Source organism: Humulus lupulus, chromosome X (genome assembly GCF_963169125.1).
Source record: "Humulus lupulus chromosome X, drHumLupu1.1, whole genome shotgun sequence".
In the NCBI taxonomy this organism is placed as follows: Eukaryota; Viridiplantae; Streptophyta; class Magnoliopsida; order Rosales; family Cannabaceae; genus Humulus; species Humulus lupulus.
The window spans coordinates 224,023,105-224,095,193 of NC_084802.1; the positions used below are offsets into that span (position 1 = coordinate 224,023,105).

At 40.2% G+C, this 72,089-nt stretch overlaps 1 protein-coding gene across 4 annotated transcripts; it reads left to right on the forward strand.

The window, feature by feature from the left end:
- The first annotated feature begins 1,344 nt into the window (after positions 1-1,344).
- On the forward strand, positions 1,345-60,128 carry LOC133806205 (kinesin-like protein KIN-6). 4 transcript variants are annotated; one of them, XM_062244330.1, is made up of 23 exons: positions 1,349-2,243; positions 2,343-2,542; positions 2,633-2,759; positions 2,855-2,949; positions 3,346-3,481; positions 3,639-3,704; positions 3,893-3,955; positions 4,173-4,223; positions 4,368-4,450; positions 4,523-4,631; positions 4,840-4,900; positions 4,997-5,142; positions 9,859-10,065; positions 10,197-10,301; positions 10,391-10,498; positions 10,677-10,751; positions 10,836-10,907; positions 10,999-11,119; positions 14,418-14,512; positions 58,236-58,388; positions 59,142-59,266; positions 59,366-59,444; positions 59,663-60,128. In XM_062244330.1, exons 1-23 carry the CDS (start codon positions 1,734-1,736, stop codon positions 59,759-59,761), a joined length of 2,886 nt encoding a protein of 961 aa, XP_062100314.1. In that variant the 5' UTR covers positions 1,349-1,733; the 3' UTR covers positions 59,762-60,128. The 4 variants fall into 4 exon arrangements, 3 of the variants coding, with proteins under 3 accessions (XP_062100316.1, XP_062100314.1, XP_062100315.1); XM_062244331.1 differs by having other exon boundaries at positions 1,354-2,243; positions 11,020-11,119; XM_062244332.1 differs by lacking the exon at positions 9,859-10,065 and having other exon boundaries at positions 1,345-2,243.
- Positions 60,129-72,089: the final 11,961 nt, after the last annotated feature.

The following is a 72,089-nucleotide window of genomic DNA, read 5'->3' on the forward strand; positions in this document are numbered from 1 at the left end:
ATTTTTCTAAATTAATTATATTAAGATTTTTTTTTAAATTAAATAAAGGATCCAATTGCCCACTTTTGGAAAATAACACTAAAATTGGTTTTCTTTAAAATGAGAAAACTTATTTTTTAAAAAAAGTTATCATTTTGATTAGGCTTGTCTTAAAAGAATTTTTTCTAAAAATAATTTATTAATTTAAATAGCTCTTTATTGGTAAAAATAGTATTTTGATATTTTTTTACACACAAAAAAAACATTAAGTAGTGTTATTGGTGTATTTGGTAATTTAACGAATTAAGTAAGCACAACTTTTATTAAAAATAAATTCTCTCCAATAAAAATTTATATAATGGAAGTTGTAACTAGTTTTCTAGAAATAATCATTAAGCGATATTTTTCTAATAAGAGAGTAAAATTGATATTTTTGGTTTTTACAAAACTTGCAAAAACGTTGTAATTAGCGCCCCTGTTACCATTAGCAGTAGGACTTCGCGTACTCATTAATGACTCTGAATACTCAAGACTTTTACCTTGAGGACTAAGATATTTATGGATTGGATTTGAAAGTGGTTTTGGAAACCAATTTTCCCTGACTCTAAGAGAGTGTATTTTTTTAAATGTTAAAATGCATGTTAGAAATATGGTATGACTTAATAGCTAGTTTGAAATATCAGACAATTTGTCACAAAATTAGACAGGTTGTCGAAAAATTATGAATTTCTCCATCACCAAAAATGGCCGAAACCCTATTAAAATTTTCAGATTTTCAAGCTTTAAGCTTCATAAAACTTCAGAAATAAATCTAATTCTTTACTAATACTTTCAATCTACTAAAAAAAAAAGTAACTTTTAATCTACAAAAACAACATCAAATCTTATTTTTAATAGAAACTCATATAAATTAACTTTGTTGGCCAAATTTGTGGAGATGCGTGATAGCGGTTGTGAAGGGCAGTGGTCCCCAGCGACTATCCCAAGTAGTGGTGGTGGCGGCAGGATAGGAGAGGGTGGTTATAGGTGGGTGGGTGAGATGAGTGAGGAAGAAAAAAATAGTTTTAGAGTTTTTTTATTTTAATTTAATATTATATTATTTTAAGGACAAAAATATTAATAACTAAGTTTCATTAATAAAAGATGTAATTTAACTAAAACCTATGTAAAAGAGGTCATAACGCAAAATGCATACAAAAAAAAAAAAAAGTCATTTCCCCAATTTTTCAAAAATTAATAATGGTATACCAAAAAAATAATGAATCAACCATGTAAAACTACTAATCTTCCTACCCGATATTAACTAGCACACTATATTCAGAGAGAATAAGGCATGTATATGTTGCTCATTTGCTTGGACGAAGAGAAAGTGCTATGAAGCCGTGTGTATAGCTTGGATGAATCTGTTGTGATTAGTGGTGGGTGGCATCAATGGTGGCTGGCGGTGCCGGAAGAATGGAGAAGATGATGAGTAAGAGTGAGAGACGGAAAAGTTATGCGCTAGTCTTTTGAGTGGGAGAAGGGGTATAATGGGGACATCATTATAAAACTGGGTATTGAAAAAAAAAATATCACAGCGTGCGTATAAATTAAAAGAGTTATATTAAAATGGGCACTGGGCTAATTTCCTCTTTCCTTTCAAAATTGGGTTTCCGCCAATTTCATTTCCGAACAGAAGCTATTACTTAACTCATTTTAGCACTGGAGAATAGAGGAGAGAGACTGAGAGTGGTCTATTCTGCCATCGTCAAAATATGGAGACGAAGAGTCCTCAAACATGTTTATACTCTGTCACGGTTCGTCGGAACCCACCCCGAAAGGCGAGGCCTACTACTACTGCCACGAAATCTCGCCAAGTTCCACTTCATTCGTCTTCATCCACGGTACCGGATATTCCATCCTTTCCGACCGAAGAAATTTTGTGCATGGAAGTTTCTGAAAACCCTAAACCCAAATTGTTAGATTCAACCTCTGAAAATCTTAAGGTCTTTCTAAGAGTCCGACCCATTTTGCCGTCGACGAGTTTAGACAAAGATCACAATCCCAAGTCGAGAGCTAAAAATGCTTGGCCCCAAAACCCGGCGAAGAAGACCTCCGCCAGAGATGCAACTAAGAACAAGAAGAAGTCTGGCGAAATTTGCGTCAAAGTTAATGATTGCCACTCGGTGACGCTCACGCCACCCTTGAACTTGCAGGGGGCTAAACGGGTGAAGTCGGAAGTTTATGAAGGATTTTCTCACGTCTTTGCTCCTGATTCTTCTCAGGTTGGGTAGCTTGTTTGTTTTTGTAGCGATCGATGGAAGAACTTGTTTGGTGTATATAAATATATTCCTTTATGCAACTTCTCTTGTGACTGCTGATAGGAAGAAGTATATGAGAAGATGGTAAGCTCTTTGGTTGAGGATTTTTTAAAGGGTAAAAGTGGTATGCTTGCAACTCTAGGACCTAGTGGCTCCGGCAAGACTCACACCGTTTTCGGAAGCGTTAGAGATCCTGGAATTCTACCACGCACGCTTCACCAGATATTTAAGCCTCCGGCGGAGACGGCTTCCGAGCTCCGGAGGTAAAAATTTGTTAGAAAACACTGTTAATTAACCAAATTTGCTTTGAGAATAATGTGATTAGAATGGGCTAGCATTTCTTTTCTTAACAGATCATTCAGTATATCCATTTTTGAAATTCAATCCGAACGTAAAGGAGAGAAGTTGTTTGACTTATCGCCTGGTGGAGGTGGAGCTGATTTAACCATGCAAAAATCTGCCATAAAAGGGCTCCAAGAGGTTAATTGGCCAATTTTGATTCGTGTGGAGCTATAATGGTTGTATACAAATACATAACATCATGTATACGTACTTCTTTTTTTTTGGTTGAACAGATAACTGTTACTGATGCAAGACAAGCAGAATCCTTAGTAGCTCATGCAATGCTAAATCGTCTCACTGCTACGACGAATACAAATAGCCAGTCTAGGTGCATTGAAGCCACAATCTAATATTTTTTTTTTCAACTGTTGTAGAGCACATATATGGGAATTCTTTATGTATTTATGCTAGGTCTTTTTACTGTACAATGGAATTAAGATAGCAGTTGAAGCATGACATGACTTTTTCTTTACCAGTTTTCAACTTTTCCATAGTAATGACTTGTTGGCGCGTTTTTAAAGTGGACAAGTTATTCAGATTTTTGCCATTAGAAAACTTCTGTTTAATATTTTGGAGAGAATTTTATAGCTATTATCCTTTTATGTGACCTCAAAACTTAAACTTCCTGTTATTTATGGGCAATTAAGTTAAGGGAATTCTTTTATAAGTTATTTACAGCGTTTCCAGTATTTTATACATTTATTTTCTGTTTTCATTCATTTAGCCGGTCGCAGTGCATTATCAACATCCACAGTGTTGCTAGTGAATTTGAAGGAGAAGATGAGTATCAAACCAATAGTGCTGTTCTAAGTATAGTTGATCTTGCTGGAGCTGAAAGAGAGAAGAAAACTGGCAATCAGGTCCCTTCTTTTTTCAGTTTATGTAATCAAATTTGTTCTCATAAAATGATTATTTTTCTGTTTATATCTTATCTGCAGTTATACTCAATTGATCATATTATTAGATACTATAAGTTGTATATAATTATAAATGCCTTTTCTGTTTGTCATTTTTCAGGGGGCAAGGTTGCTTGAAAGTAACTTCATCAATAATACATCAATGGTTTTTGGCTCATGCCTAAGAGTACGTAGCCTTATCTTGGCTTCTTACATAGCACCTGACACCTGCAATCTTATGATACAGTCGTCTTTCAGGATGTTTACTTTATAAAACTTCCAAGCTTCTTTTACTTTCTTGCACTTTTTGTCTTTCGATTGTGTGTTGGTTGTATTGCTTCATGTAATGGTGCTTATTCTTTCCTTTGTTTTTAGTCTTTGTTGGAGCATCAAAGGAACCCTAAGAGGCCATTGCAGAAGCACTTTCAAAACTCGTTGGTAATGTTTCCTGTTACTATTCACCTTTTGTTTTTATTTTTGTTTTTTTGAGGGGAGGGGGTAGGTTCTAGTTTTATCATTAATAGTATGGGATTCCTTTTTATTCTAAATCATTATTGTTTGTACTTGAATTCTGAGCCATTTGATCTCTTCAACGTTGTTACCAAAATGTGAGCTTGTATCACAATTCTAACACCTTCACCGTATTCCTGGACAGTTGACCAGGTATTTACGAGAATATTTGGAAGGGAAGAAGAGGATGGCATTGGTATGTATTTTTTTTCCCTCTAACTCTGTTTAACTTGGTGATGAACTCTTTGTTTAGTTTGGCTGGTTCACCAATCACAGAAGAGTTCACTTGTTCTTATCTATACTTTCATCAGCTACTATCTTATTCTTAGCTTTATTGTAGATTTTAACAGTCAAGTCCGGGGAAGAAGATTATCTTAATACAACTTACCTGCTAAGGCAAGCTTCTCCTCTAATGAGAATAAGGTGAGGCTCTAACCCTGAATGCTCCCTGAGTTATTTAGTTTGTTTTGGAATTAATGTTAACATTGTGTTTAGGTTTGATAACATTGAAGAACCACCAAATGTTCCCAGTAACAAGAGGCAGTATCAGGCTTTTTCCAGAAATAAGCAGCCAAAGAGAATGAAATTTAGTGATGCTTGTGGGGTACTTTATTCCTCCCTTAAGTGTTAAATTTTGCACACTGCACACATAATTTGACTTTAATTACTCTGTTGAGATTGTACAATATCAAAATACTGAGGATTCTCTTTGCTACATTAAATGTTTATGTTAAACTTTACTTGGCTGCAGGGTTTTAAATTGAATGTAATGTAGGGATTCCTCATTGTCATCTTATTGTTTTTGCTTTTAGAATGAAGAAGGAAAGGCTGATGAAGATGACGCCCACACCAGTGGGAAAGGTTGTGTAAAAGGTTGTTTGAACCTACATGGTTCTGTTTTTCTTATCTTTTCTACATTGTTTAGGTTCTTGTTTAGATTCTTTCAGATCATTTTCCTTTTTATTACAGAGGACACAAAAATCTTCATATCAGAAATTTCTGATTGTACACCTTTAGAGTTGAGCTCTGTTGACTTGGAGAGAAATTGTGAGATTTGGCAAAGTTTTGCTAAAGCTTTTTGGAATACCTTGAAGCAGTATAAAGAAAAGTTAAAGGTAATCAGTTTAGATTGTTTGCTATGTTTAGTTCTGGGGTTATAATTGTAATAAGAGGTGAAGAGAATTGTATTCACTTGTATTTCAATGAGAAATAAACATATATTTATATACAAACTAGGGAAGTTAGTTTAGGAAACCATGAGAGAAAAGGAAACTAATTAGTCCTAATTTATAGCTAATTTACAGTTAATATGAACAACTATTATATATAGCTAACACTCCCCCTCAAGCTGGAGCATATATGTTAATCATGCCCAGCTTGTTACAAAAATAATCAACCCGTACCCCATTTAATGCTTTTGTAAAGATATCCCCTAGTTGTTCGCCTGTCTTCACATATCTTGTGGAGATCAAGCCTTGCTGAATTTTCTTACGAACAAAATGACAATCAATTTCGATGTGCTTAGTCTACTCATGGAACACAGGATTAGATGCAATATGAAGAGCAGCTAGGTTATCACACCATAATTTTGCTGGTACTGAAGTCTTAAGTCCTACTTCAGTCGATAGTTGATAGATTCACATTACCTCACACAGATTGTGCTATAGTCCTATATTCTGATTCTGCGCTTGATCATGGCACAACATTTTGCTTCTTACTCTTCCAAGAGACCAAATTCCCTTCAACAAAAATACAATAACTTGAAGTGGATCTTCTATCCACTTTAGAACCTGCCCAATCTGCATCTGAGAAACACGTAATATGAGTGTGCCCATGATCCGCGTACACGATACCTCGTCCTGGTGCTCCTTTCAAGTAACACAAAATTTGCTCTAACGCTGTCCAATGATGAATTGTTGGAGATGACATGAACTGACTGACACCACTAACTGAGAATGCAATGTCTGGACGAGTTACGGTAAGATAATTCAACTTTCCAAGCAACCTGCGATATCTTTCAGGATCTTCAAATGGTTCCCCATCTTTTGTAAGGTGCACATTAGGACTCATTGGAGTACTACAAGGCTTTGCTTCCAATTTTCCTGTCTCAGTCAACAAATCAACGACATACTTTCTTTGAGATAGAAAAATACCTTGTTTACTCCGAGTTATCTCAACTCCCAAGAAATACTTGAGCTCCCCAAATCCTTCGTGTGAAACTGAGTATGAATGAATGACTTAAGAGATGAGATTCCTCTAGTACCATTTCCAGTAATAACAATATCATCCACATACACAACCAATAAAATGATACCAACAGTTGATCATTTATAAAACACAGAATGATCCGACTTACTTTTCAGCATACCGAATTTCTCAACAGCTTGATTAAATGTACCAAACCAAGCACGAGGACTTTGCTTCAAATCATATAAAGATTTTTGAAGACGACAAACTTCCCCTGAGCAACAAAACTAGAAGGTTGCTCTATATACACCTCCTCCTGAAGATCTCTATGAAGAAAAGCATTCTTGATATCTAGTTGATGTAGAGGTCAATGATGAGTAGCTGCCATTGAAATAAACAATCGAACATATGTCAACTTAGCAACAGGAGAAAAAGTATCACAATTGTCCACTCCATAGGTTTGAGCATAACCCTTAGTAACAAGACGGGCCTTTAATCGAGCAATTGATCCATTTGGATTGATCTTAACATTGAATACCCATTTGCACCCTATGCTTGTTTTCCTGAAGGTAAATCGACCAAGTCCTAAGTACCATTGTCATCTAAAGCATTCATCCCTTCTATCATTGCATTATGCCAACCAGGATGCGATATGGCTTCACAAACAGTATTAGGAATCGAAATAGAATCAAGGGAAGCAATAAGAGAACAAGAAGAAGATGACAAGTGATTATAAGAAACAAAAGAAGATATAGGATAAGTGCACTGACGTTTACCTTTGCGTAGCGCAATAGAAAGATCATTGTATGGGACCGAATCTGATAACGAAGAAGTAGGTGTAGGACATGAAACAGAAGGCAGACGCCTGGTGTACACTTTAATAGGAGGCGGAGGCATGTCAGGAGCTGTGGCTGAGACAAGGTGAGTAATAGGAGACTCATCGTGAGTAGTGTCTGAGATCGGGTTAGAAATAGGAGATTCCTTAGGAAGTGGGTCAGGGGCAGAAGAAGTGATAGAATATACCAACAAATCATCATCATCCTCCCCCTGACAAGTAAGGATAGAGGAAGATGAAAAATATGGTGTGTTTTCCATGAAGATAACATCAATGGAGACAAGATACTTGTTGAGATTTGGACAATAACATCTATACCCTTTCTGAAGACGATAATAGCCAAGGAATACACACTTCAATGACTTAGGATCTAATTTGGTGACATTTGGACGAACATCTCGAGCAAAACAAGTACTACCAAATATCCTAGGATTAACTGGAAATAATGACTTGCTGGGAAAAAGAATTTTATACGAGATCTCAGCATTAAGAACAAAAAATGGCATGTGATTGATAAGAAAACATGCTGTAGAAACAGCATCGGCCCAAAAATATTTAGGAACATGCATTTGAAATAAGAGGGCTCGTGCAGTTTCAAGAAGATGTCTGTTTTTACGTTCTGCTACACCATTTTGGGATGCAGTATCAACGCAAGAGGTTTCATGAAGCATGCCATTAGAGACGATATAAGAATGAAATAAAGCAGATGTATATTCTTTGACATTATCACTTCGCAAAGTACGAATAGAAACATTAAATTGATTCTTAATCTCAGCACAAAATGCACAAAATATAGAAAACAACTCAGAATGATTTTTCATTAAATATAACCAAGTTACACGAGAATAATCATCAACAAAAGTAATAAAATACTTGAATCCAGGTTTAGACAAAATAGGAGAAGGACCCCAAACATCAGAATGAACTAATTCAAAAAGAACACTAGCGCGTTTATTGACTCGTGGACTCGAACTAAGACGATGGCGTTTGGCAAATTGACACGACTCACAATCTAATGAAGACACCTTACTATATTGCGGACAAAGTTTCTTGAGCAAAGGAAGAGACGGATGACCCAATCGACAATGAGCCTCAAAAGCAGAAGTGACACTCGAACAAGCAAAAGAAGTTGGTGGCGGTATGTCAAGAATATAGAGGCATCCAGATTCATGTCCTTTACCAATAATCTTCTTCGTCATAAGATCCTGAAATAAACAATGATCGGGAAAGGAATGAGATGCAACAATTAAGATTACGAGTGAGTTGACTAACAGAGAGCAATTTGAAGGATAAACTAGGTAAATGTAAGATAGATGACAAAGTAAGCAGAGGTGTAGGAGTAATAGTGCCAAATCCACGAACACAAGATGGTGACCCATCAGCTAAGGTATCTGTAGAAGTTGAGGTGTGAGAATGAAAAGTGGAAAAGAGATGGGAATTACCTGACATGTGATTTGTGGCACCAGAATCAATGACCCATTTGGAGGATGAAGAGAGAAGACATGTATTAGATTTACCTGAATCGGCAATAGCAGTGACAGAAAGAGATGACGACTTGAGTGATTCCTGATATCGTGAGAACTTGGCAAATTCATCAGCAGAAATAAGGACGGATTTATCAGTGGCATCAAATAGTATTTGCAACATTAACAGAGTGTTGTTGATTTTTAAACTGTAGCTTTCTACACTCAAACTTAGTGTGACCTGCCTTTTTACAGTAGTTGCAAATAATGCCTCCAGAATCCGGTGTTCGAGTTTCAACTCCTTGTGAACGACCTCCTTTATGCCCAGTTGGAATAGAAGATTTCCTAGGCGCATAATTATTACGACTTACCAAAGCACTATTAAGAGGAACAGAATGAGTAATTTCCGTGCGAAGAATACGACTAAAGACATCTTGTAAAGAGGAAACATCAGAACCAGAAAGAACTTGTGCTTTCGCAGAATCAAATTCAGGTGAGAGCCCTGCCAGAAAGCTCATAATAGCCATCTGCTCTCGCTGGCGTTGTTGAACCTTCACATCAGTGCTAAATGGCAGCAACATATTAAGCTCCTCATACGTCTTCTTAAAAGACATAAAGTAGTTCATTAGGGACTGATCTTGTTTCTCCACACGGTAGAATGCTTTGCACACCTCATACATACGGGAGAGATTGCCTTTTCCAGAATACAAAAATTCCAAATAATCCATTAGTTCTTTAGCAAACTCACAATGATTGATCAAACCAATTACCTTACTATCAATAGAATTCCGGATTTGAAGGAATAAGCAAGCATCCTCCCTGAGCCACGTCTGTCTTGAATCATCTTTTTCTTTAGGAGGATCATCAGTCAAGTAGTCATCTTTGTCAATACTTCGTAGATAAAGTCGAACAGTCTTACACCACTCCAAATAATTCGAACCAATCAGTTTATGGTCCGTGATTTTAGACATCACAGGAATCACATCAGATGAAACCACGGATTTCGTCTCTGATTTATTCTCAGCCATAACTTCTTAAAGAAACACAACCGAAAACACGAAAAACCAATGTAGAATCACAACAAAGATAGACTAAACCCTAATTTGTGTTTATGGACAACCCCAAAAGAAAAAAAAACCCTAATTTTGTAGCAAAATTCGAATTTTATAGACTAATGCTTTGATACCATGTAATAAGAGGTGAAGAGAATTGTATTCCCTTGTATTTCAATGAGAAATAAACATATATTTATATACAAACTAGAGAAGCTATTCTAGGAAACTATGAGAGAATAAGAAACTAATTAGTCCTAATTTATAGCTAATTTACAGTCTTGCCATGACTAGGTGGCAGAAAATGAAATTCATCATCTCACCAAAAACCTTAAGCTTGAAAAGGCAAGATATGTTGCGCTGGAGAAGAAGCTGGGGGATGCAGAGTCATACAGTAACTTTTCCCTCAAGAAGTCTGTGGAAATTGCTTTAGTTGAAACAGAGACTAATTTAAACTACAAAGAGAAGTTAAATAGACCTGATATTTGTGATTTTGACAAGGTTTTACATACTTATCCTTGTTCTGTTTGCTTCTTCGTATGGTTAAGTTCATTCCCATATTTAAATATAATATTTACGCAGCATCTATGATGTTGGAAGGCTAACGTGTCCCCGAATTTATTTATCTTCAGTCAAATGTGGATCTTTGTTATCCCAACCTTCGTCCATCTGAGTGCAATTGCACTCCCAAAACTTATGACTCCACTTCAAGACAGGATCAAGTTACATCCTCTCAGGTAAAGATGTATATTTAACTACTTTTACCGTTTCTCTTAATTCCCTATTAGCTAAATCTTTGTGGTTATTTTTTTCATTGTGTGTGCAGACAAATATAGCATATGATTCTCTTGACTTCAGGGTATCTTCGTCCAGTAGAAGTTCTGACAAGTTTGATTCTAATACTGATCAGGATCAGAGTTTTTCCCAGTTACAGGTATGTAGTCTATGTTTTCTTTTGCTTGTCCTTTTTTTTCTGAAAAAAAAAAAAAATTTTAAGTCTTATTTTTCTCCCATCCCAAATGAAGTATTTTTAAATCCATATTTCCTTGTGGATTAAATTGTTTTGCTTGTCTTGTAATTTTCAAGATTTGAATCCATTATTTTATGTCTAGGTGAAAGAAGAAGATTATCCTTCACAATTGACAGGGTTGGAATGTGTTGACAATGAGCAAATTTTTGGCACTCCTGTAAGGCAGATTCACCTTACACTTTTGTAATTCGTTTGAAGTAGTTTTGCTTGATATCCTGAAAAACCTTTTTCTCATTTTTAGGTGAGAGATTTGGTCGTTGGTATGGTTGATGATTCATCCTCTAGTGTTGAAATCTCACAGCAGAACTATCAGGTTTGACTTTTGTGATAGGACTACGGGATTTATTATGGCATTGCATATTGATACTATTTGACGTTTTCATATTTCTTGATATTTGACATAGCTACTGGACAATTTATATCAGATAAATCCAGTTGCTTCCGATAGTGAACATAATGCTGAACATTTACATGAGTCTAAGTGCCTGGGGACGGATGATGCTTGTACTAATGCATTTGTGACAGGTTTGAATTGAATAATTCTCATTTTATTTTATTTTGTTTTGTTTTGTGAGTGATTCTAGTTATACAAGTTGGCTGCTACTGCTTCTCTATTTTCTCTTGATCAATGGCATGCCATCAGGTGCCTAGATGTTTATTATTCATTTTGGTTGGAATTATTTAGTGAATCAAATTTATATATTGAATGGCCTATCATCATGCTCACATTGGCATTTAGAGAATTTCTGGCTCATAAAATGGTCTGTAATTTTAGTTTTTCTTCTTAAAACATGGTTTCGTGTACTCTATCTATTTTGCTCTCTTTAACGTTTTATTTATTATTATATTATATGGGATGGGTTCAATGAAACATTGTTTTTTACACTAAATTTAGACCCTTAGATCAAACCAAATCCAAGGGCTAAGATTACAACACAAGTTAGAAGGAAAAAACAAAACTTAAAAAATTCATTGCCTCTCCCTACCATCAGGCTTCCTATAGCTGGCTGTTCATCAACTCTCATCTTCCTTCCCACTGCTGTCCATCGCCGTCTAACACTGTCGTCGTCAGTCATTGTGCTGCCGGCTTCTATCACAAACAGGAGTTACCTCTTCTCACATTATCCCCATCTCTAAATTACCTTCTTCCAATTCCATCACTTTTTTCAATCCATGGTTTCTCCTCTCATTTTTGGCTTTGGTGAAGTTATCCTCAACCACATTCTGTACTAACAAAATCTATTCAGAACTTTTGCCAACCTTATCATTTATAGACCTTAAATGAGAAACTTCACTACTATTTCCTTTTAAAAAAGATTCGAATGCATAGCTTTTGTGTATGAATGAGTCTCAATGACATTCCACTTTGCGACATGTTTAAAACTAGGCCAACTCAAGTGTATCAAATCACATTTTGCTACCATAATATATATAATTTTGATTAACAATCCAAGTGATAGGTTTATGCAAGAGGTCAAATAGAGAAATAAGTATGCGACTCACACAGTGGCGGCAAATGGTGATGGACTGCGGTCAGGGAAAATAGGAGTAGTTGATCACTGTTGATGAATGGCTGGTTGTAGGAAGAGCAGTGGAAGAGAGAGTCAATAAATTTATAGGTTTTGTTTTTTTTCCTTCTAACTTATGTTTAATCCTAGTCCTTGGTTTTGGTTTGATCTAAGGGTCTAAATTTAGTGTAAAAAACAATGTCTATTGAACACATTCCATATCATATGTATTATTGTAAGGGAAATTTCAGTTTGTATGCTTGATAAATACTATAATTTTTAAAAAATGTTAGGCATATTAAAGATTTCAAAATAATGCTACTTTTTAGCACTTTACCCAAAATACCCTTACCATTTTCTCACTTTTCACATTTCATTTCTCTCTTCTCTCTTCTCTCTTCTCTCATCCCTCTCTCTTTCTCTTATTTCACTCTCACCTCAAAACACCACCAACACCACCACCATACTAAATATTGTATTTCGAACGGATCTGAGCATGATTTTTGAGTTTTTTTTTTCAGATCTAAAACTCCGAAATCTGCAGAAAATTGACCTTGCTCGATGGTGGTTCGATGGTGCTCGATGTTAGCTCGATGAGACCTTCAAAATCATGATTTTTCATGAAAAAATGACTTTGCTCGATGGTAGCTCGATAGTGGCTTGATGGTGCTCGATGTAATTCTTGCAAGAGACATAATTTTTCACTCGGGTGTCCGTTTGGGGTGATATTTTTTTTTGATTTTGGGTATTTTTTCAAGATCTACACGTTTGACATATTCATATGCACATTTGTGAAGTGTAACACTTGTAAAAAATACAAAAGTGCAAACATACCTTATGTTTAAGACATCATTTGGTATATTTTTAAGTTTTAAACTTCCCAAATGTGCATATGAGTATGTTAAACGTGTAGATTTTGAAAAAATATTCAAAATAAAAAAAATCACCCAAACAGATACCCAAGTGAAAAATTATGTCTCTTGCAAGAATCACATTGAGCACCATCGAGCATCATCGAGCCATAATTGAATCACCATCGAACAAAGTCGTTTTTTCATGATCAATCTCGATTTTGAAGGCCCCATCGAGCTGGCATTGAGCACTATCGAGCAACCATTCGCTCTTCAAGATTGAGATTTTCATGAAAAAAACGACTTTGCTCGATAGTGGTTTGATAATAGCTCGATGGTGCTCGATGTGATTCTTGCAAGAGACATAATTTTTCACTCGAGTGTCCGTTTGGGGTGATTTTTTCTTAATTTTGAGTATTTTTTAAAGATCTACATGTTGGACATGCTCATATGCACATTTGTAAAGTTTAAAACTTTAAAATATACCAAAAGATATCTTAAACATGAGGTATGTTTGCACTTTTGTATTTTTTACAAGTGTTACACTTCACAAATGTGTATATGAACATGTCAAACGTGTAGATTTTGAAAAAATACCCAAAATAAAAAAAAAATCACCCCAAACGGACACCAGAGTGAAAAATTATGTCTTTTGCAAGAATCAAATCGAGCCACTATCGAGCTACCATTGAGCAAAGTCATTTTTTCATGAAAAATTATGATTTTGAAGGTCCCATCGAGCACCATCGAGCAATGTCGATTTTTTGCAGATTTTAGAGTTTTAGATCTGAAAAAAATCATAAAAAGAACTCAAAAATCATGCCCAAATCTGTTCGAAATACAATATTTAGTGTGGTGGATGCATTGGTGGTGTTGTGAGGTGAGAGAGAGAGAGAGAGAAAGGAAAGAGGGAAGAAAGAAAAGAGAAATGAGAAGTTAAAAGTGAGAAGGAAATAGTAAGGACATTTTGGGTAAAGTGCCAAAAAGTAGTATTATTTTGAAATCTTTAATATGCTTAGCATTTTTTTTTAATTATAAACTTTATCAAGCATGCAAATTGAAATTTTCCTATTGTAATTGTTCAATTTTATTGCATTTCTAGATTTTTATGGATTTTTTTTTTTATATTTTTAGACAAATATTTATAATATTTTTTAATTTTCTTGAAATTTCCATCGATATCGAAAATATCTATTTTCATAAAATTATAGTGTCGATATTTCCATCGACACTGATATTTTCTTTCTTGGTTCTGGTATATAGTTGGTTCTTGATTTTGGAAGGCATTCATTTATTGCTCATGATTTTTTCGACATGCCCTGATTTGTTTTTTTTTTACCATTTGATGAGCACATAGTTTTGTTGTTGTCACTTTTTTATGGACTTGATACCAATTTTCCAACATGAATTTTCAGATACATGTCCTGTATCTTAGGATTTTTGATTTAACCTTTTGGAATTCAGATCTTACAGTAAACTCTTCACAGTCACCTGTCATGCATAGAGAGGGCAACTGTTCATCAGTGGAGTTGGACCACTTGGTTAATGAGGAAGAACAGGTTAGAATATGATGGAGTTTCTTTTGGTTTCAATTTCATACTGCTCAAGTTTTCTACTAAAGTTTCTTAATTAGATGCTATTTTGCAAACGAATGAACCTATGAATTGGTTTTGAATAGCAAGATTGTTAAATTTTGAATAGCGTTTATGATGATATGTGATGGAGACTTTTTATGTTTACTTATTTATGATTTGGTTTCTGATAGGATCTCCCTACCAAACCAATTAGAACAGAAACAATAGAGCATGAAATGAATAGAAACTCAACTCAATTGTATTAGAAAATAGTCAGGATTTCGAGAGTTTGACTCTCTACCAAACGAGTACAATTCACTCAAATTCTCCCCACTTTACACAATTCCCTTCTCTTAGTATTTATTCTACTCTCTCTAGCACACTAAGTGCATACTACACCTTACACAAACATGAACCTATGAATTGGTTTTGAATAACAAGATTGTTAAATTTTGAATAGCGTTTATGATGATATGTGATGGAGACTTTTTATGTTTATTTATTTATGATCTGGTTTTTGATAGGATCTCTGCCAAACAATTAGAACAGAAACAATAGAGCATGAAATGAATAGAAACAATAGAGCATCAATTAGAATATAAACACTACGTGCATACTACACCTTACACAACCCCCCCAACCCACCCTAAAGCCGGCAAGTTAGTCCACTGAATTAGTGCCTGTGGTTGAATCTTGTGTGTTCCATGGCAAACATCCAACACTCTCTCAGGTTCAAGAGACTACTCCATTTCGGCTGTCAAATCCGGGGGCAAGTCAGAAGCTTGTTGATGAGGTCCCAAAGCAACTCGTAGTAAGGAGACATGAAAAACAGGATGTATAGCTGTGTCTGGAGGCATTTGCAGACGATAGGCCACGGTACCCACACGAGCCACCACTAGAAAAGGACCGAAGAATTGAGGTGCAAACTTCTCATTCTTGGGTTTAGCCAACGATTTCTGCTGATACGGATGAAGTTTCACATACACCAAATCTCCTACTACAAAGTGTACATCTCTTCTCTTCCGATTGGCCTGGGATTTCATCTTATGTTGGGCTCGTTTTAGATTCATTTTCAGTAGCTCCGACACATCATCACGAGCTCTTAGTTGCTGCTCAACTGCTGAAACGATAGTGGTGTTGTGATCAAGGCGAACTAATGGTGGGGGGTCACGATGGTACATGACCCTAAAGGGAGTCATTCCCGTAGAGGTGTGGTACGAAGTATTGTACCAAAACTCATTCCAAGGTAACCAATGTGCCCATTGTTTGGGCTTAGAACTCACAAAGCATCGAAGGTAAGTTTCTAGGCAGCGATTAACCACCTCGGTTTGTCCATCTGTCTGTGGATGATACATGGTGCTGTGCTTCAAAACAGTTCCTTGTAGATGAAAAATCTCCTTCCAAAACAAGTTGAGAAAAGTCTTGTCACGCTTGGACACTATGAAACGAGGAATGCCATGAAGTTTGACGATCTCTCGAACAAACACCGTAGCCACTGTCATAGTTGAGAATGGATGCCTCTGAGGAATGAAATGTCCTTACTTACTCAGACGATCTACCACCACAAAGATTGAGTCAAATCCATTGGAAAGAGGCAGCCCTTCGATGAAGTCTAAAATTTGTAAGAGAAAATTTGTTTATCTTATTTTTGTATGTATAATCGGTAAAACACAAGCCTATTTATAATGTGTACACTCCTAATCCTCTTAATTACAGAATAAACAACAAATCACAAAGATAGCTACAAATCATCTAAATAAGGAAGCTACTAATTTACAGCTATAACCAAATCGTGATTTGATTTTCACTTATTTGTCAACACCCCCCTCAAGCTGGACTGCAAATATTGACGAGTCCAAGCTTGTTTACTATAAAATCAAACACTTGTTCGGATAACCCCATGAGGATATCGGCCAACTGTTGATCCGTCTGTACATATTGATGCTGATAATTCCTCCATCAATCTTTTCTTTAATAAAGTGATGGTCTACTTCAACGTGTTTAGTTCTGTCATTATGTATAGGGTTATGTGTAATACTGATGGTAGACTGATTATCACAGTAGAGCTGAATGGGAGCTTCATATTCAATATTCAATTCCCCTAATAGGCGTTTGATCCATATTGCTTCGCACACTCCATGGGCCATGGATCTATACTTGACTTCTGTGCTATTTCTTACAACAACTGTTTGTTTTTTACTTCGCCATGTCGCTACATTTCCCCATACAATTGTGCAATACCCAGATGTTGACTTTCTATCATCAACTGACCCAGCTCAATTTGCATTTGTGAATATTTCAACATTCCTCTCAATTGTCTTTTTGAATAAAAGACCTTTTCTTGGTGTCTGTTTGAGATACCTAAGAATTCTGTATGCTGCATTGAGATGTCCTTGACATGGATCATGCATATATTGACTGACCAGACTTACTGCGAAGGCAATATCAGGTCTGGAATGTGAGAGGTAGATAAGCTTTCCTACTAGTTGTTGGTACCTTCCTTTGTCAACTAAACTTCCTTCAAACATTTTTCTCATCTCCGAGCTCGATTGGAGTTTTGCTGGGTTTACTGCCAAGCATTCCTGTTTCATTTAAGAGATCCAGAGGGTATTGTCTTTGAGATACAAAAATCCCTCTTTTACTCCTAGCAAATTCCATTCTTAGAAAATACTTGAGTGCTCCCAGATCCTTGACTTCGAACTCTGTTGCCAACATTTCTTTGATCAGAATCATCTCTTTAGTATGGTTGCCAGTGACGATGATATCATCAGCATACACAATCAGTATTGACATTTTTTCTTTTTCTGAGTGTTTGATGAAGAGGGTATGGTCTGTTTGGCCTTGCATATATCCTAGTCCCTTAACTACTTTTAGGAACCGATTGAACCATGCTCGAAGGGATTTGTTTTAGACCGTAGAGAGATTTGTTTATCTTGCAAACTCTGGTTGTATTAGGAGATTCTTCAAAACTCGAGGTTGACTCGTGTACACTTCTTCTTTTAGTTCTCCATTCAAGAATGCATTTTTTACATAAGTTGATGCAACTCTCAATCCAGGTTGACAGCTAGCGAGAGCAATACTCTGATAGTATTGAGTTTGGCAACTGGGGCGAAGGTTTCAGTGTAGTCAATTCCATAGGTTTGAGTAAAACCTTTGGCAACTAACCGTGCTTTGTACTTTTCAATAGATCCATTTGCATTGTATTTGACTGTGAATACCCATTTGCACCTTTTTACTTTCTTGTCAGGTGGTAACTCCACTAATCTCCAAGTTCTATTCTACTCAAGTGCTTTTATCTCTTCAAGAATTGCTGTCTTCCATTGAGGAGTACCAAGTGCTTCATTGATATTCCTGGGAATCACAACATCTGACAGACTAGAGGTAAAATCTCTAAATGGAGATGATAATTTGGCATAAGAGATAAGTTTTGAAATAGGATGTTGGGTACAAGATCAAGTTCCTTTCCTTAATGCAATAGGAATATCTAGATTTGACTAAGTGTTTGAGGAAAGTTTACTTGGAACATGAGGGAAGTGGTTTTATCACCGGATCGGGCTCTTGACTATGATAAGGATTTGTTACTTGTTTACTTCTTTCTCTTTTGGTATACACCCGTATTTCTTTCTGTATGTTTTGATCTTGAGGAGCAGGAGAAGGTGGATGATTTTGAGAAGCAAGAAAAGATGGATGATCTTGAAAATTCTCCTTATTAAACTCCCACCTCGCTTCAAAGGGAGCACATCCATCACGTGCAAGAAGCTCAGTGGTCGTGGGGTTTAGAATATCCCTTAGACACTTCAGAGGGAGCACATCCATGGTGTTTGGAAAGCGGAAGAAAAATTACCAGAATGTGCACTAGACTTGGGTTTCATGGAGGATTGACTGAGGAGTGTGTATAAATGTTTGAGTTGTTCCAGATTGAATGAAGGGGCAGTAGGACCACCCAGATTGGTACCACTCGCAGTCTGAGTCTGATAGGCTTTTCTGTCATTCGGGAGTCAATTCTCAACTCATTTATCTGCTTTTTGAGCCACGTTCCTTCTCATATACCTAAGGCGAAAGCACGATATTCTGACTCTGCATTACTCCTTGAGACCACATAATGCTTTTTGCTGCGCCAAGTGACTAAATTACCTCATGCATAGGTGCAATAACCGCTGGTTGATCGTCTATCGGTCAGCTCTCCAGTCCAACTAGAATTTGTGTAGACTTCTAACTCTCGATTGTTGTGTTTTCTGAAGTGTTAACTGAGAAATGGTGTCATTTTCAAATATCGTAGAATACGACGAATTGCTTCCAAGTGCTCCTCGAAAGGATTGTGCATATGTTGGCTTACTATGCTGACAGAGAAAGCGATATTAGGTCTAGTTTGAGAGAGATAGATTAGTTTCCCCACTAATCTTTGATAACTCCCCCTCTCTTCTGGAGTTGAATCCTCACTTCGAATTGCTTTCAAGTTTGGATCCATTGGAGTTCCAACAGGCTTACTCCCAATTATTCTAGTTTCTTTTAAAAGGTCTAGAATATACTTTCGTTGAGATATAACAATTCCATATTTGGATCGGGCTACTTCCATTCCAAAAAAGTATTTGAGGGGTCCTAAATCTTTGATTTCAAACTCCGAGGCAAGAAGTCTTTTGAGATATGAAATTTCGCATGAATCGTCTCCAGTTAGGATTATGTCATCCACATAGACAATGAGAATTGCCAGCTTCCCTGTTGAAGAGAACTTAACAAACACGGTATGATCAGCCTGGCTTTGAGTATATCCATGTTTAATAACTAACTTTGCAAATCTATCAAACCATGCCCGAGGTGACTGTTTCAAGCCATAAAGTGATTTGAGAAGTTTGCACACTACTCGATCACTGGAGTATTTTTTCATCCCTGGTGGAATTTCCATATAGACTTCTTCTTCAAGTTCCTTATTCAAGAAGGCATTTTTACATCCAACTAATACGAGGGCCAATCACAATTTACAGCAAGTAAAAGGCCAACTATCTAATAAAGGTCGTGGTTAAGTTAACTCAGCATCCAAACAAATTAGTGCTGCAATCTCCCTTGATTTTTTTGCATGCTCAAGGAACATGGTTGAATAGCATACACAGTAACTAGAGAAAGATGGATTCCCATGGCCCCTATGGTCATGGGAGAGATAGTAAGAACATTCCCCATAATCCCACTGGTTTTGGGAAGAAAAAGCTCATTTTTCCCACTGGAATTTGACGATAAAACGTTACTGTAATTGACAACTCAAGTAACGGTCTCAAACGTTATTGGGGTTTCAATACAAAACATAAGGTTTTCATGGGGTCTCTGACCTTTGATGGAGGGGATGTTCGGCTGTGTGAAAAAACGAGGGTGTCAGGTTACGAGATTAGGCTGACTCTAGAAGGCGCAAGATGGTTGATTGATAAAGATAAGGAGCTTGTCGTCCTTGAAGGACGATAAAAGGAAAGGCTTTAAGAGATCATTTTGAAACAATGTTCAGTCTGTGATTATTGAATGTTATAGGAATATCAGAGGAGTTTTCCTCAAAGTTTCAACGCTAAAGAATAACACTGTAAGATGTGTTATAATACTTGATGAGGGATGGGAATCTTGTTGGATGGAGTTGAACTTTTGCCTAGACGGGGTTGTTGGAAAACAGGCCAGGAGTTCGCAGAAGAGAGGTTATCTGGATAACAGGGTCTCTAAAAAGTCTTGGGCTGATGTGGTATCTGGAAAGGGAGGGGGTGAGGGCAACGACAGTAACAGGATTCATACAAGTAGAGGGTTTTCGTGTAAGAAGGGTCATGCTGTGATGTTGTTTCAAAGCGCTAGTCAGCCCTCTTGGATGCGTATCTTGGGAGGTTTACAGAGGGATTTAGGATTAAATGTCAATTTGTCTCAAATGTCCGATGATAGAGGTATACTCTGGTGTCCCAGTGAAGCATTACAACAGGACCTTATTTCTAGAAGGGAGATCATTTTTTTAGGTGATGCAAAATTGTCTGTAGCCCCTTGGAGTTGGAGGAAACAGGAGGAAGCAAGAAAAGTAAGTTGTCATCACAGTTGGATTGGGGTTGATGGTATCCCATTGAACATCTGGAACTTCCATGTATTTAAGGTTATAGGCTCTTTTTGTGGAGGTTTGCTGGCTGTGGATAGAAGGACGTCAGAGATGAAGGATGTATCTTGTGCTCGGCTGAGACTGGTAGGAGATTCTCAAGGTTTCATTCCTGCTAATATTAATCTGCCCTATGATGGAAGTTTTATGTCCCTAAGATTATTCAAGTTAGGAGATCTTAATAATCAGATAACTAGTGGTGGAGGCTATAGAAGTTTGTGAGAGAAATTTTATTTTTTATTTTCTGTATATTCATCAGTAAATTACAGCCCTATTTATAGAGATTATACACCTAATCTCCTTAATTACAGAATAAACTACATATCACACAGATAATTACAAATCTTCTAAATAAGGAAACTATAAATTTACGGCTATAATCAAATCACAGGATTTGATTTTCTCTAATCTGTCAACACTCCCCCTTAAGTTGGATTGTAAATATTGATGAGTCCAAGCTTGTTTACTAGAAAATCAAATACTCGTTCGGATAACCCTTTTGTGAGAATATCAGCCTACTGTTGATTTGATGTTGATAGTTCCTCCATTAATCTTCTCTTTAATAAAGTGTCGGTACACTTCAACATGTTTAGTTCTGTCATGATGTATAGGGTTATGGGCAATACTGATGGTAGACTGATTATCACAGTAGAGCTGAATGGGGGTTCATATTCAATCTTCAATTCCCCTAATAGGCGTTTAATCTATATTGCTTTGCACACTCCATGGGCCATGGCTCTATACTCGGCTTCTGCACTACTTCTTGCAACCACTGTTTGTTTTTTACTCCGCCATGTCACCACATTTCCCCATATAAGTGCAATACCCAGATGTAGATTTTTTATCATCAACTGACCCAACCCAATCTGCATCTGTGATACTTCGACCTTCCTCTCAGTTGTCTTTTTGAAGAAAAGACCTTTCCTTGGTGTTTGCTTTAAATACCTCTGAATTCTATATACTGCATTGAGATGTTCTTGACATGGATCATGCGTATGTTGACTGACCAAACTTGTTGCAAAAGTAATATCAGGTCTGGTATGTGAGAGATAGATAAGCTTCCCGACTAGATGTTGGTACCTTCCTTTGTCAACTGAACTTCCTTCAAACATTTTTCTCGTCTCTGAGCTTAATTGGAGTTTTGCTGGGTTTACTGCCAAGCATTCCTGTTTCATTTAGGAGATCAAGAGTGTATTTTCTTTGAGAAACTGAAATTCCTCTTTTGCTCTTGGCAAATTCCATTCCTAGAAAATACTTGAGTGCGCCAAGATTCTTGACGTCAAATTCTTTTGCCAACATTTCTTCGATCGAAAACATTTCTTCAGTGTGGTTTTCAATGGCAATGATATCATCAACATACACAATTAGTAGTGATATTTTTCCAATTTCCAAGTGTTAGATGAAGAGGGTATGATTTGTTTGACCTTGCATGTATTCGAGTCCCTTGACTGCTTTCAGGAACCGATTGAACCATGCTCGAGGAGATTGTTTTAGACCAAAGAGAGATTTGTTTAGCTTGCATACTTTCGTTGTATTGGGAGATTCTTCAAAACTCGGGAGCTGACTCATGTATACTTCTTCTTCCAATTCTCCATTTAAGAAGACATTTTTTACATAAAGTTGCTGTAACTCCCAATCCAAGTTGACTGCCAGCGAGAGCAATACTTTGATAGTATTGAGTGTGGCAACTGGGGCGAAGGTTTCAGTGTAGTCAATTCCATAGGTTTGAGCAAAACCTTTGGCAACTAATCGTGCTTTGTACCTCTCAATAGATCCATTTGCATTGTATTTGACCGTGAATACCCATTTGCACCCTATTACTTTCTTGTCTGGTGGTAACTCCACCAGTCTCCAAGTTCCATTCAGCTCAAGGGCTTTTATTTCTTCGAGAACTGCTGTCTTCCATTGAGGAGTACCAAGTGCTTCATTAATATTCCTGGGAATCACAACATTTGACAAGACTAGAGATAAAAGCTCTAAATGGAGATGATAATTTTGCATAAGAGATGAATTTTGAAATAGGGTGTTGGGTACAAGATCGAGTTCCTTTCCTTAATGCAATAGGAATATCTAGATCTAACTGAGTGTTGGGGGGAAGTTTGCCTGGATCATCTGAGGGAAGTGGTTTTATCACCGGTCGAATTCTTGATTGTGATATGGATTTGTTACTTGTTTATTTCTTTCTCTTCTAGTATACACCCATATTTCTTTGTTTATGTGAGAAGCAGGAGGAGATGGATGATCTTGAGAAGCAGAAGAAGATGGGTGATCTTGAGGAGTATTTGACTTTGAAGGGAATGAAGTATCTAGGGGTATTTGTAAACCCCACGACCACTGAGCTTCTTGCTCTTGAGATTGGTGGTATAATTTGTGTTTATGAGTGTTTTGGTGGATATGTTGTCGAAGCTTTCACATCAACAATTAGGTGCATATAGTGTGTTATCATCTCTTTGATCATTCAATAACAATTCTCAGATATCCGTAGTATTGTAGAGATGAGAGTGCACCATAACTCTATTGGTTATGGGAAGAAAAATGTCATTTTCCCCACTGGATCTGGACAAAAAATAGGATCGGAGGCACCTAGGTCGTTTTCTAGTCCTAGGTATTGGAGTTTTAGGATGGCTCATAAGGTTTTCATGTTGACCCTATCCAGGGATGGTGGATCAATTTGGATTTGTGAGAGGACTAGATTTACAGGTTATGAGATTTCTTTATCGCTAGACACAGCCATTTGGCTCTTAGAAGAGGTGGAATGGATGATTGGTGCTAAGGAATATCTTAGGGCAGATCGGAGGACATTTAGGAACAACTCCATGAGATTGTTGTTGGAATGCTTTCAGAATGTTAGAGGAGTCTTCTTGAAATTATTTGATCTTAAACATAGTGCTATTGAGTCAATCATAGTTCCTGAGGAGGGGTTTGCCAAGGGCTGGAAAGATTTAGCGGCTTGCTTGAATAATTTGGTTAGGAGAAAAGGTACTAATCCTCATATGGCAACTAGTCGGAAGGTGGACAGATCGACTTCTTGGCCTTCCATAGTTAAGAGGAATTTACAATCTGGTTCCTTAATGGAGGAGTCGATTTTAGGAGGGAAGGTAGTGGATGCTAAAGGTGCGAAGACGTCATTAGGGGAGACGGAAGTGGAGGAGAAGGGGAGAAACCAGTCATGGGGGGCGATTTGCTATTCTCTTGTTCAGAGAGGATTGTCGACTCCCGTGGTCTGTGGTTCAAATTGGAGTACAACAATGGTGGGGGAAAAATCTGAGCTCTTCCAGTTTTTCAGAAGACAGAGTTGTCATTTGGCACGCTAATGAGAGGGAGAAAGAGTCTCTGGTCTCTTTTGGTATGGTATTCATTCTGGCAATCACTCCAGTAACATTCATCATATGGAGTTGGAGGAATCAAACGCTGGATAGGAAACTCATGCAGAAATGAATGGATAGGTGTTGAAGGAATTCCGTTGAGCATTTGGAATGTTCATGTGTTTAAGGTGATAGGTTCCATCTGTGGAGGCTTATTAGAAATTGATAAAAACACTTTACAGGGGAAGAATTTGAATTGTGCTCAACTGAGAGTTGTTGGGGATACTTCTGGGTTCATTCCCAAGAGAAAAAATCTTCCGTATGAGGGTGATACATTAACTTTGTGTCTGTCTAGGTATCAGGAGAGTGATGGGAAGGAGGCCAAAAGTTTAAGGAAAGTCTGGATGAGGAAATCGTCGAGGAAGAAGACGATTGGGGTTGAAGATACGGCTGGCATCCGATCGGCGGGGGAAGGGGCGTCTGGGGGTGAAAGAATAGGGGCCTGAAAGGTTTGCAAGGAGTTGTTGGGTCGTGGCACGGCAGTCGTCGGTGACAAGCTGGAGAACCATTATGGGCATTTATCTGCTCCTGTTTTTTCGAAAGTCAATCAGAATTCAATGGCGATTGATTCCCGAAATTCTTGTCTACCTTTAAAGAGAATTTATAATAGAATGCTGGCAGATCTCTTGGTCAAAGAAAGTCGAATGGCTTCTACGTGTTCTGGCTATAAAAATGAGGATAGTTTTTTTTCTTCCATGTGTTATGGGAAAGGAAAAAGTTGTTTGTCAAACACGTGCAAGGTTGGGATAGTTAAGGTCTCCTTCTTCGTTAATTGGTTGGGCTGGGCTTTTATTTTGGAGAGTGGGCATTGCTCATTAAAAGTGGATGTTAGCTCTACTAGGACTCTTCAATCCAAGATGGGAAACTAAGGCTTTGGGCCAACGTGCTTTGGGTTGGCCCAGTTCAGGATTGGGAACCACTCAGGGGTCAGACCAAAGCCACGTGATAGTTTTTTAAAAGGAGATATCAAATTTTGGGATGATCCGATTCTGCAAACTCCTCTTAGAAAGCACGACGTTTTGGTTGAACATATAGAGGAGGATGAATTGAAGTTAAAAGCAGAGAAGTCTACGTGGAAAGTGTATTCTCGAAAGCCTACTCATAATTGTGCAGTAAACAACTTTCTGGTAGAAGAACAGGGAGAGGGGGCAATTTTCAATGATATTGCTCTGGAAGAGGATGAGTTTATTTTTCTAGTGCTTGATGAGCTTGATTTGGGTAGCTCGGAAGAGGAAGTTGAGGATGTTGATTTTGAAGGTGAGAAGAGGGAGGAGGATAGTATGGATCGGGGGAGTAGTCTGTGGAATGAAGAAACTATGGTCGGAGACCAACAATTTTGTGATTTGAAAAAGGGTGAAGGCGAGAGATAGTGTTTGGACCTGGCCAAGTCTTTCATTGTCAAGGAAGGGGTTCCTAAGCAAGGGGAGCGAGGGGATTATAGTAGTGTTATGAGTTTGGAAGAGGTTTATTTGAATGAGTCTTCCCGACTTCTTAAGGTCATGGATTCATTAGGTATATCGGTATATCCAAATGATTTGAAGTAGGAGAAAGGAGATTTCTTTAGTTTATCTTAGAAAAGGCATCGTGAATTACGGAAATTGAGCTTCAATGTTAATTATGAGAAGAGAAAGAAGAGAGGTGCGGGATGCCGTAGTGATTTATGAAGATTCTGTCTTGGAACGTGAAGGGGTGCAGCAACAAAGAAAAACAGAGGGCGATTAAAGAAACTATTTGCAAAGTTAGTCCAGATGTTATCGTTCTTGAAGAAGTAAAAAAGGAAACAATAGATAGAAGATTTGTGGGAAGTATTTGGCAATCTAGGTTCAGAGCATGGGTTTATCAGCAAGCTTCTGGTTGATCGGGAGTGACTTTAGTGGCTTGGGAAGGCTTCGGGTCCCGATGGATTCTCTTTGGCTTTCTATCAGGATAACTGGGATACGGTTAAGAGTGATCTCCAAGAAGTGTTCGATGGTTTCTTTAAGGATGGGGTTATTCATCGGAGGACCAATGAAACATACATTTGCCTAATTCCGAAGAAGTTGGATAGTTGTCGGGTGCGAGACTTCAGGCCAATTAGTTTGGTCACTAGTCTCTACAAGATTATTTCAAAGGTGTTGGCTGATCGCCTAAGAGGAGTTCTCTCTGATACAATAGCTGAGACTCAAGGAGCTTTTGTAGAGGGCAGGCAGATCTTGGATACAGTGTTGGTGGCTAATGAGGCAGTGGAGGAGTATCGGAGTAAAGGCAAGAAGGGTTGGGTTTTCAAAATTGATTTTGCTAAGGCTTATGATTGTGTCGACTGGGATTTCCTGGGATTCGTTCTGGATAAAAAAGGTTTTGGTGTAGTTTGGAGAAAGTGGATTCTGGGGTGTTTGTCTACTACTTCTTTCTCCGTGTTTTTAAATGGGAGACCGAGGGGGAAATTTAAAGGTTCTAGAGGTCTTCGCCAAGGTGATTCCCTCTCACCTTTCTTGTTTACCTTGGTGGTTGATGTTTTGGGCAGGATGGTGGATAAGGCCAAGAGCGTCTCGGCCTTGCGAGGTTTCAAAGTAGGGAAAGATTTGGTGGAAGTCAGCCATCTTCAGTTCGTAGACGATACAATTTTTTTTGTGGACGATAACAATTCCTTGTCAGCTCTGTTGGATATTCTGAAAGTTTTTAGCGTAGTTTCTGGACTCTCTATTAACCTGCAGAAGTGCCAGTTATTAGGGATTAACTTGGAGGAGGAGATAGTGAAGCTTCATGCTAGGGAGATTGGGTGTGAGGTGGGTCAGTGGCCTATGAAGTATTTGGGTCTACCTTTGGGGGATTCACCCCGTAATAAAGGTTTTTGGGAGCCCGTGGTTTCAAGTTGTGCTAAGAGGTTGGATAGGTGGAAGTGTGCTTTCCTTTCTAGGGGAGGCAGATTGACACTTATCCAATCGGTTCTTTCTTCTATCCCTGTGTATTATTTGTCGCTCTTTCGTAGTCCTAAGGGGGTCGTGGATGTGTTGGAAAAGCTGATGCGGGACTTTCTTTGGGAAGGGGCCGATCATTCTAAGTCGGATCATCTGGTCTCGTGGAAAGAAGTTTGCAAATCTCGGGATCACGGGGGCCTTGGGATTGGCAATTTAGATGTAAGAAATAAGGCTTTTCTCATGAAGTGGCTGTGGCGCTTTCCGATGGAAAAGAACACCTTGTGGCATAGAGTGGTGCTGAGTAGGTATGGGGGGGATGGAGGTTTTTGGGACACTGGTAGAGGGAGGAGGTTGTCTGTTCGTGGCCCGTGGAAAGATATTTCCTCCCTTTATGAGGAATATCTTCAGTTTGTTAGTTTCAGGGTGGGGAAGGGGGATCGAATTCGCTTTTGGGAAGATATTTGGATTAACGGTGTTTCTTTAAAGAATCAATTCCCAGATCTATTTTTGATTTCGATGGCCAGCAATTGTTTGATTAGGGACATGGTGGTTTTAGGAGGGGTTTCGGGCCTCCAAATTCAGGGTTGGGATTTGCGTTTTAGAAGGAATCTGTTCGATAGGGAGGTCACCAGTCTCTCTCAGTTATTACTTTTGTTAGAAAGGGTGGCTTTACCAGTAGTTTTAGAAGATCGGAGGGCGTGGATACTCGATGGTAATGAAGTATTCTCTTGCAAATCGGCCTTTTGGAGGTTAAGCTATGCTCAGTTGGGTTCTGTTCGGGAGTGGGGAAAGTCTTTGTGGAAAAGTGTCTCTCCCTCGAGAGTTAAAAGTGTTTGGTTGGCTGGTTTTGAACGATAAACTTAATGTCAATTTGCAAAGAAGAAGACTCTACCATTGTTTGTCCCCTGCTTGGTGCGTTTTTTGTAAGCAGGCAGGGGAGTCCACTAGCCATTTATTCTTGGAGTGTCATTTCTCAAGAGAAGTGTGGGGAAAAGTCTTAGCTGAGTTTGGTATTCTTTGGTGTATGCCCTCTAACTGTTCTCAATTGTTTCTCACTAAGTTAGGGGGCGGCAAGCGAGTTTCATGTCTCTGGCAAACTACCGTGTTGGCAACTTTTTGGGCCTTATGGCTTGAGAGAAATAACAGACTATTCGAAGATATTTCTAATTCTGTAGAGACTATTTGGGATAAGATAAAATTTTGGGTGGCTACTTGGGTGTATAGAAACAAATTTTTTGAGGGGTTCCCTTTTTTGACCTTATTAGAGATTGGGGCAACTTCAGGATTTAATTTCTGCTGGTGGGGTTAGCTGTGGTTTTTTTTGGCTGTTTTGTTGTTTTATTTGTAACCACGGTTTTCCTCCGCCATAAGTGAGGGTTTTCATCTATTTGAGTTGAGGTCAGTCTTTTGCCCTCTGTTTCTTTTTCAAAAAAAGTTATTGATTCTTTAGTGGGAGACTTTTCTGTTTCTGTTTGTATTGAGGCCGAGGGGAAGGATCCTTGGTGGTTTTCTGGTGTGTATGGGCTTGTGGTGTATGGAAAAAGAGAGTTTTTGGGATGAGATAGCAGGTTTAAGTGTTATTTGTAGCGATAAATGGTGTGTGGGGGGCGATTTTAATGTGGTAAGAAAAGTTGATGAGAAAATGAATAGTGGGTCTAATACCAAGAGTATGAAGATGTTTGATGCACTGATTAGAGAGTTAAAATTAATTGACCCAAAATTTCAGAATGGTCGGTTCACGTGGTCGAATTATAGACAAAAGCCTATTTGTTGTAGACTAGATGGGTTCCTGATACTCCGGCATGGTCAGGTTTTTATAATTTTGTTCATCAGGAAGTGTTGGTTCGTGTGGTGTCAGATCATAGCCCGGTTGTGTTGGACTCTAGTCCTCCTTCTTGGGGGCCAAGTCCGTTCAGATTTGATAATTCTTGGCTGGAGCATAAAGATTTTTCTAGCCTCTTCCAGAAGTGGTGGGTTTCGGCCAAGGGAAAGGGGAAAGGGTGGCCAGGGTATCGGTTTATGAGTAAATTAGCATGGGTCAGAGATAAAATTAAGGAGTGGAGTCAGGAAGTCTTTGGATCAAGAACTACGCTAAAACAATTGCTGGAAAGGAGACTGCTTGCCTTGGACAGAATAGAGGAGGAGGGGGGGTATGGAATGAGCATTTTCTAAAAGAAAGATCCAAGGTAAAGGAAGAATGGCAGCAGATTGTTTTTGAAGAAGAGAGAAGTGTCTGACTTAAATTAAAATGTCAATGGGCTAAGGAAGGGGACGCTAATTCTAAGCTTTTTCATAGTATCCTTAGTGCTCGGGAAGCTAAAAACTTCATTTCAAGATTTGAACAAGATGATGGAACTGTTCTGGTTAATGACCTTGATATTGGAAAGGCCATTGTGGGTTTTTATTCTTCTCTGTACACATCTGTCTATAGGGAGTGGATTGGGGTGGATGGAATCTTTTGGGTACCTATTCCGTCTGTTTTGGCTTCCTTAATTGAGCGGCCTTTCTCTCTGAGGAAGAGGTAAGACAAGTAGTGTTTGATTGTGATGGGTCCAAGGCACCGGGGCTAGATGGTTTTTCAATGGCAGTTTATCAGGGCAATTGGGACAGTGTGAAAAGCGATCTGATGACAGTCTTCCAAAGGTTTTTTAAGGATGGAGTTATTCGTGGGAGGGCCAATGAAACCTATATGCCTTATTCCTAAGAAAATCAACAGCTGTCGTGTGAGGGATTATAGGCCTATTAGTCTTGTCACTAATTTGTATAAAATTATATCAAAAGTGTTGGCTTACAGAATTCGAGGTGTTTTGTCTGATACAGTAGCAGAAACTCACGGAGCTTTTGTGGAGGGTAGGCAAATTTTGGACACAGTTTTGGTTTCAAATGAGGTGGTGGAGGAATATAGGAGTAAGAGTAGAAGGGATTGGGTATTCAAAATTGACTTTAAAAAAGCTTATGATTGTGTGGATTGGGGATTCTAGGATTTTGTTTTGCATAAAAAGGGATTTGGAGAGGTTTGGAGGCCGTGGATGCAAGGATGCATGTCTTCGATGCCTTTCTCTGTGTTTTTAAATGGGCATCCTAGGGGAAAATTTAAGGGCTTGAGGGGTGTCCGTCAAGGGGATTCCTTGTCCCTTTCCTTGTTTACTTTGGTGGTGGATTTGTTGGGCAGAATGGTTGATAAGGCCAAAAGTAGTTCGATTTTTAGAGGTTTTACAGTGGGCAGGGACAAAGTGGACGTCAGCCATCTTCAAATTGCAGATGATACGATCTTTTTTGTTAACGATGAGGAGTTCCTGGGTGTGGTCCTTGATATCCTGAAGGTCTTCAGTGTTGTTTCTGGGCTCTCGATTAATTTGCAGAATTGTTAATTGTTGGGAATTAACATGTTTGAGGAGTTGGTGGAGCTTCGTGCTAGTGAGGTAGGCTGTGAAGTGAGCTAGTGGCCAATTCAGTATTTGGGTCTCCCTTTGGGAGCTTCCCCTCATTCCAAAGTGTTTTGGGAGCCTGTGGTTTCGAAGTGCGCTAAACGTTTGGATGGTTGGAAGAGTGCTATTTTGTCACGAGGTAGTAGATTGACTCTTATTTAGTCAGTTCTGTCTTCTATCCTGGTGTATTACCTGCCTCTTTTCCGGATCCCTAAGAATGTGGCAGGGCTTATTGAGAAGTTGATGCGAGATTTTCTGTGGGAGGGTGCAGACCGGTCGGGGGAGGATCACTTGGTCTCTTGGCAAGAAGTTTGTAAATCGCGTAGCCATGGTGGTTTGGGTTTTGGGAATCTTGAGAAGAGAAACAAGGCTTTTCTTATGAAATGGTTATGGCGGTTTCCTTTAGAAGATAAATCTTTATGGCATAGGGTGGTGAAGAGTAGGTATAGGTAGAGGGTGGTCACTGGGACACGGGTGGAGGGGGAAGAATGTCAGTTCGTGGTCCTTGGAGAGATATTTCAGTTTTGTATGAGGAATATCGAAGGTTGGTCTGTTTCAAGGTGGACAGAGGGGATAGAATTCGTTTTTGGGAGAATGTTTGGATAGGTTACGTCTCCTTGAAGTCTCAATTCCCTGAGTTAGTTTTGGTATCCATGGCCAAGAATTGAGTGATTAAAGACCTAGCAGTCTTGGAAGGTGAAGGGAGTTTGGGGGGCCTAGGATGGAATTTGCAGTTCAGGAGGAATTTGTTTGATAGGGAGATGTCTAGTTTCGCTCATTTGTTGCACCTACTTCAGGTTGTGGTTTTCTCGTCAATTCTGAAGGACAGGAGGCATTGGCTTCCAGACAATAGCGGAGTGTTCACTTGTCAGTCTGCCTTTTATAGGTTGAACTATGCTCATTTAGTCCATGAGTTGGATTGGGCTAAGAATTTATGGAAGAGTGTCGTTCCCTACAAAGTAAAATTGTTTGGTTGGTTGTTATTCTTGGATAAGCTGGATGTCCACGTTAACTTGCAAAGGCGTAGACCTTTTCACTATCTGTCGCCAAATTGGTGTGTTTGTTGTAAGAATGAGGGGGAGTCTGTTGGCCATTTGATTCTGGAGTGTTTGTTCACTAGGGAGGCGTGGTTTAAAGTGCTGGACGAGTTTGGGGTCTCTTGGTGTATACCTTCCTCTTGTTCTCAATTATTCCTATGCCATTTAGAGGGGGGTCAGAGGGTGGCTTGCTTGTGGTAGAGTACTGTGTTGGCGACTTTTTGAGCAATTTGGATGGAGAGAAATAGTAGGATTTTTGAAGACGTTTCTTGCACAGTGGAGTCTCTGGGATAAGATCAAGTTCTGGGTGGCCATGTGGGTGTTTAGATCAAAAGGCTTTGAGGGAGTTTCTTTCTTGGATCTTTGTAGGGAGTGGAGAAGTTTGTGGCTGTAATAGTTTTTGGAGAGAGTTGATGAGAGTTTTCTTAAGCCTGGTTGGTTTAATTTTTATTTGTTTTTTTGTAACCACGGTTTTATGGTAGAATGCACCAACACCAAGGTTAGTATAACAGAGATATAGAAGCAGAATTGGTGAGTTTTTGTATTGAATAGCTAGGAATTTGAGAGCCTAGATCTCTCCCACAAAGGGTTACACCCTACCAAATTCTACACACTCGCTTACTGACTCACTCTCCTTACTTATAATGTTCCATATAATGGTACCGTGTACCCTCTCACACACTAGAGTCACTCTCACAACAAATTCTAACCAACTACAGATTATTCCCTACTACTTCCCTACTGTTACCTCCCCTGCCCCTGCGTGTGTACACATGTCAGTGGTGGCTTATCAATACCGCCCGCTCGAAGTCTCACCTTGTCCTCAAGCTGAAAGTGAGGAAACTGCTCATGAATGACCTGAAAATCCTCCCATGTCGCCTCAAACTCAGTCAGGTTAGCCCACTTAATTAATGCATGTGGGGTTGCCTTCTGTGTGCTTGGCCGAACCTCCAACACCTCTTCGGGCTCCAATGCCCATTCCAACTCTGCGGTTAAGCCTGGGGGAAGCTTCGTAGCTTGCTGATTTGGTCCAAGGGCCGCCTTGAGCATTGACACATGAAAAACTGGGTGGATAGACGCATCTGGGGGAAGCTGAAGCCGATATGCTGCCATTCCTACTCTGGCTGTGATGGGAAAAGGACCAAAAAAATGAGGGGCCAACTTCTCATTAGGGCGTTTGGCCACTGTTCGCTGTCTATAAGGGCATAGTTTGAGATACACGAGTTCCCCTACCTTAAATTGAACATCCCTTTTTTTTTTTCTGCTTGAGCTTTCATTTTTTGTTGAGCACGCTGAAGATTCTGTTTCAACAGCCCAAGTATGTCATCTCTAGACTGTAGAGTTTGTTCTACCGCAGACACTCGAGTGCTAGCTGGTTCAAAACGAATAAGGAGAGGAGGATCTCGACCATACAAGGCCTTAAAAGGTGTCATCCCAGCTGCTGAATGGAAAGCCGTATTATACCAGTATTTCGCCCATGGCAACCACTTCGACCATTGATTTGGTTTGGAGCTCACAAAACAACGAAGATATGTTTCCAAGCATCGATTTACCACCTGGGTTTGACCATCGGTTTGTGGATGGTAGGCCGTGCTTTGCTTCAACATTGTCCTCTGCAAACGAAAAAGTTCCTTCCAAAAGAGGCTGAGAAATTTTTTGTCTCTGTTAGACACAATAGATCGAGGAACCCCATGAAGCTTGACAATCTCTCTAACGAAAACCGTGGCTACGGTGGTGGTTGTGAAAGGGTGCCGATGGGGAACAAAGTGCCCATATTTGCTCAAACGATCTACCACCACTAATATGGAGTCAAATCCATTCGAAATGGGTAATCCCTCAATGAAATCTAGTGATATATCTTCCCAAATGGTCTGGAATAGGCAGTGGCTGAAGCAATCCTGCGGGTGACTGAGCGACATACTTGTTTTGTTGACATACTCCACATTCAGCCACAAATTTCTGAACATCTTTGCGCATTCCCGCCCAATACAAGTTTGCTGCCATTCGCTGGAATGTCTTAAAATCTTCGGAATGTCCCCCCATATTGCCACTGTGATACTCTTGCAATGGCAGGTATAAATGGTGATGTAGACGGTAAAACCAAACGCCCTTGAAACTTCAAACATCCTTTAACCAGCGAGTGTCCCCCACAATCATTTCCCTTTTTCAACTCCTCAATCACCTTAGATAAGATTGAGTCCGAAGCTATGTGTGCCTTTAAATCTGGTATAGACAAAACAATAGGGATGGAGATGGCAGCTAAAGAAACCTCACTGTGTATCCTTGATAATGCATCCGCAACTTTATTCTCTAACCCGGGTCGATATTGAATCTCAAAGTTGTAGCCCAACAATTTTGTTAGCCATTTTTGATGCTCCCAGCAGGTATTTCAGGCTTCGTTGATCGGCCCGCACCATAAACTTTCATCCCAACAAGTATGGACGTTGTTTTTGAACTGCCAAAACAATTGCCATCAACTCTCGCTCATACACTGACTTGGTGCGTGCTCGGGAAGACAATACTTGGCTGTAAAAAGCAATAGGACGCTGGTTTTGCATCAACACAACACCGAGGCCCCACCCCGAGGCATCTGCTTCCACAATAAAGGGAGCTGCAAAATCAAGAAGTGCTAAAATCGGGACTGAACACATGGCTTCTTTGAGCTGTATAAACGCCTCTTGTGCTGCGGGGTTCCCTCCAAAAGCATCTTTTTTCAGCTGGTTTGTGAGTGGTCTTGCCATTTGCCCATAGCCTTGCACAAATTTTCTATAATAGCCCGTGAGGCCTAAGAACCCCCTCATCTCCTTCAAAGACTTCGGAATGGGCCACGATGCCATAGCTTCAATTTTTTTTGGGTTCGCTGCAACCCCTGTGGCTGAAATGATGTGCCCAAGATACTCCACACTAGATTGGGCAAATAGACATTTCTTTTTATTTGCATACAAACATTGCTGCCTTAAACGTTCCAACACCAATTCTAGGTGATATACATGTTCTTCCAAAGATGCGCTATACACAAGTATGTCATCAAAGAATACCAAGACAAACTTGCGTAAGAACTCCCGAAACACCTCGTTCATTAACCCTTGGAAAGTGGCTGGCGCATTAGTGAGACCAAACGGCATTACTAGAAACTCGTAGTGCCCTCCATGTGTGCGGAAGGCTCTGATACCACTTTGGTAGAATTCACCTGCACCAAGGTTAGTATAGCAGAGATATAGAAGCAGAATTGATGAGTTTCTGTGTTGAATAGCTAGGAATTCGAGAGCCTAGATCTCACCCACAAAGGGTTACACCCTACCAAATTCTACATGCTCACTTACTCACTCCTTACTTATAATGTTCCATATAATGGTCATAACAAATTTTAACCAACTACAAATTATTCCCTGCTGCTTCCCTACTGTTACCTCCCCTGCCCCTGCGTGCGTACACATATGTCAGTGGTGGCTTATCATTTTCTTCCGCCATAAGTGAGGGTTCTCAATGTTATTGAGAGGAGGTCATTCTATGATCTATGTCTCTTTTTCAAAAAAAGTAGAGGAATTTAAAAAAAAAGTGACATCCCTTGAGGTGTAGGATTTCTTAGTGAGAGGACAGTAACAACGGTAGCCCTTCTGTGCAGGGGAATATCCTAGAAAAACTTATTTTACGGCACGAGGATCTAGTTTACTCCGATGTTGGGAGTTGACGTGGACAAAGGCAATGAAACCAAAAACCTTGACTGGAAGGGTATTGGTGGAAGTGTGAGGGTAGAGAGACCAAAAAATGGAGTATGGCGTTTTGAACTGAAGGGGCCTACTAGGAAGGCGATTAATGAGATAAGTGGTAGTAAGGACAGCGTCGCCCCAAAGATATTGTGGAACATGCATATTGAACATAATGGCATGCGCCACTTCTAAGAGATGGCGATTCTTTCTTTCGGCCACGCCATTCTGTTGTGGAGTATTTACACACGAACTTTGATGAACAATCCCATTCTGTAGAAGATAGGGACCAAGGGTGGAATTAATATATTCAGTACCATTATCGGTACGAAGCATCCGGATAGACGTTTGGTATTGTGTTTGGATCATTTTGTGGAAATTTTGGAAGACTTGGCAGGTTTCAGATTTGTGCCTAAGTAGATAAACCCAAGTAATTCATGTATGATCATCAATGAATGTGATAGACCAACGCTTACCAGAGGAGGTAGTGACCTTTGACGGACCCCACAAGTCACTGTGAACTAGAGAAAAGGGGCTGGAAGGTGTATATAGTTTGGGAGGAAACAAAACACGAGTATGTTTAGCAATTTGGCAAATATCACATTGAAAATCAGCAACCTTTTTATTGATAAACAAGGAAGGGAACAAGTGTTTTAAATATAAAAAACTTGGATGTCCAAGTTGACAATGCCATAACATAATTGTTCAAGAATTTGAATCAAAAACAGAATTATACATAGAACTTGAAGTCAAACAATGTAAAGGAGGCTGCTTTTTAGGCGGATGTTGAAAGAAATAAAATCCGTCACGAATCCTAGCACTGCCAATCATCCTCCCCGATGATAGATCATGAAATTGACAAGAATTGGAGACAAATTTAGCAAGACAATGATTATCGGATGTCAATTTTTGAACAGAGATTAAATTGCATTTTAATGAAGGAACGCGAAGAACTGATTGAAGAAGTAAAGCAGAAGACAATTTTATGGTGCCAATTTCGACAATAGGTGAGTGAGTTCCATATTCAATCTTAACACTAGGAGTAGAGCAGGGAAAGTAGGGATCAAGCAAATGAGATAAACTTGTCATGTGACCAGTTGCGTCAGAATTGATGATCCATGGTATTTGGAAAGTAGAAGAAAAATTACGAGAATGTGCAACATATGCACTATGAGATTCAGGACCAGACTTGGGTTTCATGGAGGATTGACTAAAGAGCGTGTATAAATGTTCGAGTTGTTCATGACTGAACGAAGGGGTAGTAGGAGTGCTTGGATTGGTACCACCCGTAGTCTGAGTTTGATAGGCTTTTTTGTCATTCTGGCGACGAGGAGTCCAGTTTGGTGGTTTTCCATAAATTTCCCAACATGTGGAGTGAGTGTGGCCATGACGTTGATAGTGATCACACCAAGGTCGCTCCCCCTTACGATTAGGTCGAGGATCAGGATTGGATCTGCCAAATGTTGGTGGGCCAGATTTTGAGACAAGGGCAGAGCTTTCAACGGAGGGCAATTATGGAGTAGTGAGCATGACGCGACAACGCGCTTCTTCACATTTGACTTCAGAGAAAGCTTCGTCAGTGTCAGGTAATGCAGAACGACTGACCAAACGACCTCGAACTTTATCAAGATTATTGTTCAACCCAGTAAGAAAGTCAAAGACCTGCTCCTTTTCTAATTGTTGGTGCTGTAGTGTGGTGTAGGTAGCACATAAAGGAGTGGTATCCAGATACAAGTCGAGTTTCTGCCATAGGTCTTGTAAGTCTGAGAAATATTGGGTTACAGTGTGAGTACCTTGCTTGATATTTTTGAGTTTGGTGCGAATCTAAAAAATCTGAGAGACATTCCCAAGATCAGAATACATCTTTTTTGCAGTATCCTAGACTTCCATAGCAGTCTTAAAAAATAAATACATGCGACTAATGTTTGGATCCATTGAATTAATAAGCCATGCAAGGACAATGGAATTCTCAGCCTGCCATACGTTGTAAGTGGAGTCAGTCAGAGGAGGTGGATGCAGGGGTGTCTCACTTCTGTTTCGAATTCTGTGCTGGCGCACATAACCCCAATAGGTGTGATGCTGGGCCTCCATATGATGCATCATACTAAACATGCTCTGTTGAGTGGCATAAAGCTCAACGATAGTGGGGTTCAGAGGCACAGTAGAGTCATGGTCAGACGATGGTAGTGGGGCAGAGGTCGAGGCCTGCTCTCTCTGAATGGAAATAACTTTGGTAACCTTCCGAATTGTATGGGCATCAATGTAATCGGGAGAGTGACGCCGTTCATCATCCGGAGCTAGGGGCACACCCGCGTTGCGGCACAAGGCAGTGATCAATGTGGGAAAAAATAATGGTGCCTTGTTCTTGATAACACCCAAGGTGACGATCTCTTCTGAAATGAGCTCCCTCACATTAATTGATAGGCCTGTCAAAATGCTGAAAAGTAAGACGACACGATCTTTGCTAACTGAGGTGTCATGATTGGTGGGCAACATGTTGGTTTTGATAAAATGATTCTATACATGAGCAGGAGTCGTTAAGGATGTGCGGGGAATAGTATGAGCTCCAAATTTCGGCGAAACATTCCATTGTGTGCCTGCCAAAGTAACTTTTATCAACATATTGGCAAGTTCCTCATCACTTTGGTTAGGGGCAACGTCTCCATACTCGGCCGCATCGATATAGGCAACCCAAAAACAACATTGATGTCTTGAGGTGCATAACTAACTTGCTTGCCCCAGACCGTGACTTGTCTCAATTTCTGTGACACAAAGTTAGCATAGAATTCTTTTATCCAAGGAACGATAGCCTCGCGAGGTGCTGTACAAAAATTAAGCCACCTTCGATTGTTAATCACAGTGGTCACATAATCCGGATTTCCAACAGTGGGGAATGCTCTCTCAAACCAAATATCATGCCCGACAAGTTTTTTGAATTTTTCGGCAGCCCTTGGGGATATTAACTTTTCAACATTAGGTTGTTCATTTGCCACTGAATTTTTCTTTCTATTTGTTACTTGCTTGCTTCTAGGCATAATGCTCAATAACAAAAATTCCAACAGCCATAGTGAATTGTAATGCCCAAAGTGAGGAAACGAGTAATATGGTACCTTGGAGGAGCAGGATATCCTTTTGAATGCACTTTGTTGTTGCAAAAATTTCTTGAGACCCCAATGAAGAACAATCCAAGGAGCTACCAAATCTTGATTGTGAATAGACAAGTGAGAGCCAAGATGGAGTGAGTTGGAATGGGTCTCGGGTGTTGAGTGGAACGGGTTGGAGTTGGGAGGGAGGTGGTGAGATCGGGTGGTTGTGATGGTAAGATGGGTGTGTGGGTTCATGGGGATGTAGTCGGAGCTGGGTGTCGGGTTAGGGGGGGGTTAGGTGGGGATGTGGGCTTGTGGGTCGGGATGGTGGATGGAGTAGTTGGGTTAGTCGGTAAAGAGGACTAGGCTGTGGGGTCGCGGCTATGGGAGGCGGCTGGGAGGTGGGTCGGGTGGAGGTGGACGAGTCGTGGGTCGGGGGCGGCTGTAGGTGGGTCGGAGCTATGGGTTTGGGAATCAGGGCTGTGGGTCGTGGGAGGCGGAGATGGCTGGGAGGTGGAGTCGGGTGGGGTTCGTGGTGACAAGTCGGGGCTGTGGGTGCGTGGGTCGGGGGCGGCTGGAGGTGGGTCGCGGCTGGTTCGGGTGGGTGAGGTTCGTGGGTTTGGGAGGCAGAGATGTGGGTCGTGGGTTGGGGAAGCGGCTGGGAGGTGAGATGGTGGGCGGCTGGGTGATTACAAAGAGAAAGAGGGAGGGGAAGATGTGAAATTATGGTTCAAAAAATAGACTAGGTTTTGGGCATGAGATTTTCGCCCAAGTTTTACTTTTCTTGTGTTTTAGCAACTTTGTTGTGACATCATAGAAGTTTCCTGCAGCAACAGCAAGTCAGAGAGCAAGCCCAAATCTGATGTTGTAACATCATAGAACTTTGCTGCAGCAAACCCAAGTTAGAGAGCTAGCCTGAAATTGATGTTGTAACATCATAGAACTTTGTTGCAACAACAGCAAGTCAGAGAGCAAGTCCAAAATTGATGTTGTAACATCATAGAACTTTGCTGCAGCAAACTCAAGTCAGAGAGCAAGCCCAAATTTGATGTTGTAACATCATAGAACTTTGCTGCAGCAACATTAAGTCAGAGAGCAAGCCCAAAATTGATGTTGTAACATCATAGAACTTTGCAACCCCTTTTTGATTCCATTTTTCCTGCAACCATAAACACATTTAACCATCAAAAGTCAAAGTCTCAAAGAAATGTATTATATACATATATATATTTTTACATAATATACATTTATATAAAGCTTGGGTTGCTCTACAATTAAATCTCCAAGTTCCACAGCAATCCAAGTTTTTACATGTTCTTCAAGGATCCTCCAAAGAGATTGAGCACTTGTTTCGCTCAACCTTACCTCTCCAATAATGCTTGATCCTTTGGCCATTAACCTTGAATTCCTTTGCGGAGCCCTCTTCGCGCAATTCCACCGCTCCTTAAGGATATACCTTAACCACGAAGAATGGGCCCGACCATCTTGACTTGAGCTTGCCTGGGCATAGTTTCAAACGCGAGTTAAAGAGCAAAACTCGCTGGCCTTCTTCAAGCACCCTTGGCTGAATATGCTTGTCGTGCCACCTTTTTGTTTTCTCCTTGTAAAGTTTGGCATTTTCATAAGAGAATAAATGCATCTCTTCTAATTTATTTAACTGCAACACTCTCTTTTTTCCTGCAAGTTGCAAATCCATGTTGAGTGTTTGAATAGCCCAATAAGCACGGTGCTCAAGTTCCACCGGCAAGTGACATGCTTTTCGAAACACTAGGCAATAAGGAGACTTCCCTAATGGAGTTTTAAATGTCATTCGATAGGCCCATACAGCTTCAATCCAACCTCTTAGACCAATCCTTGCGATTTGGATTCACCATCTTTTCAAGCACACCCTTTATTTTTCTATTAGACAATTCCGCTTGGCCATTGGTTTGAGGATGGTATGCCGTAGCCACTTTATGTTTCACACTATACTTAGCCAATAAACTAGCCAACACTTTGTTCACTAAATGGGTTCCCTCATCACTTATGATAGCCCTTGGAGTGCCAAATCTAGTGAAAATATGCTTGTGTAAGAACCTCATGACCACCTTGGAATCATTAGTCGGATAGGCAGCGGCTTCAACCCACTTAGAGACATAATCAACAGCCACCAAACATCAAACAATTCAACTTCTAGTATATTAGTTAGAGACATTTCATGTCTTCTTGAGATGCTTCCAACCCTTTGGCAACGATCACAACTAGTGGCATAAGCATGAGGATCCTTAAATAGAGAAGGCTAAAAGAAACCGGATTGTAAAACTTTGCCAGCGGTACGTGCTCCCCCAAAATGGCCACCACACGGCGATGAATGACAATGAAACAGAATACCCTCTACCTCATGTCTAGCAACACATCTTCTAATGATCTGATTTGCACATTGCTTAAACAGAAAGAGCTCCTCCCAAAAATATGACTTCACATCATGTAAGAATTTCTTCCTTTGTTGGCTAGTCATCTCTGGTGGCATCAACCCACAAGCCAAATAATTAGCAAAATCAGCAAACCAAGGAAGCTCATGAGAATGGTTGACCTCAAACACTTGTTCATCGAGGAATGTTTATTTGATGGGGACGAGAGCTGGAATCTTCTTCACGCTCCATTCTTGATAAATGGTCAGTCACTTGATTTTCTACCCCTTTTCTATCTTGAATCTCAACATCAAACTCTTGAAGCAAAAGCACCCACCTAATCAATCTTGGCTTTGCATCCTTCTTGGCAATCAAATACTTTATGGTTGAGTGATCGGTGTAGACAATCACTTTAGTTCTCACAAGATAGGAGTGAAACTTGTCAAAAGCAAAGACAATGGCTAGTAGCTCCTTCTCAGTTACAGTGTAATTCAATTGAGCTCCTGTCAAAGTGCGACTGGCATAATAAATAGAGTGAAACACCTTGTTCCTTCGCTGCCCCATCACAGCCCCAACGGCATAATCGCTAGCATCACACATTAATTCAAAGGGCAAACTCCAATCCGGTGCAATAATGATAGGGGCTGAAATTAATCTCTCTTTCAACTCTTGAAAAGCTTTCAAACCTGCTCCATCAAAATGGAAATGTGTATCCTTCTCTAAAAGATTGCAAAGTTTGGAACTCTTAGAGAAGTTTTTGACGAACCTTCTATAGAAACTGGCATGCCCAAGAAAGCTCCTAATGTTCTTCACTGAATTACGAGGTAGTAGCTTCTCAATAACTTCAATTTTTGCCTTATCAACTTCAATCCCTTGCTTGGATACCTTATGCCCCAAAACAATACCTTCCTTATCCATAAAATGACATTTTTCTCAGTTAAGGACTAGGTTTGTCTCTTCACATCTCTTCAACACCTTAGACAAGTTATTTAGACAATCATCATAAGAATCCCCAAAAACTGAAAAATCATCCATGAACTCCTCTAGAAACTGCTCAACCATATCAGTAAAGATAGCCATCATACATCGCTGAAACGTAGCAGGAGCATTGCACAAACCGAAGGGCATTCTTCTAAATGCAAAGGTACCATAGGGGCAAGTGAATGTAGTCTTGTGCTGATCTTCTGGGGCTACTGCTATCTGATTGTAGCCAGAGTACCCATCAACGAAGCAATATTACTCTCTCCCAGCAAGTCTGACTAGGCATCTGATCAATGAAAGGAAGAGAGAAATGATCCTTCCTAGTGGCTTTGTTTAGCTTCCTATAGTCCATGCAAATCCTCCATCCAGTCTTCATTCTTCACCACTGTGATCCCATGCTTCTTAGGTACACACTGTATAGGACTCACCCATGAACTGTCAGAGATAGGATAAATAATGCCAGCATCCAACCACTTGATGATTTCTTTCTTCACTACTTCCTTCATGATAGGATTTAGTCTTCTTTGCCCCTCAATAGAGCATTTTTCACTGTCTTCAAGTAAGATCTTATGCATACACAAAGAATGACTAATACCTCGAATATCTGCAATAGTCCACCCAATGGTCTTTTTGAACACTATCAACACCTCGAGCAACTTTTCTTCTTGATCATGATTCAACACCGCTGAAATAATGACGGGTAAAGTGGATGATGGACCCAAGTAGGCATATCATAAATGTGATGGCAAGACTTTCAACTCCAACTCAGGTGGCTCTTCAATGGATGGTTTAGGAGCTTTGAACTCCCTAGACGACAACTCCAATGAATCAAATCAGCCTCTTGTTCTTGACCCTTGAGAATTAGCCTCCAACCAAGCTAAGTACTCCTCCTCATCTTCATCATTGTGTGAATCAAACAACAATAACCTCTCTAATGGATCATCAACGTTACTAGTCTCAAACTCTCTTGATGCCAAAGAATCTACCCTTGAAACCACTGAGCATTCCTCAACCTCATCAGGAAATCTCATAGCCTTAAAAACATTAAAAGTCACATTTTCATCTTGGACTCTCATAGTCAGCTCTCCTTTCTGCACATCTATTAAAGTTCTTCCTGTCGCAAGAAATGGCCCCCCAAGATAATGGGCACCTCTCTATCAATGTCCCAGCAGCCTCCCGTCTCACTCCAGCCCTAGAAAATACCCTTGTCCCTATCACCACCCACAAACTCAATGGCCATAATTATCTTCAATCGTCTCAATCAATGATGTTCATCAGTGGGCGAAGCAAGGATGAATACCTCACTAGTACTGCTACAAAACCGGTGCTGAATACAAGTTTGGAGGGCAGAAAATAACCTAGTCATGTCTTGGTTGATTAGTTCCATGACAACCGAAATAGGAGAAAATTTCTTGTTGTACACCACTGCCAAAGAAATTTGGGAGGCAGTGCGTGAAACTTTTTCAAGTAGTGACAACACGGCTGAACTCTTCTATGTGGAGAGTACTCTCCAAGACCTTCATCAAGGTGAGAATTTTGTGACGGCTATTTTACCCCTCTTATTCGCTATTGGCAGTAGTTGGACCTATTTGAGGCGCACATTTGGAAGTGTCCTGAAGATCGTACATACTTCAAAAAGATTGTGGAGACTAAGCGAGTCTTTAAGTTCTTGATGGGACTCGACAAATTTCTTGATGAAGTAAGAGGAAGAATTCTTGGAACGAAGCCGCTGCCAAGTCTACGTGAAACCTTCTCCGAAGTTCGTAGGGAAGAAAGCCGCAAACGTGTCATGTTGGGGCAGTCCAATTCTGTGGTTCCAGAAACTCCAGCACTTGCAGCAGTCCAAAACACTCAGCATGACTCCAGTGCCCTTGCTGCCCGTAACTCTCGTCATGACAATGACAATCGAACAAGGAAGGGACGTCCTTGGTGCAATCGTTGTCGAAAACCTGGGCATCTCAAAGAAATTTGCTGGCAGCTACATGGGAAGCTGCCTAATTGGAAACCTAATTACAATCGCAAAGCAAAAGGGAATGCAGCCTTCAGCGATGCATCACAGTCCGACAACTCTATTCCTTTCTCAAAGGAACTAGAGGTTCTCCAACAACTTATACAGGGGCGAATATCAACACCACACAAGGAGGCAGCGGGAACAATATCTGTAGTACTTCAGCACTTCGTGCCACAACATCGCCGCACTCGTCCTAGATCGTAGACTCGGGTGCATTCGATCACATGACAGGTGACCGATCACTTGTTTCAACTTACTCAGCATGTATTAGCCCTCAAACTGTACGTATAGTCAATGGTACTCGCACCAAAGTGGTTGGAACAGGAACCATCCACCTCTCAGATACTCTCATTCTCAAAACTGTGTTGTTTGTGCCGGATCTTGACTGCAATCTTATCTCCGTTAGCAAGCTAAATCATGATTTTAACTGTGAAACTAAATTTCTTGCTGATTCTTGTGTTTTTCAAGACTTGAGCACGAGGAAGATGATTGGCAGTGCTGATTTCTGTGCGGGCCTCTACGTTCTTGATAGCATCATGTCCTCGAACAAAGCTGTCGGTTTTCTTAGTCTTAAATCTAGCAGTCATTCCAATAAAGAAAGTGAAATCATGATGTGGCACTTTCGTCTAGGTCATCCCAATTTTATGTACTTAAAACATTTGTTTCCTTCTTTATTTATCAATAAAAATCTGCATTTTTTTCATTGTGAAGTCTGTCAATTGGCAAAACATATTCGAAACACTTATTCACCTCAGCAATATCAACCTAGTCATCTCATTACTCTTATTCATGGTGATATTTGGGGGCCATTTCGTATCCCTAGTTTAACTGGTGCTCGATGGTTTCTATTGCTGGTTGATGATCACACTAGATTAAGTTGGACATTCCTAATGAAAGAAAAATCTGAAACCAAACACATATTTCAAAACTTTCATGTCATGGTCCAAACCCAATATAAGGCCACCATCCAAATCCTAAAAACAAACAGTGCCACAGATTTCTTCAATTCAAGTCTTGGATCATACCTCAAATCCCATGGTATTTTCCAACAAAGTTCATGCGTCGATACGCCTCAACAAAATGGTGTCGCTGAACACAAAAATCGTCATATTCTTGAGGTGGCTCGATCCCTGCTTTTCCAAGCTAGTGCACCTAAAAATTTCTGGGGTGAAGCAATCCTTACTGCAACTTATTTGATAAACCGTCTACCTTCTTGGGTTCTCAAGTTCTGCTCACCTTTGCAGGTATTACAAAGTTTGTTTCCTACCTCGCGACTTGTGTCGAATATCCCGATTAAACTTGTGAGATTTTGAATATTTTTCTATGTCTTATTATCTCAAAGAGAGGGAATATATATACAACCTAGAATTTGACCTGATAAATACAAATAGCTAATTCTAGAAAGTACACCATTAAAATCTCCTAATTTTAGAAAGAATAAATATACAAAATATTTGGTATTAATACCAAATTGATTCCTATATACAGCTGTGGTCAACTTCCTAATTACTGAAATAAATCCACACTCCCCCTTAAGCTGGGTTGTGTATATCAAACATCCTAAGCTTGCAAATTAACTCTTCAAAACTGGTTCTTGGGAGAGCTTTAGTGAGGATGTCGGCTGTTTGAAATCTTGATGGAGTATAAATAGCTTGAACAATGGCATTCTTAATCTTCTCAGTGATGAAGTGTCTATCTATCTCAATATGTTTAGTCCTGTCATGATGAACATGATTTTTTGCAATGCTGATGGCAGCTTGATTGTCACAAAACATTTGGATAGACTCTTCTGTAAATACTCCCAGTTCACCAAGTAACTTTTTCAGCCAAATTCCCTCACAAATGCCGAGAGCTAGAGCTCTAAACTCGGCTTCAGCTGAGGTTCTGGAAACAACTATCTGTTTCTTACTTCTCCATGTTACTAGATTACCCCAAACATAAGAATGGTAACCTGAAGTACTCCTTCTGTCTGTTATATCTCCTGCCCAGTCTGCATCAGTGTACACTCTGATTTCCTTATTTTCATTCTTCCTGAATAGCAGACCTTTTCCTGGAGTCATCTTGAGGTATCTTAGGATTCTTGTAACCGCTTCCATGTGTTCCTCTGTTGGATTATTCATGTATTGACTTACCACACTAACAGGAAAACCAATGTCAGGTCTAGTGTGAGATAAATAAATAAGGCGTCCAGCTAGCCTTTGATATCTCCCCCTGCCCACAGGGGTCTGATCTGTCCCCGAGCCAATTTTCTTGTTCGAATCCATTGGAGTTGAGGCTGGTTTACACCCAAGCATTCCTGTTTCTTTGAGTAAGTCTAGAACATACTTACGTCGAGAAACAAGCCATGTCTTGATCGTGCAGTTTCCATGCCAAGAAAATATCTGAGATACCCTAGATCTTTAATCTCAAATTCCTTTGATAAGAAACTTTTCAACCTTACTAGTTCCTCCTTGTAATCGCCTGTTAATATTATATCATCAACATAAATATTTTCTTAGTGAATTAGGATAGCTATCCTTTCATCTGAGTCGAGTTTGACTAACAATGTGTGATCTGCCTGACATTGAGTATAGCCATTCTGAATGATTGACTTAGTGAATTTTCCAAACCATGCTCGCGGAGATTGCTTAAGGCCATATAGAGATTTTTTGAGTCTAAATACTTTATCCTGGATGGATGAATTCTCAAAACCAGGTGGAATATCCATATAGACTTCTTCAAGATCTCCATTCAAGAAAGCATTCTTAACATCTAGTTGGTGCAGTGGCCCCTGGTTTGCAGCAAGAGAGAGAAGAACACGAATGGTGTTGAGTTTAGCAACGGGTTTAATGGTCTCTTGATAATCTATCCCATAAGACTGAGTGAAACCCTTGGCAACCAAGCGAGCTTTAAACCTCTCAATGCTACCATCTGCTTTATGCTTAATAGTGAATACCCACTTGCATCCCACGGGTCTCTTCCCAGTTGGCAATTTTGTGATTTCCCAAGTACCATTCTTCACCAGGGCGTTGATCTCATCTTGTACAACCTTTTTCCAACTAGGATCAATCAGCGCCTCTTGAATTGTATGGGGAATCTGTACACTGTCAAGAGTAGAAACAAATGCCTGATAGGATGGAGATAAGATTTTGTAGGACACAAAGTTGCCAATAGGGTGTTGAGTACAAGCTCGAACACCTTTTCTTAAAGCAATAGGCAGATCATCATTTATATGAATAATATTATCATGACTAGGATTAATCAAACCTGAATGTATTTCTGGAGGATGTGGATCCAGTTCCGATTCATGGTGGCACTCAAGATGTGTTAGATCTTTTAATTCTTTGTCAGAATTTTTCCTTCTTTGGTAGACACGAATCTCTTTAGGTTCTTGTTGTTGAGGCTCAATAGTCATAAGTGGATCTTGATTTTCTATGACTTGGGAAGAACTAGATGGACCTTGATTTTCCATGACTGAAGAAGTCGAAGAAGTGTCCTTGACTGTATTGGAAAATTGATTGAGAGGTGGAGTATGAGTATGAGTACCTAGAATAATGTCAGTATGGGTACCTGGAATAGTCTCCCAAAGATGAGATTCATTTACATTCTCCCCCTGAATCTCAGATTTGTCGAAGCTTCTGAAGGGCCTCAAGTTGAGCTTTAGTGAATGGAGCTGACTCAGTTGCCTCACTTTTTCCTTAAGCTGTGAAACAAGTAATGGCAGCAACATTCCCCCTAGTCTCACGATCACCCCAAGACTTTGGCTTCCAATTTGGAGGCTTTCCATGGATTTTCCAGCACGTTTCTTTGTAGTGTCCAGGTTTTCGGCAGTGATCACACCAGGGGCGCCCCTTAGTTTGACGAGTATCAGGGGTAGCTTCATGGAACTGTCTTCCGGCAGCAAGGGCAGATGATTCTTGATCTGAAAAAGAATTTTGAGAACCCATCATAACCTTTTTCCTACTTTCTTCAAGATGGACTTCAGAAAATGCTTCTTTGACCTTAGGAAGTGGCTTGGTGCTCATGATTCGACTCCACACTGTGTCAAGATTTTTGTTAAGGCCATGAAGAAATTTGAAAGTTCTCTCTCTCTATAATAGTACGATATAGAGTAGTGTCGTCACTGCATTTCCAAGCATATTCTTCAAATAAATCTTGCTGCTACCAATACCGTGTGAGAGTGTTGAAGTATTGCATGATCGAGGTATCATCTTGGCGGAGATCGAACAAGGCAGCTTCGATTGCAAAAAGTTCTGAGGTATTTTCAGAACTTGAATAAGAATCTTTGACAGCATTCCATAATTCCTTTGCTGTGGCATATAAGAGAAATTTTTCTCCTATGTCATTGTTCATAGAACTGATCAGCCATGATTTAATCATGTGATTATCAGATTTCTGATAGGCCACCAATAACTTTTGTTTATGCTAGGAAACATGGGAACAAAGCTGGGATGAGGGGCAGCGAATAGTTAGTTATATGAGGGAAATTATGGTGAGGGGAATTATGGTGAGGGGAGGTGTAGGATTCCAAGCTGGGAACTAGAATATAAGGAGAGAACATGACGTGTATAAGGTGTGGATTGTGTAACCAGAAACTTGGGAGAGGCTAGGCTCTCGAATTCCTAGTGTCCTATTGAGACTTAATGCAATTTCATTACATTTCGACCATTCTGTGCAATTCTGCTGTATTCTGGGTTGTTTCTTTTTGCTGGAATGGTTTGATTGCAGGAATTATCCACCAATAGTGGTATCAGAGCACTACGATCCGTATGGCACCAAAGAAGGATTTGCAATTGGAATCGATAGAAGGGAAGATGGAGGAGATTCAGTCGGAGGTTTACCGAGAATTACAGGAAGCCAGATCTGAGTTTCAGCAATTTCCTAAAGAACTTGATCTGCTGAAACAAGAGATGCAGAGGTTGCCAGTAATGGAGAAGAAGATGGATTATCTTGTCACTCATCTAGCGACTTTATTGCGAACCCAGGGGCAACATACGCCAGCTGCAGCAACGGGGAGTACCAACCAACACGTTCAGCGGAGTTTGGAGGAAAGCCCAGCTGAACAAATTCCTCCAGTTTCGGCGGCCAGGAGTATTCCGCCGGCCACGGGATCGGCGCCACCGCCACCTTCGATGCAGCGGGTATCTTCGTTTGGGGAAATCAACACAGGCCATGATTTTCGGCCGGTGAGGATGGAGCTGCCCCTATTTTTGGGAGAGCAACCCGATGGATGGATATCTAGAGTGGAACGCTATTTTTTGTTGATGAGGATGACTGAGCAGCTTCAGTTAGAATCGGCTATTGTGGCTCTGGAGGGGGATGCTTTGACATGGTTCCAGTGGGAACATCATCGCCGATCGATTACATCTTGGGCATCATTGAAGAGGTTGATATTACAGCGGTTTCGGGAATCTCCAGTTGGCTCCATATCTGAAGAATTGCTATCCATTAACCAGACCACTACAGTGAAGGAGTATCGGGTCAGGTGGGAAATGCTTGCCGCTCGGGTCCCCGACGTCCCGGAACATATTTTGGAAGGAAGCTTCATGCGTGGCCTCAAGGATGAGATCAAGGCTGCTCTTCACGTCCTTCAGCCTATTGGGTTAGCCCACATCATGGACACCGCCCAGAGAGTAGAAGAAGGGCAGCAACTCTTTTATTCAGGCCCATTTTTTCGGCCCAGTTCACAGAAGACTGCTCATGGACAGTCAGCCCAGATTCGAAATGCCCCTGTTCTTTCACGCACCCAGCAAACCACGTTTACAGCTCCCTTGCCCACGACTTCGCATCCTCAGCCGCGCGCAGCTTCTCCGGCGTACGGCGCCGGTCAGCAGAGCAAAACTCCGGCGTTTCGCCGCCTCACAGAAGTAGAATATCAGGAGAAACGGGCCCGAGGCATCTGTTTTAGGTGACAATTTTTTTTTCAGAGGGCATGAATGTGATCAGCGGGCATTGCAAGTGTTGCTATTATCAGATGAGGAAGATGTTCCACTTACAGAGGAGTCCCCTCCACCCTCGCCGAAGTCGGAAGAAACGGTGGTCACTGAGGAAACCTTAGCTACCTTATCACTTAATTCACTGGTAGGTATATCATCGGCGCACACAATGAAGTTGGCGGGGCATATAGGGCAGCGGCCAGTTACGGTTCTCATCGACAGTGGGGCAACCCACAATTTCATCTCCATGGATGTTGTTTCAGCAGCGGGCCTTCCTATTACAGCCACCACTTGTTATGGAGTATTGTTGGGCACGGGTGGAAAAGTAAGAACGGAGGGTATATGTGCGCAAGTGGAGTTGGATCTAGGGGCGTTGCGGGTAATCACAGATTTTCTGCCACTCGAGTTAGGGGGAGCTGATGTGATATTGGGTATTAAGTGGTTGGAGACGTTGGGCAACATGCAAGTTAATTGGAGAACCATGATTATGAAGTTTGAAATGGCGGGAACGTGGATAACTTTGCAAGGTGATTCAAGCCTATGTAAGTCACCGATTTCGTTGAAGGCGATGATACTTTCAGTTGAAAAAGAAGCACAAGGATTTTGGGTCCATTTTGGGGCGTTATCTAAGGAAGAGGACGTGAATAATGGTATTCAACCCGCCCAAATTACCGCTGTTTTACAGCGTTTTGCCGCTGTCTTTGGGTCACCACAGGGGCTGCCTCCAAGCCGAGGAAGGGAACATGCCATAGTACTTAAAGCGGGAACGGAGCCGGTGTCGGTGAGGCCATATCGGTACGCTCAAGCCCAAAAGGATGAGATAGAAAGGTTGGTTATGGAGATGTTACAAGCAGGGATTATTAGGCCAAGTACTAGCCCTTTTTCGAGCCCGGTTCTTCTAGTTAAAAAGAAGGATGGTAGCTGGAGGTTTTGCGTTGATTATCGGGCTTTGAATAGAGAAACGGTGGCGGATAAGTTCCCAATACCCGTCATTGATGAGTTGTTGGATGAACTCCATGGAGCACAAGTGTTTTCGAAGTTAGATTTGAAGTCGGGATACCATCAAATCCGGGTGGCAGCAAGGGATATCGAGAAAACGGCCTTTCGTACACATGAGGGACATTACGAATTTCTTGTCATGCTGTTTGGGTTGACAAACGCTCCAGCCACCTTCCATGCGTTGATGCATCAGGTTTTTCGTGACTTTTTACGCAAGTTTGTGCTGGTTTTTTTTGACGATATTTTGGTTTACAGCTCTTCCATGGAGGACCATGCTCACCACCTTTCTTTAGTTTTGGAGAGACTGCAGCAACATACACTTTATGCCAACCAAAAGAAGTGTTTATTTGCTCAAAAACAGGTGGAATATTTGGGTCATGTAATTTCAGGAAACGGCGTGGCAGCGGACCCAAATAAGTTGGCAGCTATGGAGGATTGGCCCATTCCAAAAAATATTAGGGAGCTGCGGGGATTCTTGGGTTTAACAGGTTATTATCGGAAGTTTGTGCAAGGTTATAGACGGATAGCAAAGCCATTGACGGACCAGCTGAAAAAAGACGCTTTTGGGTGGACAATAGAGGCACAAGAGGCGTTTTCCCAGCTGAAGAAAGCCATGTGTTCGACCCCGGTTTTGGCGCTGCCAAATTTTTCTGCACCATTTGTGGTGGAAGCCGATGCTTCGGGTAGTGGATTGGGGGCGGTATTGATGCAAAATGGGAGGCCAATCGCTTTTTACAGCCATGTATTATCCGCTAGGGACCGTCTTAAATCAGTCTATGAGAGGGAGTTGATGGCTATCGTGTTGGCTATACTTAAATGGCGTCCTTATTTACTTGGGAGGAGGTTTGTGGTGCGAACGGATCAAAAGAGTTTGAAGTTTCTGTTAGAGCAGCGGCTTGTGGCTTTGGAGCACCAAAAATGGCTCACCAAGCTCCTTGGGTATGATTTTGAGATCCAATACTGTCCGGGTTTGGAAAACAAGGCGGCGGATGCCTTATCTAGATTACAAGGGGACGTTACTCTTGCTGCCATCTCAGTCCCACATCTTATTTCCATACCGGATTTACAAGCACACGTGGCCACAGATCCTTTTTTAGCTAAGGTGATTGAGGAGCTGTCAATGGGCAAGTCGTGTGGTGGGTTTTCATGGGTACAAGGTTGTCTCAAGTTTAGGAGCAGGTTGGTCTTACCATCTTCGTCCCCTTTTATTCCACTGTTATTAAATGAGTATCATGGCAGCAAGATAGGTGGGCATTCGGGGGTCTTTAAAACATTCCAAAGGTTGGCGGCGGATCTATATTGGAAGGGAATGAGAAAGGATGTGCAGAAATACGTATTGGAGTGTGCGGTATGCCAACAAAACAAATATTTAGCTCAATCGCCAGTGGGTTTATTGCAACCATTACCCATTCCGGAACAAGTTTGGGAGGACATTTCAATGAATTTCATAGAGGGGTTGCCATTGTCGAATGGGTTTGACTCTATTCTTGTGGTGGTGGATAGGTTGAGCAAGTATGGTCATTTTATTCACTTGAGACACCCATATTCAGCAGCATCGGTGGCGGCTGTTTTTGTCAAGGAAGTGATCAAACTTCATGGGATCACAAGATCCATTGTGTCGGATAGAGATAAAATTTTCCTCAGCTTGTTTTGGAAAGAGTTGTTTCGGCTCCAAGGGACTGCATTGAAGCAAAGTACAGCTTATCATCCACAATCCGATGGGCAAACGGAGGTGGTTAACCGCTGTGTAGAGACGTACCTTCGTTGTTTTGTAAGCTCCAAACCCAACCAGTGGGCAAAATGGCTGCCATGGGCTGAATTCTGGTACAATACTTCCTATCATACAGCCGCTGGAATGACTCCTTTTCGGGTCTTGTATCACAGGGATCCTCCTCCTTTAATTAGATTTGAGCATGGCAGCACTAGAGTACCAGCAGTGGAACAAAATTTAATGGAACGGGATGATATTTTGGAGCCGTTAAAACTGAATTTACAACGTGCCCAGCAGAAAATGAAGGCCCAAGCGGATAAAAAGAGGAGGGATGTCACTTTTGAAGTTGGGGACATGGTGTATGTGAAGCTAAGACCGTATAGACAACGTTCGGTGGCTAAACGGTTGAATGAGAAACTTTCTCCCAGGTATTTTGGTCCGTTTGCAATCATGGCACGAATTGGAGCTGCTGCCTATCGTTTAAAATTGCCCCAAGATGCCGCAATACACCCAGTTTTTCACGTTTCAGTACTTAGGAGGGCATTGGGACCCAATCAGCAGGCTAGCTCAATTCCTCCTGGATTAACGGCTGATTTGGAGTGGCTGCTGGAGCCGGAGGAGCTCTTGGAGGTTCGGCCACACACATACGGAGTCCCCGCAAGCGCTCATCAAGTGGAGTAATTTGCCAGATTTTGAAGCCACTTGGGAAGATTTTTCGGTGATTCAAGACCAGTTTCCTCACTTTCACCTTGAGGACAAGGTGAAACTTCTAGCGGGGGGTATTGATAGGCCACCAATAACTTTTGTTTATGCTAGGAAACATGGGAACAAAGCTGGGATGAGGGGCAGCGAATAGTTAGTTATATGAGGGAAATTATGGTGAGGGGAGGTGTAGGATTCCAAGCTGGGAACTAGAATATAAGGAGAGAACATGACGTGTATAAGGTGTGGATTGTGTAACCAGAAACTTGGGAGAGGCTAGGCTCTCGAATTCCTAGTGTCCTATTGAGACTTAATGCAATTTCATTACATTTCGACCATTCTGTGCAATTCTGCTGTATTCTGGGTTGTTTCTTTTTGCTGGAATTGTTTGATTGCAGGAATTATCTACCAATTTCCAAGCTTTGAATGTAGGATCATCTTGTTTAGGAGCAGAGATTTCACCCGTGAGATACTCCTCCTTGCCTTTTCCACCAATATACATCACCACAGATTGGGACCATTGAAGATAATTGTGCCCATTAAATTTGTGACTGGTAACCAGGGAGATAGCTTCATTGCCGTGAAAGGGAGTTGGAGTAGAGAGGGGCTGATATGGTGAGGAGGTCTTGGAGGTTACCTTTGAGATGGAGTTGTCTTTTTCGGCAGCCATGGTAGTCAGAAAAGAAGGATAGAGGTGGACACATGGAGAAGAGGAGAAAATTTTTTTTTGGACAGCTAGGCAGCGGAACCTTGCTCTGATACCATGTGAGATTTTGAATATTTTTCTGTGTCTTATTATCTCAAAGAGAGGGAATATATATACAACCTAGAATCTGACCTAATAAATACAAAAAACTAATTCTAGAAAGTACACCATTAAAATCCCCTAATTTTAGAAAGAATAAATATACAAAATATTTGGTATTAATACCAAATTGATTCCTATATACAGCTGTGGTCAACTTCCAAATTACTGAAATAAATCCACAAAACTCTTTGGTTGTACTGCTTTTGTCCATGTTCATTCTTAAAACTGGGGAAAGTTCGATGCTCGTGCTCTTAAGTGCATCTTCCTTGGATATTCAGCCAACCAAAAAGGGTATAAGTGTTACTCTCCCGTCAATCACAAGTTTTACAATACTATGAATGTCACATTCTTCGAAAATATTCCGTACTACAATCCTGCAATTCAGGGGGAGAATAGTACTAATGAATTGCAACATTGGGAGTGGGCATCACTTCTTGAGTCAAACCCATCAGTTCCTCGAAATTCGTCTAATTCATCTTCTTTGATGTTTCCCAATACATCGATTCCTTATGTGCATCCACCTTCATCCAAGCAAGATCAGTCCTCTCCCATTATCTATCCAAAGCATCTGCTCCTTCCTGATGATGCTATCAAAGTCTACAGAAGAAGGAATAATCTTGAACTTGTACCAACTCAGCACTGTCAAGAGGCCTCCCCTAGCCAAGCCGAGCCTGAGAGACAACAAGAAACAGTAGAATCTAGTCCGCAGCTCGACCCTACATTGAATCAGCCTATTGCACTCAGAAAAGGTGTTAGATCATGCGCTCAACATCCTCTATGCAACTACATCTCATACTCAAATCTGTCAACTAAGTTCTAAGCATTTGTGACTTCCTTGGACAAAATAAGGATTCCTAATTCTGTGTATGAAGCCTTAGAGGTCTCTGAATGGAAGAAGGCAATTCTAGAAGAATACACTGCACTGAGAAGAATGACACATGGGTATTATCTGAGCTGCCACCTGGAAAAAGAACAGTGGGCTGTAAGTGGATATTCTTGGTAAAGCAGAAGACAGATGGAAGTGTAGACAAGTACAAAGCTCGTTTAGTGGCTAAAGGATACACTCAATCATATGGGATTGATTATCAGGAGACTTTTGCCCCTGTAGCGAAACTCAATACGGTTCGTGTTTTGTTGTCCATTGCTGCTAACTTGAATTGGCCACTATTTCAACTAGACAACAAGAATGCCTTTCTGAACGGGGACTTGATTGAAGAAGTCTATATGGATATACCAGCTGGATTTGAGACTAAGGATATACAAGAGAAGGTTTGCAAGCTAAGGAAAGCTTTATATGGACTTAAACAGTCCCCTAGAGCCTGGTTCGATCGATTCACCAAGGTCCTTACGCAGGATGGATATTCTCAAACACAAGCAGACCACACCCTATTTGTAAAACACTTTACTGATGGAAGAATCACAGTTTTAATTGTATATGTTGATGATATTGTTCTCACAGGGAATCAAGAAGGAGAAGTTGGAAGGCTCAAGTCTCTCTTGTCAAAAGAGTTTGAGATCAAAGACTTGGGGCACTTGAAGTATTTTTTGGAGATGGAGGTGGCACGGAGCAATAAAGGGATTTCAGTTTCTCAACGCAAGTATGTTCTAGCTCTCTTGCAAGAAACAGGCATGAGCGGGTGCAAGCCAGTTGAGACTCCTATGGACCCTAATACCAAGCTGATGCCTCGAACTGATGAGTTGGCGGCTGATAAAGGGCAATACCAATGCTTGGTAGGTAAACTAATATATCTGACTCACACCCGTCCAGATATAAGCTTTGCAGTTAGTATGGTGAGTCAATTCCTGGGAAATCCCTTTGTTGATCACCTGAAGGCAGTGAATCGTATCCTGATGTATCCAAAGAAGGATCCTGGGAAGGGCTTATGTTTAGAAAGACAATAAATCGAGCACTGGAAGTCTACACGGATGCTGATTGGGCAGGCTCTCCAAGTGACCTAAGATCCACATCCGGATACTGCTCATTTGTTTGGGGAAATTTAGTAACCTGGTGTAGCAAAAAGTAAACAGTGGTTGCCCGGAGTAGTGTAGAAGCAGAGTTTCGAGCATTAGCTTTGGGTATCTGTGAAGGAATTTGGCTAAGAAGGTTACTAAATGAACTTAAGATTGGAGTTGCTGATTCTATCAAGATTTTATGTGACAACCAATCAGCAATCACTATTGCCAAGAATCCAGTTCATCACGATCGAACTAAGCACGTGGAGATTGATAGGCACTTTGTCAGTGAGAAAATTGAAAACAAGTCTGTCACTCTCAGCTACGTTCCTTCAAGGCAACAAGTAGCAGATATCCTAACCAAGGCTCTGTTCAGACCTAACCTAACTAAGCTAAGCTCAGCTCTTTGCTTAAAAAACATATATCGCCTAGCTTGAGGGGGAGTGTAGAAAAACAACCTAGGCTGAGCTGTAGGCATAACTATAACCCTAATTTCTAGGGAACTGATTTCCTAATTTCTCCTAGTTTTACTTTGTGGATATAGCTGAATATTTGTATTAATAGCATAATATTTGTATTCATTAGGAGAGATTTTCTAGGTTCTTATTCTTGGAAAACTCTGAACAGTAGTGTATATATATGTGTATCAACACATAAGAAAATATATAGAAGCTTTTCTTTTCAATTCTCATAAAACTTCATTAAACGGCAAACATGTGGTGGTTTCGTTGTCTTGGTCGAACTTGCAAGAGATGGTGTTGGTGATATGGACGAAACGATCGGTGTGGAGATGTACGACTTCGCAGGGAAGGGGCTATATGTGGGCCTGGGCAGTGAAATGGGGCTAGGTTTTGGGTGGTTGACCCGTTGGGTCGGGTTTAAATTGAGCAGCAGTTGGCCCTCTTTAATTTGCTGGGCTGTTTCCATTATTTGGGCTAGGCCCACAAGCTGGAGAATGTGTAAAGCCCTTTTGATCTCCTCCTTGAGACCTTTGACGAAACCCCCTTCCAGAATGTGCTCGAGCACGTTGGGTACTCGTGAGGCTAGTGATTCCCATGGACCCTATATTAGGAGAGATTCATTAGGAGAGATTTTCTAGGTTCTTATTCTTGAAAAAATCTGAACAGTAGTGTATATATATGTGTGTCAACACATAAGAAAATATATAGAAGCTTTTCTTTTCAATTCTCAGAAAACTTCATTAAACGGCAAACATGTGGTTTCGTTGTCTTGGTCGAACTTGCAAGAGATGGTGTTGGTGATATGGACGAAGCGATCGGTGTGGAGATGTACGACTTCGCAGGGAAGGAGCTATATGTGGGCCTGGGCAGTGAAATGGGGCTAGGTTTTGGGTGGTTGACCCGTTGGGTCGGGTTTAAATTGAGCAGCTGTTGGCCCTCTTTAATTTGCTGGGCTGTTTCCATTATTTGGGCTAGGCCCACAAGCTGGAGAATGTGTAAAGCCCTTTTGATCTCCTCCTTGAGACCTTTGACGAAACCCCCTTCCAGAATGTGCTCGAGCATGTCGGGTACTCGTGAGGCCAGTGATTCCCATGGACCCTATATTCTTTGGCTATCGACTCCTGAAGAATGGACAAGAGCTCCTCCGAAAGCGACCCCACTGGAATTGCTCGGAACCAGAGTAAATTCTTCAAAGTAGCCCAAGATGTAATCGGACGATGCTGGTTCTCCCATTGAAACCAAGTGAGCACATCACCCTCCAATCCAATAATCGCTGCCTCCGACATGTGTGCCTCAGTCAAATGATTGGGGAGGAAATAGCGTTCGACACGAAAATCCCAGCCATCAGGATTATCCCCAGAAAACAATGGTAGTTCCATTCTAGGCGGTTGGTAATCTCATCCAAACGGTGGCCACAGATCAGAATTGGCCTTTGTTGGATCCGAATCAGGTCTATTATCGACCAAAAACGAGGTCTGAACTGCAAAAGCAGCTTCGTCAACCGCTCGCCGTTGGCGGTCATCACTCGCAACTGTCGCCGCCAGACCCCCGATGCTTGTAGCATCTGCACAATGAATTCCATCTGCTTCTCGATTGCTGGAAAACGCTGAACATCTGACTTAAGTGAATCCAATTTCTGCTGGAGTTCAGATCGGACAACTGAAATCTCCCTTAGACAGTTAGATTTCAACAACTCCACCCTTTCGTCTCATTCACCCATAGGTTCTTTCCCCAATGCTGATCTGTCCTTAGACTCTTTTCTTGTGTACACGTAGGTGAGTGGAGGCCTATCAGTTTCTTCATTCACGCTTGTTATACATAAGTTGACTAGCTCTATGGGGTGTGCCCTTGAGTTTATGTTCAAACATTTGATTTTTTGGTGTCTCACCTTAGTTCATGCATCGGTAATCATAGTAGTTACAACATAATTTTAATCTTCTGAGCTAACTTGAGACAGATTGGCAGCTTTTAAAGTTGAAATGAAGCAATAATAACTACATATATGGAGTGTATATTTATATGTGCAATGGACATTGAGAAATTTACTGTCAACTACTTTTAAGTGCAAAATTGATAATAGATTATTCTATGGACTTTTATTTAAGTATATAACAAGTGATCCTTCCAATGTTTTTACTACATTTCCAGGGACTATCTATTCTTCCAGAAACGGAGGATATTATCTCTACTGAAGGTTATACTGCTGTTGATTCTCTGGTCAGTGAATCCAATGTCGTTTCTACTGATGACTATACTACTGTTGATGCTCTGGTCAGTAAATGGAGTTTTGAGAAACCAGAGGTACATACATTGTTATTGCATTTCATCTTTCGGATTTGTTGCTTCTGTTCATGTAAATTGCAGTTGCAATGTTAATGTAATTAGAATTAACCTTAATGCATCATCTGGATACATGTTCTTTCTTCTTTGTTTGATCAAGAAGGTTGTAGTTTTGGATAATTGTGGTCTGCCTTCATCGTGGAGTATGCCTTCATCGTGTTCTTAATTGTTTTTAAGTCAGTTAGAGGGAGGAAAAAGAAAGGCCCGTATATGGAAAAATACTGTGTTGGGCACTTTTTGTGCAATTTGGTTGGAGAGAAATAGTAGGATTTTTGAAGAGTCTTCCTGTTCTGTGGACTCTTTGTGGGATAAAATTAGGTTCTGGGTTGCAACGTGGGTGTATAGATCGAAAGGTTTTGAGGAAGTTTATTTTTTGGATTTATGTAGGGAGTGGGTGTTTTTGTGACAGTAAATTAATTCTGTTTTTACCACGGTATTCTTCCGACACAAGTGAGGGTTCTTAATGTTATTGAGTAGAGGTCTCCTTTAACCTCTGTCTCTTTTTTAAAAAAAATAATAATTGTGGTCTGTGGTTTTTCTAAAACATTGTTGTTTTTATAATATACTGACGTTCTCAATTGTACTGCCAACTTTTACGCATATTGTCGTTTTCAAATATACTTTCGTCTCTTTCTTTAAATGTAGTTTTAATCGACGTATAGATTTAATTTAATTGTATATTTTACTAGTCTGTCAATTTCTTGTCCTTTCCAGGAATTACTAGGTCCATCGACATCATTGAAAGAAGACTTAGCAATTACTAAAGACTGCAAAGTTGTTAATGTGCCCAATAATGAACGAAGCGTTGATACTTCCTCCAAACCAGGAAAACCAAGAAGGTCAGTGGGCTGGCATTACTTGTTGCCATTAATGAAGTAGTTTCTTCAAGATTGAGCTTTGTCAAATTTAATCCTGTATAACATTATTGTGATCATCAGGAGACTTTTGCCTGCCTCATCTGTACTACTAAAAGATTTTAGTACTCTGGACATTGAGGATAAAAGCGAGAAAAGAAAGGTAAATTTTGTTGCTTTTTTCCTCTTAAGAAATCAACTTTAATTTTGGGGGTGTTAAAGTAGAATAAAAGCCTCGCTCAAATTAGTTCCCATAATCTGCAAATGAAAAAAAAAAAAACAAAAAATCAACCTAGCGACTTCACGCATGTTTAAAATATAGATTTTCTTGAATTTTTCTCTCATTGTTATTCCTGAATTCCTTCCAACTATAATCTGCAGGAAAATAAGGGGGCAAAGAAATTTCATACGGAAGAGAGAAATAGAACTCAAGGGAGCATTTCTCTCCTGCGGTTGCTGAACAACAATATTGGTGGTTAGCATCGCCCAGGCTTGGTTCCGTACAGGTTTAGGCTTTTCTTTTTTTGTTTGTTTTCTATCAGCTTTTGCCACTAATACGGTAGTGCAGGCATCTGAATCTGAAACGGCATGCTGATTATTGTCGTTGGCAAGTGGACCTGTCCTGTCCGCCCCGTTGAGATTGGGTGGGTCATCATTTGTAACTATTTTTGCCTGTTTTCTACTCTTGGCTGCGTATTTTCTCGTCAGTTAACTAGTATGATGCTACTTGAAACATCATTGATAAATATTAGAGGAAAGCCAATTTGTGGAAGAAAATCCATTTTGTAAAAAGGTGAATTTTTTATTATGAGAACAAATTAGGGAAAAAAAAACGAGTAATTTTATCTTTTGTCGTCTTTTTACTACTTGCAAAATGGTGAATTTTAGTATTGCAACAAATTAGGGAGTTTTTTTTTTTTTACTAATTATACCAAAAAGAAAATAAATGAAATTCTCTACTTCGATTGTATTATTATTTTCTATCCCTACCATTTTCTTTTCATCTCTTCGATATTCAATTGGGAAGTTCGCCGTGTCGTTCACTCGGTTTGATTGATTCGTGTTTCGCCTCAAGTATAAATTTATAGGGTAATTCTATGGTGCATTCCTCAAAAGGTATGCACCGGTGCATACATTTTGAAACTTTTTGTGTTTCTCGGCTCGTGAACAGTTTTTGGCGCGATTTTTTTTTATGACTGTGTTTATTGTAGTTATTTAGAGCATCCTGCAAATTTTTAGAAAATTCCGAATAATTTACAGTGTCGAAAACTAGATTCAAACAGACTATTTTCTAATCACGCATGTAACTTGTTTGAACTTAGATTTTGGCATTGTAAATTATTTGGAATTTCCTGGAAATTTGCAGAATGCTTTAAATAACTACAATAAATACTGTCATAAAAAAAACCGCGCTGAAAAATATTCACGAGCCGAGAGACACAAAAAGTTACAAAAGGTATGAACCACTGCATACATTTTTAGGTATGCACCATAGCAATACCTAAATTTATTGGGAATATACTCATTTGATAGCTTATGTTTTTGCAAAGTATCATTTTGGTACTCTTTGTTTTCAATAATGCTCATATGGTACCCTGTATTTTAAAATCGTACATATTTGGTACCCTAAACTCAGATTTGATAGATAAAATTTTGTTAATATGATTAAACTGTCATTAGTTATATGTAATTAAATTTAAATTTGTAACTTACATAATTGACAGCAGTTTGATTAAATTGATAAAATTTTATCTATCAAATCTGAGTTTAGGGTACCAAATATGTACAATTTTAAAATACAGTGTACCATACGAGTATTATTAAAAACAGGGGTACCAAAATAATATTTTGTAAAAACATAGGGTACCAAATGAGTATATTCCCAAATTTATATATCCTACTAATTAACTAAGAGCTGATAACTTTCTAACTGGAAATTCATTGCTTTTATTTTCAATTTTTTCCTTTTATTTCATTCGGTCTTATAATTATAGCACGTGGTATACTCTGCAACATTATGGTAATCATTATTCATTGATTTGTTTTGTTTATATAAAATTTAGTAAACTGTGTCGAATATTTATTAATGGGATAATTGCGGCGTAAGTGTACAATATTTGAGTTTTGTATGCAACATAGATTCAATATTTATTTTTAGTGGCAATAGTACCTAAAGTCAGTAAAAGTGTAATTTCGCCAATCTTCTCTGTTAGGTCTGTTAATGAGCTGATTTGGCAGACACGAGTTACGTTTTCATTGGTCCAAATCATTATTATTTTAAAAATATTATTGAGCTGGACCAATCATGGAGTGACATGTATTGGTTTAGTTATCATGAAACGGAGACTTAACGGAGGAGGCTGACAAAATTATACTTTTACTGATTTTGGGTACTATTGCCACTAAAAATAAACATTGGGTCTATATCGCGTACAAAATCCAAACATTGGGTACTTATGCCGCAAATATCCCTATATTAATTACTCATATATTTTTTTCATTTAATCTTTTAACTAAGTGCCACCAATCCTTTTTTAACACAGCTCCTTTTTTATTGTAACACTTTTATTTCTTAGTTGGTTTTCACACCACATAATATATATATTTATATAATAGAATATTAAAAAAATACTAACCATTAAATATATAAAAATGAGAGACTACACTAATTAATATTAATGTATTTTTTACTCTTCAAAAAAATATATTAATGTTTTCAAATTCTAATGCAAACTAATATGTATGAAATTACAAATTATGAGTTGTATTTCAAATCAGTTTTTTTAAAATCTATTTACCACTTTCTCTTTCGGATTGTATTTTAGAAAATGATAAATTAAGTAAAAAAAACTATCAAACTTATATTACAATTTTTATAATACAAAATTAGTTGTTACTATTTTTAAACTACAAGGAAAAAAAATCAAAGACTATCACTGTAGATAAATTTGAAAAATAGGTTAGACTTTTGTTTGATTTATTCATTATTATTTTTACATTTTTACGGTTTTTTTTTTGTGGTATTGTTTTTTGGTTGATGTTTAGTTGGTCCAGTGTGTTATTTTTTAATTATTTTTTCTAAAAATTGTATTTTCGTAAATATAAAATTTTGAAAATTGTATTTTTAAAAACTTGACTACGTATTTTTGAAAAAAAAAAGAACAGTAAAAATAAAATGTGTATTTAAGAAAAACTATCTTATTTTTTTTAATGAATTAAGGGTGAATTATTAAACCAAAAATCAATTCCAATCCAAATTTTGTTTTATATATTGTCTCAAATTAAAATTATGAGTGAAAATTTAATTGCAGCACATGCTATTATTATAGAATGATGAAGTCATTGGAATGTAGTCCTGGTGTTCTATGTGTCTTTTGTAAACATCAGATTGTATTTGGTGTACCGAGGTGAGTGGTCCAAGGGATACTGTGACTTTTGCCGGGTTGCTGTAGTCTGCAACTTTTTAAACTTCGGATTAGGTACTGAGTCTACTACCGTATATGCCATTAAGGTCAAAGGTTAAGACTAATGACTCACATCGATGACTTAACTTAAAGTCTCAATCCTAACTAGCTCAAACTTTATCTTCATCTTTATGCCATCTTGTCAAATATTAATATGGTGGATAATTCATTAAAAACATTTTCAAACATAATTTATCAAAATTAGGAACTGATTCAACTCAGTCCATTGGCTTTTGCCGTCTTTTTAGACAAACCAATATGACTACATGGCTGACCTCTAATCGGCAAATAGAAACAGAAGGTACTAACGAATATGAACCAGGTTCTTTTTACTTCTCAAAAAACACGTACCAAGTAACTAGTCAAACCACTGTTAACCACTTTTTATCAAAATAGTAAAATATACAATTTATGTAAGAGGAATGATTCCAAACGCAATTGACACCACAACATTAATAACTTTTTTTTTTTGAAGGGAAAAGAATTTTATTCACAAGTTAAAATGGACAACAGTCCTATAGATCAGGCAATGCTACAAGAGCACATAGATCTCACAACGAAAATGACCAAATAAATGTAACATAGCTGAATACACCGATAGAGAGAATCAATCCAAAAAAAAGACAACCTTAACAAGATAGACACCAAACTTCGAACTAGAAAAATCATATCTAAACCCCTGCTCAGAAACCCCAAGTGGTGGTTCGCTTTAAAAGATATTGCAATCGAAAAAACAGTGCTCAAGCCGATATAGTGAAACCACCCACAAGCAACCTGAAACAGATGAGTGATCACACAAAAAGGCAAGTTCTTGCAGGGTGTGAATACCACCATTATTAAAAATTAAAATAAAGCTAGACAACCAAACAGAGAAAAACTAAAAGAAAACTAAATAAACAAATCATAGAACCAAAGCCAACATTGAGTTGCAACAGGGAGAAACCCTCCACCGCCGGTATTGCACCCATAGCCACCACCCCATCTAGTGGCCCACCGAAGCACCTCTGCCCACACTAAGTCAAAGCAACAGAAGCGCACAAATCGGCGCCCCTGTCGAAGAAGACAAGCTAAATGTTGGAAGACCGAAGCCAGCCACCAACCAGAGATAGCCTGTCGCTAGATCTTGAAGTGTATTTCTGTATGAACAATTACTGTTAATTAAATAAAGTTAATATTTTGCACTCATATTTGTATTTAATTATACATGACATTTATCAAGAAGGTTCAATATTATTGATGTGGTCTTGAATTAAGTATATGTATAATGATATATATACAAGATGATTTAATTCAAGATAACAATATAAAAATTGTTCGTAATCGCTAAATAAAGTGGGAGCTTTTGTAATGTCTCAAATTACCTAATAAGGCTTAAGGCCTTGATTAGGGGGTCAGGATGACAAATTATGGAAAATTATGTGATTTAATTATGAAATATGTATTTATGTGATATATATGTGTATCATTATATGATTATGTGAGTTCTATTATAATATGACTAGATATGCATGTGTTAGGTGTATTAATATATGTATGTGGGCCCGTTTCTTATCAGAAGTGCAATTTTCGTAATTTGGCCCATTACGAGTATATTTAGAATATATGTGCATATATATGTGAGACCACATTATTATGTAGATATATTTGGGTTACTCGGCACGAGGTGATCCTAAGGAGCAAGTTAGCGAGAAAGTCACAGCGGAACCTAATACCCGACTTGGGGTGAGTCAAGTGGTATTTTGGGTATTTAGTATATTACTGGGAAATCGAGTAATGGGAATAAATATTCGATAATATATTCGGAGTTAGTGATATTAGGAGAGAATTTCAAGGATTTTGACTATTTTACCCTGGGGGACGTTTTTGGGTACCCCAAGCCTCAGAATTTAATTAGAGTTACTTGATGTAACACCCTGGTTACCCCAGAACATGTACGGTGAACCGAAAATTTGACTCATTGCCTGAGTCCTTTGGTTAAAAACGTGATCTAAGTGTTATTAACAAGTTAAGGTGAAAACCAGTAAAAAGGAAATGATGTGTTTTATTTGATACATAAAACTGTTTATGGGCCCACAAAAACATTTACAAGTTATTTACAACTCAAAAAGGTCATTACAGTTCCAAAGTTTCAAACCCCACCGACCTAAGCGGCAAAAATAGGGTAAACCCCCTAGTTCCTCTGAGAATTCCTTGGCCGTGGTGGTCAAGCGGCCGCATATGTACACATCACCACCTAAGCTCTCCACTCAAGGCTGGGTGAGCTTTTATTTTCCTTTACCTGCACCACATAGCACCCATGAGCCAAAGCCCAGCAAGAAAACATAGCATTATATGTAAACATCATCAAATAATTATCATTATAATCACACAGAGCTCATAGCTTTCAAACAGATGAGTGAATATCACTTGAGGTTCTGGTAAACCATACTGAGTGACTGACAAGTAGGTCACTAATTCAAATGGAAGAGTGGCTGATGGGTAAGCCACTAGCCTTCAACAAATGAGAGACTGATAGGTAAGTCCCTACTTCAACAAATGAGTGACTGATGGGTAAGCCACACAAGCACTTATATTATTCATCAAACTTGAGGTCGGTTCGGCATTAATGCTCTTTGAGTCATTCAATGCAGAAAGTCGATTAGATCCAATCTTTATTGGCTTGCGTTGAACACGCTAAGGCCGTCCTGACTAATGAGTCAGCCCAATGTGACCAGTGCCCAGTACCACTGCCGAACCTGACTAATGAGTCACAGCTTCATAGTTGATACTAGCACCTTTGCCAAATCTGACTAATGAGTCAGTACCATGCACAAGTGAGCAACATTTGCTAAGTATTCCACATTCAATTCATGTCCACATTTACACAACCAACATGCCTCATGAATAACCATGCATGTCACATTTGAGGTGCAGTTTTCTTACCTCTGATTCGAGCTAGAATGAACAGAAGAACGACCTTTGAGAACGGTTTAGCTTTTAGTCCTTCAGCGGTTACCTAATCATAACACATCATAGGATACCATCAATAACATGATAATCAAAGGTTCTCAAACCAATATCTAGCCTCCAAGAGATCAATTCAAACTAATCCAAGTAGTAGGGACACTCCCAAGGCCTAAAACTAGGTTCCCGGGGTCAAAACGAGCAAACGGGGTGAAAACTGGGCAAGGGCTGTGGCCCTAGCACCTTGGGCTGCGACCCCCAGAGTTCCCTGAGGCAAGGGCCGCGGCGCCCTCCATCAAGGGCTGCGGCACCCAGCAAGCACAAAAATCCCACCTACTTCTTCAAGGCAGGGCTGCGGCCCTCAACTCTGGGCCATTCTCAAACGTGTTTTTAACACTCCAAAGCCTCCAAAAACATACCTAAACATTCTCCAATTATCAAAACAAGGTCCCCAAGCTTCCCAATGCATCAAAACCCTCAAAACCCAAGGTTCAAACGAATCGAAAACCCAACAATTCACAAAGTCCAATTCAAAGCTTAGAAACTCTAAAAACTCAAAACTTTAAACTTAGATTACCTTCGATTAGGTTGTTTTCTGTTAAATCCTTCAGTCAAGAAGCTTCTAATCTTTCCTAGGATCGATATGCCTCGATCCTCACCTGATTCTGACTCCTAGAACTCAAGATTTCTTCAAATATGCTTCGGGTGACAAAGATGAACTAACGAAGGAGAACGAGAGGTTTTTTAATCGTACGTTCTATCTGACAGCTACTTCAAGCTTAAGTAACCTCAAATAAAACCTAATGCTCGGGGTCCCGAAAACACCCCCGGGGACATTATAGTCAAAACCTCCAGAATTTCACCCTGATCTCAAATATTCCCAATTTATCATCAAATAAACATTCCTATTACCCCAAAATTGACCCCGTTATGACAAAACCGCTAATCCACTAAAAATGACCGTCTCATGCCGAATAACTCGAACATATCTCCATAATAATGAAATCTCATTCACAAATCACATCATGCGCCCAAATACACAAATTTACCCTCAATGGGCCAAATTATCAAAACAACATAATATATAAAATGTGGACCCACATGCATGCATATATCATTATATCATAATATAATTCACATAAACATGCATATATTCATTTAATGGCGTAATTAAACAATTACGGCCCTCCTGGCCTACTAAACCGCCACTAAACCATATCGGAGAATTCGGGGCATTACAACTATCCCCTCCTTACTGAAATTTCGTCCTCGAAATTTACCTGAACAGCTCGGGATACTGACTCTGCATATCTGACTCCAGCTCCCAGGTCGCTTCCTCGACCTTGCTGTTCCTCCACAATACCTTAACCAAAGGTATCGTCTTATTCCTGAGGACCTTGTCTTTTCTGTCAAGTATCTGAACTGGTTGCTCCTCAAAGGAGAGATCTGGCTCAAGCTCCAAATCTTCATAACTCAAATTATGGCTCACATCAGATGCATACCTCCGAAGAGCTGATACATGGAACACATTATGCACGGCAGACAACGCCGGAGGCAAGGCTAATCTGTAAGCCACCTGACCAACCCTCTCCAGGATCTCAAATGGACCTACAAATCTAGGGCTCAGCTTGCCTTTCTTCCCAAACTTTCTCACCCCTTTCCATGGTGAGACTCTGAGAAAGACATAGTCTCCTACCTGGAACTCCACGTTCCTGCGCTTGGGATCTGCATAGCTCTTCTGTCTACTCTGAGAAGCAAGCATCCGAGCTCTAATCTTCTCAATAGCCTCACTGGTCCTCTGAACTGCCTCAGGACCTAAGTATCTCCTTTCACCTGTCTCATCCCAATGAATGGGAGATCTGCACTTCCTACCATACAACATCTCATAAGGTGCAACTCCAATGGTAGACTGATAACTGTTATTATAGGAGAACTCTATCAAAGGCAGATACTTACTCCAAGATCCGCCGAAGTCCAGCACACATGCTCTCAGCATGTCTTCCAGAATTTGAATTGTCCTCTTAGATTGCCCATTTTTCTGAGGATGATAAGCTGTGCTGAACTTCAACTGTGTCCCCATGGCTTTCTACAAACTCCCCCAGAACTTGGAAGTAAAAGTGGGGTCCCGATCTGACACGATCGACCTAGGTGCTCCATGGAGGCACACGATCTCTCTCACATAGAGATCTGCATACTGATCAACTGTATAAGTGGTCCTCACTGGTAGAAAGTGAGCTGATTTGGTGTAGCGATCCACTATCACCCAAATAGAATCATGCTGACCAGTAGTCTTGAGTAAGCCCACCACAAAATCCATTGTGATGTCTTCCCACTTCCACTCTGGGATATCCAGAGGCTGCAATGATCCTGCCGGGCTCTGATGCTCAGCCTTGACCTGTTGACATGTCAAGCACTTAGCCACATACTCTACTACATCTCTCTTCATCCCTGGCCACCAATACAGCGATCTCACATCCTGATACATCTTCGTGGTGCCTGGATGCAAAGAGTAAGGTGTAGTATGAGATTCATCCAGAATCTCTCGCCTCAATGCAGTGTCTAACGGAACACATATCCGCCCTTTGTATCTCAACAAGCCTGTCTCGGACACTGAATAATCTCTGGACGCTCCAGCCAGAACATCCTCTCTGATCTTGATCAGCTGTGGATCACTCAACTGACCCTCTTTGATTCTCCCCAACAGCGTAGACTGTAGCGTAATGTTAGCCAACTGGCCCACCAACAACTCTATACCAGCTCTGGTCATATCATCTGCTAACTCTCTGGCTAACAGCCTCATACCATGAATCTGCCCCGGACCCTTCCGGATCAAAGCATCAGTAACCACGTTGGCTTTTCCTGGATGATACAGAATCTCACAATCATAATCTTTTACTAACTCCAGCCAACGCCTTTGCCTCATGTTCAGGTCTTTCTGGGTGAAAAAGTACTTCAGGCTCTTGTGGTCTGTATAGATCTCGCACTTCTCTCCATAGAGATAATGCCTCCATATCTTCAAAGCAAAAACCACAGCCGCCAACTCTAAATCATGAGTGTGATACCTTTTCTCATACTCCTTCAACTGATGAGAAGCATAGGCAATAACCTTCTCTGATTGCATCAAAACACAGCCCAACCTTGATGAGAAGCATCACAGTAAATCACAAACTTCTCCTGGTCTGTCGGGAGACTCAGAATCGGAGCTGTAATCAATCTTTGCTTCAGTTCCTGGAAGCTGTTCTCACATCTATCTGACCACACAAATTTTTGACCTTGCGTGTCAGCTCAGTCAATGCACCAGCTATCTTCGAAAACCCTTCCACGAAACGCCTGTAATAACCTGCCAATCCAAGGAAACTTCTAACCTCAGAAGCATTCTTTGGCCTTGGCCAATCTTTGACCGCTTCGATCTGTGCTGGATCTACCTAAATCCCCTCCTTACTGACAATGTGTCCAAGAAAGGATACCTGAGACAACCAGAAATCACACTTCTTGAATTTAGCAAACAGTCTATGTTCTCTCAGTCTCTGTAGAACCAACCTCAGATGCTGCTCATGCTCTAACTCAGTCTGAGAATATACCAGAATATCATCGATGAAGACGATCACAAACTGGTCTAAATAATCCTTGAACACTCTGTTCATCAGATCCATAAAAGTAGCAGGGGCATTAGTCAATCCAAATGACATAACTAGAAACTCATAATGCCCATAGCTGGTACGAAAGGTAGTCTTTGGTATGTCTCCCTCCTTGACCCTCAACTGATGATAACCAGAACGAAGGTCAATCTTTGAGAATACCTTTTTACCTTGCAACTGATCGAACAGATCATCTATCCTTGGCAAAGGATACTTATTCTTAATTGTCAACTTATTCAGTTCTCTGTAATCTATACACATTCTCAGAGAACCATCCTTCTTCTTCACAAACAGAACTGGCGCACTCCAAGGTGAGAAACTAGGTCTAATAAAACCCAAGTCTAATAGCTCTTGCAACTGTACCTTTAATTCTTTCAATTCAGCTGGGGCCATTTTGTATGGTGCTCTAGACACTGGCTCCGTCCCTGGTGCCAGTTCTATAACGAACTCAATTTCCCTGTGTGGTGGCAATCTTGGCAAATCTTCTGGAAACACATCCAGGAATTCACATACAAGTCTAGTATCCTCTGGTCTCACTGGCATGACCTGGGTGGTATCAACCACACTGGCTAAGAATCCAATGCAACCTCTTTGCAGTAGATCCCTGGCCCTCAACACAGAAATCATAGGAATACGAGGTCCATGCACAGCACCAACAAACACAAAAGGATCCTCACCTTCAGGCTCAAATGTGTCCATCTTCCTTCTGCAGTCAATAGTTGCCCCATACTTTGCCAACCAATCCATACCCAGTATCATATCAAAGTCAGTCATAACTAACTCTATCAAGTCCACTGACAACTCTCTGCCCTCCACTGTCATTGGCAAAGATCTGACCCACCTTCTGGATACCACCAACTCTCCAGTGGGTAACAAAGTACCAAATCCCACAGCACAGAAATCACAAGGTCTACACAATCTATCAATAATGCTACTAGCAACAAAAGAATGTGTAGCACCAGAATCAATCAACACATTATAAGGGGTTCCAGCACTAAGAAGCTGACCTGTAACAACTGAGGGGGAAGCCTCAGCTTCTGCTTGAGTCAACGTGAACACTCGAGCTGGGGCCGAGCTATCCACCTTCCTGGGTTCTTCTTTCCCTACCTGAGGGCAATCCTTCTTAAGATGACCCACTGCTCCACACAAGTAGCAGGCCTTTGCCCTACACTCTCCCAAATGGTGCCTCTTGCATCTAGGACATTCAAGACGAGTCTTCCAGGCTTCACTACCCCCAGGACGACCCATTGTAATACCACGGGGTCTCCTGTCAGGACCTGGAACTGGGAAGGTATCAGGAACCTTCCTCTTCTGATCACTGGGGCCAACACCCTTACCAGAACCCACAAATGGAGGAACTGTCCTCCTGAAATCCTTTTTGGCTGCATTGTCACGCCAGATCTTGGTCTCTGCACTCTCAGCTGTGAGTGCCTTCTCAACCACCTGTGCATAGGTAGTAACCCCTGCCACAGTGGTGATACGTACATCACGGGCTGTAGCCCCTGGAGGAATCTCTCTCTCCTGGTCCCATCAGTGGGCACCAGTTCCTTGGCAAACTTTGCCAAACGGTCAAATTTTAAGGCATATTCAGTAACTGATAAACTTCCCTGAAGTAGCCTAATGAATTCCTCAGCTTTAGCTGCCCTGATGGCATCATTGTAATGCTTTTCATTAAACAAGGTCTGAAACTCCTCCCAGCTCAGGGCATTAACATTCTTGGTCTGGGTAATCACTTCCCACCAAATCCGGGCATCCTCCCGAAACATATAGGTAGCACAAGCCACCCTCTCATTACTAGTTACCCTCATAAAGTCAAGGATAGTGGTAATCATGCTCATCCATTGCTCTGCCTTGGCAGGATCTGCACTGCCCTAAAAAACAGGAGGTTGTTGCTTCCTGATCCTTTCATAAAGAGGTTCCCATTTATTTCCTACCTCAGGCAGCTGCTCTGCTGATGGCACCGACACAGGAGGTGCCTCTGATACACCAACCACTGCAGGCACTTGTTGCTGTCTCAGGAGACGAAGCTCCTTTCCTTGTTTCAACACTGTTGCCTGCAACTCATTAAACAATTACTGCCAGTTTGCAGGAGCTGGCTGTGGAATCTGAGACTGGTCATTTTCCTTACCCTGGCTGTTATTATTATTCTGGCCCTGATCACTCTGGCCAGATGTAGTATCTGTCTGTTCTGGATTCATTCTTATCTGATACCTTGCTGAAACATTGATCAATATGGCCAGTCAGGTAGTAATAACTAAACCTCTTGCCGCCTCACGGTCTAAGAACAAGCAGACAATTATCATATTCCACAATCATTCAACATTCACAAGCAGATACATGTTTATGGCATTCAGCACTCAGCATGTATAACATAACAATTCATAACATTTCAGGGGCACAGGTTCAACACAGTGTCTCATGCATACAGGTAAAGCATATGCACCACATTTAGGCAGTTATACACATAACTACATAAATAGTTACCAAACCATGAGTCGAGCTTGACTTCAGTGTTGTGTGTACATGCCCAGCCAGTCTACAGGAACCTTAACCTTGGCATTGCTCTGATACCAAGTTGTAACGCCCTGGTTACCCCAGAACAGTTACGGTGAACGGTGAACCGGAAATTTGACTCATTGCCTGAGTCCTTTGGTTAAAAACGTGATCTAAGTGTTATTAACAGGTTAAGGTGAAAACCAGTAAAAACGAAAGGATATGTTTTATTTGATACATAAAACTGTTCATGGGCCCACAAGAACATTT

Excerpts from the sequence above, each read along its gene's own strand:
- LOC133806205 (XM_062244330.1), top strand. The coding sequence starts at position 1,734 with ATGGAGACGAAGAGTCCTCAAACATGTTTATACTCTGTCACGGTTCGT. Across the intron at positions 3,482-3,638 it reads AGAAGAAAACTGGCAATCAG|GGGGCAAGGTTGCTTGAAAG; the intron begins GTCCCTTCTTTT and ends GTCATTTTTCAG. Across the intron at positions 10,908-10,998 it reads TCTCACAGCAGAACTATCAG|CTACTGGACAATTTATATCA; the intron begins GTTTGACTTTTG and ends TATTTGACATAG.